At 41.9% G+C, this 72,089-nt stretch overlaps 1 non-coding gene and 1 pseudogene across 1 annotated transcript; both read right to left on the bottom strand.

Moving 5' to 3' along the window:
• Nucleotides 1–31,781: 31,781 nt before the first annotated feature.
• On the bottom strand, nucleotides 31,782–32,725 carry LOC101724491 (HAUS augmin-like complex subunit 1 pseudogene; annotated as a pseudogene).
• Nucleotides 32,726–40,030: 7,305 nt separating this feature from the next.
• LOC147823467 (U6 spliceosomal RNA) lies at nucleotides 40,031–40,134 on the bottom strand. Its single transcript, XR_015443872.1, has one exon. It is a non-coding gene; the product is annotated as a U6 spliceosomal RNA (small nuclear RNA).
• Between the last annotated feature and the right edge of the window lie 31,955 nt (nucleotides 40,135–72,089).

Raw genomic sequence — 72,089 nt, 5'->3', positions numbered from 1 at the left:
TAGAAAACAGTTGCCAAGAATAAGGGTTTTCTAATTATGAATTGTAAATGGCCTGAGGTTATGAATTTTCTGACCTGGGAAGTGTCCAGATACAGGTGGGGCAAGCATTTTATTTTATGACAATGCATTGAGTGACTATGGGACTACAGAATATTCCAGATTTTATCCAATCCTAACATGAAAAAAAATGAAGCAGATGGGAGATTAGTGAGGTTAACCCGTCTGGATTTTATAAAGATAGTAATTCAAATCCTGGCAATCTACTTTCATAAGCCTCAGTTTACCTCTCTGAAAAATAAAAAAAATGCACAGCGTTGCTACAGAAGTAAGTGCAATTATTATTATTATAAAAGTAACACATCCCACAGTAAACGCCCCTTTTCCCCACAGTGCAGTGCTGGTCATTGAGCAGTGACTGGCCCTCCGCAGCACTCTGATTTGTAGCGCTTGCGGGTTTCCACAGTGGAGGTATTTCCGACAGCCTGCTTGCAAAGTGGCCCAGAGTGCGACTGCGCTCCTGCGAGCCCACTGTGGGTCAGCTCCAGCACACACCCACCTCGGGCCCGGTCCTAGGACCCTTTGCGATTCGGAATCACAGAAGCTCCTCGCTTCTCATCGGTTCACACGCACACAAGCGCGAAGCAGACAGACTGTTCTAGTCACACCCGTCTGTCATTCTGGACAAGGAAGGGCCTCCGAGGGAGGAGGGGCTCGGCCAGGAGAGGCCCGCCCGGGCTGACTTTGCCTGGCCCCCGAGCCAGTGAGACAGGTCCTCCGGGAGCTCAGGATTTGTGCAAGTTTGCTGCCTGAGTCTGAAAAGCGACTGAAAAATACCCTGAGCTGGGAGGGTGGGTGAGCAGCAAAAATGATCAAGACCCGATATGTTTATGTACCCATTCCCCAAGATGAGTGTAATTATTATATATTGCAAACATAGTAAAACAATTGGACATTTAAAAAAAAGCCATTGTGCAATCACATGTTGGTGAGTGAAAGACTAAGATCATCAAGTGCTGCCTGCATGCCCTGCAGTTTATGTCTGTGATTTTATGGGTGAAGTTCCTGAATAAAATTTGGTCTCATCTATCCAATGGAACCAACAATTCCGTCCTTAGCTAGTTTGTGTGAGACTCAGTGAGATCTTGTAGACAGCATGTGTGGGCAGTCTAGTACTTCCTAATGCCTGGAAATGCGGCAGCTACCTACCTCTACCCGAAGCACAGCTGGAGGCTCAGGGTCCGCATCCGAGGCACTGTGGTTGTAGCACCATGTGTCACCCTCCTAGTGCCACGTGTCACCATCCTGACCCTCTCGGACCTGGCTGTGGCCATGTGGCCTGTGGAGGCGTTGCCTGAATATCCAGAGAGTTTGGAGAACCAGCACATGACTTGCAAGAACAACAAAAAGTAAAAGAAAAGAAAAAAGAAAGAAGAAAGATACTGCAAGCTGGAAGGAAAATTGGGATTGGAAACAACTAAACAGTGAGCAGGTGTATTAAAACAGATGGCTTTTTTGAGTGTGTGTGCCTAAAATTTCTAATGTGTAAAACTCCCTTATGTGTTTCTCAGATTAAAGTGCTATATTCATGCACATAATTACTCACTAGTTCTTTGTTAAATGAATTTTGAATTTTAAAACCTTTTTCTTCCAAATTAGCCATGAACTCTATGAGCATTTCTATTGGAAATTAATTCCATTACCTGACAAGTGTTCGTTCTTCATAATAATGACAAAAAGTGTGATTAGATCATTAAGTTCAATGCATTGGAATAATTTTCAAATGATATGCTCTTCATACATTTGTATTAGGATATGGTCTGATCCAAGACCAGAAATCAAATACATTTCAATCTTAGCTGAAAGAGTGACATTCTCTGGCCAGGTTGATGTCAAATCATACGACTAGTCTCAGTCTTCCATCTGTAAGATTAGGTGGTAATGAATAATGAGGGCACTGGACAAGTTGATTGTTTAATATAAGAAAAAAATCTTAAAATGAAAAATAAGCATGTGCAATCATCAAGCCCTTCCAAATGACTAACGTAGAAGTTGCTTAAGACCAACTTTTTTTGCCTGATTTCTAATCATACACATACAAGAGGAGATGGGTGAATACTATTTCAGTTCTCCATTTTGAGGTTATTTGGGAATCATAAGGTTTTGCAAGTAATAGCTACAATGAAATAGCTGACAGAAATTAATTGTCCACTGGCTTGTGAGGCCTTGAATATTAATTTTAACCATTGAAAAAGCACATGCGTAAGGTTGATGAAGTTTCTACTTCCCTGAAATTCTGTGGGATAGCAAGAGACATGACACTGGCCACCGGAAGGGGACCCAAATCAAACCCCGTTCTCTCTCTGTTTATAACCTGCACCCTAGGACAGAGGTAGAAGTGGACCCAGGTTTTTGTTGTAATAACCAACAAGGTCTTTTCAACTTGAGGTTTATTAGAATAGTAAAAAGACTAGTTGAGAACTGAATTCTCTGGGATGAGCTATGTAGAGGTGTTTCAAAAGTAAACCATGTACAAATACTTGAAAAAAATACACAATTTATGTCAAACCTATCATGTGACTCTTGTGTAGACCCAAAGCCTCTCTACACTTGGGTATGGATGCAGCTCCCAGGTGAGTGTGTCTGGGGTTAGCCTTTTGTGTAGCTTCTCTTCTCTTGTCCTGGCTTTGTGACTTCAGTTTGCAATGCTGCTGTTCAAGTTACATCTGTGGGTACTGGGCTGTCAAGGACCCTATCTTGGTGCTTGACACAATCTTTTCTTTTAGACCACATGGTTTTGTTGACTTTCTCATGGTTTTCCCAAAGAGAATAGGAATGGTCTCGACTCTCCTCGGTAAGGATTTAAAAGAAAGTCTGTAAAATGTCAGAGATGCCTGTCAATGTGAAGCTGTGTCCAAGACCTTCCTCCCCTGCTTGAATCAGAGTAGATCCTTGTGCTGCCTCAGGAGTGGAGTTCCGAGGCTCCGATGCCCCGGTGGTTAAGCCTTTGTGAAGTGTTTTGTTTATTGCTCCAGAGAAACAGAAGAGCCTGTCTCTTGAGTCACGATGGGCAGTGTGCTGGGTGTCAGCAGCCAGATCCCCCAGGCTCTGGAGAGGGTGGCGCTCTGGTGAGGGTGCTCAGGGACCTCGTTGCCTGACCCCAACACCCACAGGGCCCAGGGTCGAGGCCGGCCAATGAACCTGACAAGAAACCTTACTTCCATAAAGTAGGGCCTCAGTTTCTGAGTGGTGGGAGAGGTTGAGGAGGCCATGGCATCGTGGCTTAGGTCTAGATGTCTGCCAAAGCTGCATGTTCCCAAAGGCGGGGCTTTTGGAAGGTGATTGGATCACAGAGTTTATGGCTGAGTGGCTGTTAGGGGATGAGACCTGCTCAGAAGAGGGGGTCACTGGGGAGGTGGCCTGGAAGGGTCTATCTCTCTCCTGGCTCTTCCCTTTGCTCTCTGCTTCCTGTGTGCCATGAGGTGAGCAGCCCTCCCCCACCAGGCCCCTGTGCCATGTCGGCCTGCCTTGGAGCCCACCGCATATGGACCGAAGGTTGGCCAAAATTGATCTCTTCTCCCTCCTTTAAATTGTAGGTGTCAGGTGTTGTGTCTCAGCCATGAGAAACACTAGTGACTAAGACACATGAATCTTTTGGCACTTTGGACAGAAGGAACTTTCTGGAATTGGATGCTACTCTTTAACCACTGGTGTCCAAAGAGACACGCTTCCAGGTTATTGCAGTGCTGGAACAAATTGTGCCTTGGTGCATACTGCTTTTGTTTTTTTCTGGCTTCAGACTGGTTTCTTCTTTGTGTGAAAGAAAACACTATCTTCTGCTTTGTTTCCAATTATGAAAGTCCGGCCGTAGGATTCAGAAACTCTGCCACAAGTATGGAACATAACCAGCCTAATTTCTAGTGCTCTGCTATTTATATTTCTCTTTGCTGCTGCTAAAGCTATCTAGACAGGTGGGGGGGGGGCCCTCCCCTGCTGCCTCCGATGCCACAGCTTCCCAAGGGTGACTGCAGTGTGTGTGGTCAAAGGCCCCAGACTCTCACCGGTCTCCTTTTCAAACCTGCAGTATATGCTAGGGTTCTGAGGGCTTTGTTCTCTACCGCTTTCCCATCCCTAAGTATTGGTGACTCTTGTTGGTTTATGGCTGCTATGTCAATACAAAACCACCACAAGGACCTTATCTGTGATAGTTCTGTAAATGTAATTAGCAGCTATCTAAATAGGATTGTAATTCCACTGTAGGTTAGACCCACACTTTCACCTCGTATCTTAATTGACAACAGCACAGGTATAGCTCAGGACGCCTGAGGATGAGGTGCTTGTATGGGGTACCTCCCTGGCCTCAGTCCCATGGCTTATGCTTCCTGAAGACTCTTGGCGTATGCTGGCAGGATGCTTTATGCTCATACGCTGTATTCTGCAGTGGGATGTGGAATGAAGGTAGTATTTTAAAAGTCATTCAAGGAACTGTTCTCTCCTTATTACAATAGAGGATAACTATGAGGCCAGAACCCACCTTATCCAAGGCATCCTGTGCTGAGATGACCACTGGCGAAGCTATGCAGGACTGCAGTCCTGAGGTTTAAGATGCAATTACTCAGGATTCTAGCAGCCTCGTGAACCAGGCTATTCTTTTGAGAATGGGTTTTCCAAATCCTTTTATTTTCACATTTGCCATTATTAACAACTGGGCTGGGTTGGAGGCCTTGGTTTATAGGCTGTTCTTTTGTTGGTTAGAGAAGCCATGAAGGTTTATCTGGAGTCAAGAAGGAAGGTGTGATATAAGAGATGGAGAAGAGCTTCTTGCCTTTAGCAGCAGGATAATAAAAAAGAGGGCCAGGGATTTAGCTCAGTGGTTCCGGCACCTGCCTCACAAGTAAAAGGTACTGAGTTCGATCCCCGGTACCAAAAAGAAGAAAAGAAGAGAGAAAGCCAATCTCAGCATGTGGATGGGACTCTCAATTTCTCCCTCTTCCCAGCCTTGGGCTGGAATGGAGTGCCACATTAAACAAACACAACAAATACATCAAGAGCAACAACAACCCCTGGGAATCCCTGGGCTTGTAAGAGGACCCCTAAGAAGTCCCCTGGCCTATGTCTTCATGCATTTTTCTCTTTCCAAGTTATTAATATCTCCCGCAAGTGCCTCACAAATGCTTTCTGAAAATGATGAACTCAAGGTTAAGCAGAAAGTAATTAGAACAATTTCACAGTAGAATAACCAGAATATACATGTTGGGGGTTTTCCAGAATAAATAAGACAAGGATACATCAGGCTCAAACCCTTCTCTACATTGGCCCAACTTCTACCTGTTAGCTTCTAACTTGTTGCCCTGTTGGGCCATTATATCAGAAAAGGGGAGCAGCACCAACTTTACAACTGGCTTTGTAGGCAGGGGATTTAGCTCAGTGGTTCTGCCACCTGCCTCACAGATGCAAGGACCCGAGTTTGATTCCTGGTACCAAAAAAAAAAAAAAAAAAAGTTAAAGCTGGCTTTGTAAAGAGCCAGGGCCACAGCAGGAAGCAGAAAGAAACTCAGAACTGGTGAGGCTGGAGTCCCCGTAGACTCAGACAGGTGACAGAAGTATGAGTGAAGGCATCTTTGCAGAGGGCTGAGGAACCCAGAGACCATCCTGCTGGGAGGGTCCCCAGTCCTGGGGCTGAGAAGGCAAGGTTGGCAACCTGTGCTACCATGGCCCTGGGAAGCCCACTTGGGATGGCCATCGCTGCTGGAGAGGCCACCATGCTGGGGACCAGCCATCTTGAATTTTTCCCAAGCTCTGGGGTTCTGGAAAAGAGAGGAAACTAAGAAATTCCACGCTCTCGAGTTCAGGGAATCTATTAGTGCTATTAGGAACCACCTTCCCCAAAGAGCCAAGATATGATGCAAGGAGGCCTCCCATCCCACTCTCACTTTGTTTACCGGTGATACGGACCCTCCACCTTACCCTTACTGGCCTCAGGAATCACTGGCTGAGCTGTTCGTGTCCCTCCATCCTTGGGAACAAAGCACTTGGTAGCCAGACTTTAGCTAAGTGTCATCTCTCTCCTCTTAGGTCCTGAACTTGGGCCCATTATTGTCAGGAGCCAGTGTTCGGCTGAGCTTCTCACAGACAAATTCTTAGATGTGAAAGTGTTAGCTAAAGAATGAAGACATTAAGCCTCTTATTAGATACTAGAATTTTTTTCCTTCCAAAAAATTAGCGCATTTCAACGCTCCCACTAGCAGCATGTGACAGCTTGGTTTCTCATATTCGTGCCAACACCGGGTGTTATTCATCTTTTAACCGCTGCCAATTTGATAGTTAAAAAATGATGTCTTATTATTATTTGAATTTAATTATTTGTAAGTTTGGCCAGCTTTTCAATGATTAATTGCCACTTCTCTGCTGTTTTGTATAAAGTGGCTCTGTGTACTTCCCCACTTACAAGCATCAGATACCTTTCCCCGTTGATTTACAGGACAGTTTCATAACATCAAGAAAAGTTTTTGCCTGTTGTCATGTGTGGTAAATATTTAAAATGTTCTTCCTTCACTTTCTAAGTTTACTGATTTTTGATAGGAAGAGTTGGCTTTCTGTTTTTCCACGTTTTTATGGTGGAGGTCATCAAAACGCAGGGCCTGGTGTGCATTAGGCAAGTGTCTACACTGAGCTACGTTCCCTTTTCTCTCTCTCTCTCTCTCTCTCTGTCTCTCTCTCTCTCTCATAGGATCTCACTGAGTTGCCTAGCCTGGTCTAGAATTCACAGTCCTCCTGCCTTAGTAACTTGAAATACAGATGTGTGCCACTAGCCCCAGATCAATTTTTCTATGTTATATCTAACAAATATCTATATAATCTATCATCTCTCTATCTGTCTACCTATGTATCTGTCACCTATCATCTTTGACTCTCAGTTTTGAGCCTAGAAAATTTTTACTAGGCTAAAATCATATACATATTCACAGTGGTTTCCATTTTCTCACTGTTTTACCTTTAAATATTTGCTCCATCTAGATTTCATTTTGGTGTCAAGAATGAGGTAAAAGTGTTGATTTATTTATTCATCGGTTCTCAAGTGGCCGGTGTGTGTGCTGCCCATGCTATAAATGATAGCTGTCCTTTCGTCCCAGCCATGGGCGACTCCTTATTGTGTGCTATATCTGTGTCCACACACGTAGTTGCTTCTAGTCCTATCTCTGGTTTCTTCCATCATTATCTATCTGCATCACCACTGTCTTAGTTACTTTTCTTGTTGCTGAGACAAAATACCTGACATCCAAAGTTAAAGGAGGAGAGGTTTATTTGGCTTTCAGTTTGTAGAGGTTTGTTTAGAGCTGGCTGGCTCCACAGTGGGGTGGCAGAGGGCATCGCAGAGAAGAAACAGTTCATGGCAGGCAGACGACAGAAAAAGCAAGTGACTAACTAAAGTAACTAGCAGCAAGCTCGCTTCTGTCCCTTATATTGTATGCAGGCTACCCCCTAAGCTCAGATAGCATTCACACCCTTAATCCTAGTACCTTTAATCATAGCAGAGCACCACGAATCAATCACACTCTAGATCCAGCCACCTCTGAAAAAGCCCCATCTGTTGCCCCATGAGGCTTTAGGGGGACATCTGGACACAAGCCATAAAAATTACCATCCCGTTGTAATTATTATTTCAAAATTAGCTATTCTTCCCCCCCTTTTAGTTTTATTATTACATGTGCAGTAGATAATGGTTGCGTTCACTGTAAGGGATTGGACATGTAGACAACACATTTCATTCTCTTCTTTCCCCCCCTCCCTGCATCCCCGTTTATTTTTCCAGCATCAGATTCATTTATATGTCTTATAAGAACTTATAAAGTTAATTATCGTATATACAGATTAAAAACCATACTAATAGGCCAAGGAACATATAAAACATGTAAGAAAATTATACTAAATCAGAGTGCACTTTTAGATACATTGTCCCCACTGGATTACAATACCTCTTTCTTCTTCTTTCTCTTTTTTCCTGTTTTGTCTTTTATTTTGTACTTTATATATGTATTGAGTTTCTCATATAAGAGAAACCATGTGATATTTAGGCTTGCCTGTCTGAGTTTCTTCACTTAACATTATGGTCTCAAAATTTGCTATTCTCTTTCTTCCTTAGTTTTTTCTCATTATTTGAAAATACACCCTTCTAGATACATTTCTAAATAACTTCATTAAATTCCAAAAGAATCACCGGAGAAACTGAAATCACACTCAACGCAATGTTAATTAAGAGAGACTTTGTGAGCTCTCCCACCCCCAGCCAGCCTTCGCCCATCGATCAGCCGTTCATCTGAGTTGTGTCGCTTGTCTCGTGTGCTTCCTTCACCTTCCTGGTGACATTAGCCTGGGACCATTTACAAAAACACCCAGACCCGGAGGCACAATCGCCCGCCTTGCAGATCTGCTCTGCACTGCGGTTCCAGATGTTTTAGAAACACTGGGAAGCTGTGTACAGGAGGACTCTGCGCCTCCACACGCGTTTTCAGCTGGACGCTGCACGCAGAACCACGCGGGACCATTGGCTCGGACTTGGTCAATCTGTTGACCAGTGGGAGCGCAGGCTCCCCCGACTCTATGCGCCCTCACAGGGGAAGCCTGGGCTTGCTCCGAGAGACGTGCTGACCGCTCCCACAGGGGATGGTCGGGTCCAGGGACTGAATTCACTGCAAACGGGAGCAGGACGGCCACGTCCCCAGCTGCTCAAGGCTGAGTTGCCCTGGAAATGTGGGTTTGTAGTTCTCTTAGGGAGCTGGGAGTCACAAGCACGTCAGACACATGTATATTAAAATGTAAGAGCGAATTTCCATTCCAAATTCAGTTCTATGTTGGATTACCCACTGTCTTTAAATATTTCCACAACTTCACTTCACTTCCAGCTCCTCCATTCCCAATCCCCTACCTATAATTCTGTTTCATACACAAACAGATTAAAATATGTGCTCTTTCTTAGGAAAAAAAATCTTGGCTTAAAAAAGGGTGAGTGGATAATTTTTCTTGTCAAGCTGCTCCTAAATTTGTATTGGATCACTCTTGCGCATGAGTGCCAAACGTTTACCAGTATACCCACATTGCAAAATCCAGTACCATTGATAAAGGAAATTAATTCGAAAATTCCTCACAAAATTAGACATATTTTGGTTTGTCTCTTAGTGTGTGATGACATAACAGTTCATCTGCTCTTATGAGGTCACTGTTTCCAAGCCAGATATCTTGTGATGGGGAGAGAAAAGCTCATGCAGAACATGTTAGACCACTTGGACAGGTTTCTGTACTTTCCTGAACCACAATCCCTATTTGCTGCCAAGGGCTGACTTTGCCAAAGTAAACTCTGATTATGGCAGTAAATTTGGAGAACTTATGTTACATTTTTTGGAGGAGAGGAAAGTCAAAAGACATACAGTTTACAAAATTAAGAATGACTTGGAAGCCACAATATTAAAAAAAAAAAAAAAAGGAAGCCTACCAGTGCCATTTTTTCAGATCATTTAGGTGTAATTGGTTCCTGAAAGGGTAGTTCCTACATGTCTTCTCCGTATAAGATGCGATTCATCAGTTTGCCCATGAAGTAGTTTAATAACTATAAAATAAGAAATATATTTTAAAATAGGAGAGAAGAAAATAATTTTTGATTTTGTAAACTTAAATTGTGTCATTGATAACACATTATCTAGCAACTGCTCTGATATTAATGCCTGTGCTTAACTTTTGGTGTATTTTCTTCTCTTTGAAATACTTTTAAATAATATTGTTTCTCCTTAAAACAATTATAATTAGATTGTAACAAAATTTACTAACATGCATTTTTATTATGAAAATTTTTAAGCATTGAAAAAAATGAGGAAATTGTAGTAAAGTCCCACAAATGCAAGGGTAAGTTTTGTATAGCTGCTGTAACAAATTCTACAGACACAGTAGCTTTAAGGAAAAGATTTATTCTCACAGTACAGTTCTGGAGGTCAGAAGTCTGAAGTCAGTGTCAGTTGGCTGAAATTAGGGTATTTCTGGACTGTGTCTGTGCTGAAACTTTAGGAGAGAATTTGTTCCTAGCTTCTCCCAGTTTCTGGTGGCCACTGGTGTTCCATGATTTGTGGTCACAGCCCACATCTTCAAATGTCTCTCCTATCCACCTTCCCATCACTCTCTCCTCTCTGTGTTAAATCTCTCTCTGCTTCTCTGTCAGAAGGACATAGGTGGTAGCATTTACTATTCATTCAAATAATCCAGGATAATTCTCTCAAGTCAAGACCTTTGATGTAATACTATCTTTAAAGATCTTCTTTTTGGGCACATACAGTAACATTCACAAATTTTGGGAGCTAGGATATGATACATTTTGGGAGCCAATCATGTTTTTCAACCTGCTACAATCCCTACATTTCATTTTTGAAGCATTGTTTTTGCTGTATGTATTGCTGATAGCACAACATTTATCCTTGAATATTTCAGGTTGCACAGAAGACACAAGAACATGTATCTAAACAGTCACGAGGCTATGACAAAAATCTAACACAATGATGCTAATTGCTTATGGCACATAAGAGCTGATCTCTAGTAACTTTTTCTTAATTTGACCTTGAAACATTTTTTATGACCTCCCTATCAAGGTCCCCACATTTCACTTGATGTGATTCCCTACTTGACACTAGTTTGTTGAAGGACCTGGAAGTTTTACTGTAGAATATCTCTTCTTCTGGATTTTAGTGACTGATTCCTCATGGTGATAGTCAGCTGGCTTCTGTATCCACTGTGTTTTCTATTAATTAGAGTCTAGATATACAAGTTCGATTGTATCCAGACTGAAAATGTCTGGAAAGAGTTCTTTATAGATGATGCCATGCACTCCATACTGCATCACATAGAAGGTGCACCATGACAGATGTCCCAACATTAGTGATATCCCAACAATAGTGATGATTGATCAGGACATTGCATGACTTTGTTTCACTGTCTGATTATATTTCAATTTCCTCTTCCTTATGTGAATCTAATAGATTCATCCTTATCATTATCTGATTAGAAGATAATCATCCATTTGACTTCAAAAAGTAATCACTGAAGGCCCCATGTAATTCCAACATCTCACCATTACACACTTCCATTAACCACAGTGTGTCCATGCACATGTGCATCTATCCAATACAGTTATAGATAAATTATTTAAATTCTTGACTACTCTCTAAGAGACTGAATCCCATAGATGAGTTCCTAAAACTTGTTGAAATTAAGCTCACAAAGGAGAGTTGGTATTTATTAAAAGGAGACCATCCCTGATGATGCACAGAGGGATTCATTAATGTTAGAAATCACTGAGCATTGTTTCTGGCTTTAAGAGCCCATTTGTGATTTCTCTTCCCTCACGTTGGGAACAAGCACTGGTTTAAAGGGAACCATGGTCCCATTAATGCAGAGAAATAAAAAACATGGGAGTAGATGCTAATTATGCATGGGGAAGACTGAGGACATGACAGAAAAATGGTGCACAGAAAAATGATGTTTGAGATGGAGAATAAAGCAAGAGAAATAGTTTGCCAGATTTTAATGGGACAGTGGGTGAAAAGGGCTTTAATCAGAAAGAAATCTTTGTACCAAGGCAGAAAGTTTTTATTTGTTTTTTTTCTGTATTATGTTTTATTCTGAAAAGAATACAAAATAGTGTATTAACCCCAGGGTGTCCACCTCCCAGTGTCAACAGCCACCAGCTCTTCCACCATGTGGTTTCCTCTACAGCTGTCCACCGTAACAACAACGGCAAGAAAAAGTCTGCACATACTCAGCAGAGATGCAGTTTTTCCCCTCAGTATTTTCAGTCTGAGGTTGGTTGAATCCAAAGGTGTGGGGTACAAAGATACCAAGGACCAACTGTATTTCTACTGACCTCTAACTTGCTCGTGTTGCTGGAAGGCAATCTAGGACATTAGGTTTCCCTTCACCACCAACTATTCATAATGTTTCTCTAAAGGATAAGGATTCTCAGAAGAAGAATGAAACACTCACGTTTAGCTAAAGCAAACAGCAAATTTCTGAAGGTCGTCAGATATCTAAGGTTCCCATTTTCATTTTTATTGTGTACATCAATTTTTAGGTTTTTAAAAAAATTACATTGGAACTTAAAGTCTGTCCATTACTGTTAGTGAACATGTCTTAAAGTCTCTTTCTCTCTTTTAACTGGGGGGAATAAATACATACAGTGAAATGTAAAGGCCTTAAATACATGATTTGTTGAGTTTGAGTTTGATATTCACTTTTCTTAACCAACTCCCAACCAACTCCCAACTTAACCAACTTCCCCTCCCTTCTCACCAGGGGCTCATTCTCCCTCCTCTTGGTCTCCATTCTTCGTAGGCAACCACTGAAGAAAGTGGGAAAAAAGACATTTGCACCCGCTGCCAAAGCAAAAATGTCATGAGTATACTGAATAAAAAGATCTCAGCTCTTGCTTCTCAGAAACTTTCTAGGGTTAGTGATTGGATAGTATATAATTCCCATCATTTTACTTCTTACTCATGACTCATATTAAAGTATTTGTCTCTTGCATTGAGCATTCAGTTCCTGCCTCCCTCAGAGTCTAGAATTTCAGTTGAAATATTTACTTCATTTACATTTAGTGTAACTATTGGATAACGTTAGGTTTATGTCTGTGCTGTAATTTATTCTTCAATTTTTGCCTGTGTTTTTGGTTTGCCTGTTACTTTTTTCTTCCTTTTTTTGGTTAATTGTATTTATCTTTTCCACTAATTATCAATTCCCATTGAGTTGTAAGCTATTACAGAGTCAGCCATATCCATTTACCTCATCTATAGTGGTTGCTTTAGGGATTACAATATTCATACTTAATGTACTCTACTTAAAGTTCATATTATAACATTTCACAAAACTATAAAATCCTTACCACCATAGAATTTCATTTATCTAACCTTTAGTTTCCTTCCTTCTTTTTTCTCTTAATATATGTCTCCATTCAAAAGCACACAATATGATGTTAATTTTTTATATTTACCTAAATTCATGTATGTAATTATGTATGCATGTGTGTATGTATGGTGTTCTTCATTCTTTAGTATAGACCCAAATTTCCCCTTGGCCTGAGAGACTTCCTTCAGCAATTCACATTTGTTGGTTGGTGATAAGTGTACTCAGATTATGCTTATGGGAATATATTTATTTTATTCTAAATTTAATGGATTTCTTTTCTTTTCTGGTGGATATAGAATTTTGAATCAGTGGTTTCCCCCAGTACCTAAAAGATGTCATTCCAGTATTGTCTCCTTCCTTCCCTCCCTTCCCAGAAATGGGCTCTCCAATATTAGCGGTGTGTGTTTTCTGGAGTGTTTTAAAGAAAATCAAGCTGTGTGAGTTTGTTCAAACTCCCACAACAAAACACCAGAGAATGGAGGGTGCAAACAACATAACTTTATTTTCTTACAGTTTTGGAGGCCGGAAGTGGAAGGTCAAGGAGTAGGCCGGATGAGTTTCTTCTGAGGCCTGGCTCCTGGTCATGCAGGGACTGCCTTCTTGGGGGTCCCCTTTTGTCACCTGTGTGGCCAAAACTCTTCTCATGTGGAAATCAGTCAGGACCAAGGCTACCCAAAATGGCCTCATTCTAAGTGAATCACTTCTTCAAATGCCTCCTTTCTGAATAAGTCACACTCTGAGGTGCTAGGGAGGTCAGCATATGAATTTCAGGGGGACACAGTTCAACCCAGAGCACAAACCTGACCATCTTTAGACATTGGTCCTTCTATTGTTTACCTTTGCCACTACTCAGAATGCAGAAAAGCCATGCCAATAAAAATGCTTATAAATCTTTAATAAGAGTCAGGCACACAAATGTGCTTTAGTTTATACAATGAGAAAGGGATTTATAAGGGTGAATAATGAGTCACCTCCAATCTGTTTAGTTATGCAACACCAGAGGTTTTCAGATTTCTTTTTCCTTCCCATTCTCTTTCCTCCCTCATGCTTATGTGCACACTAAGTATCAGCCTGACAGAGTCTGTTCTTTTGTTTTTCTTCAAGATATTTTGGTGACAGATAAACTACCCTAAAATAAGCTTAAATACTAACATGGAGGTTGTAGTTATTGTGAACAAGTTCAGCAGTGATATCAAGGGCTGGGGGGCTTTCTGTGTCTAGGAGTTTGACCCTGTAAAATTGGTGGTATATTAAGATGTTATTATTCCTCCTACTGAATAGGTCAGGGATAGGAAAAGGACCTCAGAAGTGGGTTCCCTGCATGTTATGTTAGCAGATATTCAGTTGAGGTTACAAGTTCTCTCTAAGATGCAGTAGTTCTAGGAAGGGTTAATCCTGTTAGCCACTTATGTCTTTAAATAGCTGCTCTAAAGTGATTGCTTTCCTCCAAAATATCTTGTTGATCACAATGGCAAGTGGCTGGGAAGTGTTACCAGGATTTGGGTTCCTTGGAGGTTCCTGTGGGAAGGTGGGTCTATCAGTTACAGGGTGTTGATCCATCCAATGACCCAAGACATACAAAGGTTCTGAGTATTCTGAGAAGAAGCGAAGAACTTACATCAAGAGACAGGAGAACAATCTTCTCTTTATGAAAATTATAACCATCACCTTTGACACAGACCAATATATCTGAGAAATTGAATGAGTACTGGAGTTTCCATTGATGTGTTTGGCTGTTTTGAATTTCCTATTGTTCAGAAAGCACAGTAGAAAGAAAGCAAATAAAATACTAGGTTCCTACTCTGCAGGAATTTCTGTTATACTGAAAATGCAAATCAGAGAGATTAGCAAAATGTTTTAACTGAGTTCACTTTCTCTTTGTTCTTAGCTTCTGTTATGTATTGGCACCATGTTACCCCCTGGAGGTGCACTGGCAAGTTAATAGACAAAATTCCCCACCCTTGTGGCTCTCCCGCCTACTGGTGCAGAGAGATTATCAATGTGATAACTGAGTGAAATAGATAGGATGTTAGAAATTGTTATAGCTGTTCAGCATGTTAGATGCCATCTAGTAGTCTATGAACTGTTAAGTGCTGTTGAAGAAAGAGCAGAGCGAGGGACAGAGGATGGTGTGGTGGAGGTGGGGAGATGGAGTAGGATTCACTGAGAAAGAGTCACGTGAGGACTTGGAGGAGGCAGGGAAAACAGTGATGCAGATGTTGGGGAGCAGGGTCACCCCAGCTAGAGGAGTGTGCAGGAGAGCTCTGAGGCGGAAGGCCCTGACCATGGCCAGAACAGTGTGGGGTTTGTAGTGGAGCAGGATGAAGTGGGAAAGAACTAAGGTGTGTTGGATGGAGGTCATGGGAATACACTGGGCAGGGCATGGAGGCCACAGGAAAGAATGTGGAATATCCTCTGAACAAAGTGGCCGAGTTTCAGCGGAGAAATCACATGGTCTGCCATGTTCAAGAGGCTCGCACAGCTGTATGGAGCCTGGATGCTCGGAGACAAGGGGAAGCAGGGAGCAAGTGTTGGGGTGCCGTTGCCCAATCAGGTCAGATGATGGGGTCCAAGGGTGGAGCTGTGATGGCGAAGAGCCCGTCAGACTTGAATGTATTTTCAAGGCAAATCCTACAGAATTTGATCTCATACCGAACACAGGTATGAGAGGAATTGTGTGGTCAAGGACATTTCATGGAAGTTGGAAGCATGGGCCAAGAGGGAAAGAGGAAGGAGGCAGGGTTGGAAGCCAAAGTCCATGTCAAACTGGTTTTCTTTCTAGTCGCACAGGTGAGAAATCTTTTGAGTCCTTCTCAAGAGGAAGTAAAATTAAAGACAATCTTGTCCTGCTCTGATGAGCAAACAGATCTGTGTTTGGGGAATTATGGGAAATAATAGGCTTTGTATTGATGATGGGGTCAGGGCCCAGGGCCTTTCCACTGTGCAAGTGTCCAGCTGAAACCCAGGGTGACCGGAAGACTTAGTGGCAGATTGAAGAAATGTTTCTGAGTCTTGGATTTGTGTTTCATAGAAATCACTGACACATAGTGAGCTGAAAGCTGTTCATCTTGTGCTCACAATTTGGGATGTGAAATTTTAAAATCCAGTTTTCAACACTTTATAATTCCTAGGAAGTATAGCAATGTATTGATTTTTTTAAGGCTATATTTATTTTTATTTTCAACAGTGCTGATTCTATGCCCATTTATGCAGCTCTTCTTTTTCTTGCTGTCTGCTGTTGTTTTTCTTCTCTTCCTACTCCCCGGTTCTAATTTCTATCCTTACCATAAGGACGATCATGCATTTTTGATTTTTCAGTCATTTCTAGCCCTTTGGAAGAGGAAGGTGAAGTTGAATAGGAAAACACTGAATCTATTATAGAGCAAGTGACAGGCTATCGAGTGTTCAATTCAGCCCACAACAGAGGAAGTGGGCTTCACGGAGCGAGCCCGGTACGAAGGAGCGCTCTGAAATGAAAGGAAGCGTCTCCTGCTCGGTCCAAACCTTCTCACACCCACGTAGACTCCGCCGAGTTGAGGCACCTCTGTCTATTTTTCAGGGACTTTTGCTCTGTTTATAGGTCAGAATACAGGAAAGAAAATTTATGATAAATGAAACTAGGCGATTGATGACTTTTGTGAACGGAAATAACAAACATTCATAGCACTGAAAGTTTTGTTTTTCTTGGCCGTTCAGCACTACATCGGCAATTATTCCCTTAACATTATCTGTTACGGGTTTTACTTTCCCCGTCTCTAACCACTATGAGATCTGTGGGGTGTAATCTTGCAATATTGTAATTTTAGTGAACAATGTAACTATTTCCTACAATAAAAAATTAGTAAGAAAAATGGCCTCTTCTTACTTTTTTGGCACTTTCTTTGATGTCAGGCTCAAGCAACGCCTGCTGTGTTCTTGGTTTTGCTTCTCCAATTTGCTTGCAATGTGTGGATTTGGTTCGAGTCCATGATGGAAATCGGTCTCCCTCAGATTGTCATTAATCCTCAAAATCCTGCTTGCTTTGAATACTTTTATCCCATCTTTCTTGCCACTGTGTGAAGCAGCTCTGGAGTCCTCTTTCCTAAGTGTCTTTATCAGGTGTGATCAAGAACATCGAAATGCTGCTGCTGAGCACCGTCCAACAGAAAGGCAGCTCATAAACACTCGATGCCATGTCCTCAGCTACCTTATTCACCAGATCTGGCACCATGTCTCTTTTAGCTTCTCTCCAAACTCAGAATGACCATGAAAGGTGAACATTTTGAATCAACTCAGGACATAGAGGCAACCAGGACAGAGCAACTAAAAATACCTATGAAAGAGGACTTCCAGAGCTGATTCAGAAAGTGGCAAGAATGATGGGATGTGTGTATGCAAAGCAAGGGGCTATGTTTTGTGGGGAATCAATGGCAACATGTCTTTTCTGTAATAAAAATTTTAAAAAACCCCATTCACCCTGATCTTCAATCATACCCACTATGTGCCAGGATCTTTCCTGAATGCTGTATGTATATTTCAGTATTGAATCTCCAGAACACATCTGTAATTCTGTGGCTGTACAGAAGAGGAATCAAGGCATCAGCAGGTCAAGCCACTTTTCCAAGAGGCATAGCTGGTAGCTGGTTGGCCCTGGCGTGGTCCGTGGTGTTAATGTCTACATGATCCTCATCATCCCATCGCTCGTACACCATCACCTGGTCCTGCTTACATTGAGCTATGAAGATACCCTCTCTTTCTCAAGTAATCCAGTAAATGTCACCTCTTCCCAAAGAAACAAGAATGATGCATTTGCAGTACAGCTCCTAAATTGCACTCAGCTTTTCCAACCACAACTACCAAGTTTTGCTCCTTCTGCATACTTGGTTGACCCTCCTCCTTGTATTCATATATTTAGAGATAAGATGTGTGGAGCCATTGGCGTTGGGGTAAAGCCACATTTTAAGTGTATTTATAAACAGATCCACACAAACACATGGAGAAAGCTGTAAAATATATGCCATCTGATTATTTGGAATGCGTGATACCACATGAAATGAGAGTTTTCCTCGGGAAGTGAACCGAGAATAGAGAGCACAGGGTTACTTGGCAGAAGGACCCAGCCCAGGCTTCCGAGTGAGCCTGACCACATGTCAGCAGTGGAGGAGACAACCCTGACCACCTCTTAGGTGGACATTTCTGTCCTTTAGGCTTAAAGTTTCTTTTACTCTTAGTCATGGACAGTTCCAGAAATTAAAGGGCTCTAGCCAAGCTTAGGAGATTAGAGGCACTTCCTCCCTGAACAGTACTGGGCTGCAGGAGGGATCCTGCTTCCTTCCCACTTGGTGTGCCAGCCAGGGTGCCCACTAATCCTCCAGCCTGCAGCTCAGGCATCACCAGGGTGCTGCTGGGACTGTGGGACCAGCTCAGGATGGTGAATCAGAGGGCTACTGGGGGCCTGGGCTCTGGAGCAAGAGTGCAAATGCTTGTCAAGTTGACTCAGTGACTAGCCTTCCGGGCACCATGATTGGGAGGAAGGTGGTACCAAGTGATGCCTGCGTAGTAAGGGCTCAGGTTACTCCTTTAAGCCAGCCACCAAGTCTGGCTGCCTGGCAGCCCTGCATTTACTCACTCAGGGAGGACATTCCTAGACCAACCTCCTTTGCCCTGGTCTGCAAGTAGGTTTACCTGCCACCTCACACTAGGGGTGCATCAGAACCCCAGTAGACACCATGGTCCTGTGTCCTCCTGGCTCCTGCTGGTCATTCTCATCCCTTCGTTCCACTTCACTCCATGTGACTGCTGCTTTCCCGCCCAACTCTGATGGGTCACCGCTGCAGGGTCTTTACACCTGTCCTCAGGGACAGCCAGCAGGTGGGTTTTTGGCCACGTCTTCCACTCTGGCAGTGTGGACTATAACATTGGTGTGTGCCCTGTCTTTCACATGAACTTCCCATCTTGCTGTTAAGCATCTAATAACGTGAAACTTGGCAAAATACAAGATGGTGGCAATTTCTGCTGAGACAGTCTGCTGCTAGTGAATCTAACATCTGTGACTTTGTTTTTGGGGGACAGAAAACACTTCAGACTCTTTTCAATTCTCCTGAGATGGGGATTTGTCAGGATGTGCTTGTCTTCAGTTCAAATGCAAACATGCACACACATGTAGTGCCCACCCACCCATGCTCACAACGCTGACATACATGAAAGCACTTGTTTTATCATTGTCACTAAATGGAACCCATCACAGCCAACACAATTTTAACTTGTGCCACCAAAGAGTTCCTTATATCTCTTCTTGGACTATCAGAGGGTACAAAGGAAAAAAGATGAATCAACACAGGCAAAAAGAATCTCTGATGAAAAAGATTGCATTCACATTAGCATTCTAAACGGACATCGTACGGAAATACGACACATCTTCATTTAATCAGGAATCCTTTCGATCTCTTTTTCCTCTCTGGCACTAATTCCTTTTTGAATTTTATGAGATGCACACTTTGTGGAGTGGTGTAAGAAATAGCTGGCCAGTTCTGAGTAAAGGGTTTCAGGTGGTGATTGACACAGCCCAGCGAGGAAGGGCATGCACCTCTGACAAGCTGTAAATCAACCTGTGAGTTACATGGCACAGGTGCACCTGAGGAAGCTCTGAGTACTTTGTGAACATGGCCTATATATCAGCGGGGGGGGGGGGGGCTTGCCGTGGGATTGGAGGCAGAAGCATCTATACTTTGAGGGTGTGTGTGTGTGTGTGTGTGTGTGTGTGTGTCAGTGAATTATAGTGGCCAGTGGAAAGCAATTATGGATTATGCTGATGAAAAGTGCAGCCATCTCTCAAAGTACCTTTGACAGAGACTTCCAATCAAGATTCCACTTCCTGGCCCTGGTGGATTAAGTTTAAGAAAAAGCACTTGAAGTTCCAGGGGCTGGGGTAGCAAGTCACATCCTCATAAATAAACCCTGACAACAAAGGTGCTTGCAAATATATGCGCGTCCACTTTAAAGAGGGTAAATCGCGATGGAGATGTTCTGGGAACTGCTGCGTCCTGGCCGAACTTGGCCTTCCTGCCCATGAGACCTTACTCTTTTGTCTTTTCTGGCAAAATCAAGGATTTCCTGTGCCATTAGGATTGGAAATAAAAGTAGATTTGAGATCAAAGAAAAGGGACAAAGAGAATTTATTGACAATGCTATCCTACAAATATTTGTAAGAATTTGATTTATTTTAGTCATTCATATGACAATCTAGGTGAAGTCTCTCTGTACCTTATTCCTCCACAGATTCATTGAAGTATCGACTATTCTGTCAATTCTTTGACATTTGGATTAACTTGATATTTTCAACTTCTTTGAAAGTGTGATTTTCAGTTTTAAATTAATCTTGCTATATGTGAAAAATTATAGTTCTTCTTTGTGGATTTTTTTTTCTTATTTGTCTTTTCTTCCCACTAAAATAGTATTTTTTGGCCTCATAATAAACAAAGAAGAGGTGTTTCAATAACACAAAAAAGCCAAAGATGTAGTGGTAGCTGAACAGCCCTTCCTGTTTCTAAGGGACGTGTTACAATTTCCCTACCAGTATATATATCCCTGATGATGTATTAACACATGATTTATATGGCCTGATATTTTGGTTTTTTTAATGCTAAAAAGACACATTAGTGTACATTTTTGCTTGTGTTCTTTTTAAAATGTTAACTAAGGGCAGGCAAATAATTAAAAAAATTAAAAGTTTTCATTGCTAAATAACAAAACTTCAGGCAAATATGGCAAACCATTAACAGAGTAGAATACTTGTTTTTATATTTTTGATTACTTGCAGAGTTTTAGAATAAAATCATAAACAAAAAATAGTACACAACAAAATCAAACTTAGAAGTGTACTTAGTGATTTTTATTTCTCTCTTTGATTTTTATATTAAGAAAATAAAATGTGATTCATAAATTTATTTGTTCTGCATGCATTATGCTTCATATAAAACAAGTCTGGAGGCTGTTTTCTTTTAGGGCTTGAAATACAACACTCCAAGCTCTTCTTGCCTTGAGGGTTTGCATTGAGAAGTCTGCTGTGATTCTGATGGGCTTTCCTTTGTATTTGATTTGTTTCTTTTCTCTAACTGCTTGTAGAACTTTGTTCTTCTGTTGGGTTTCTGGAATCTTAACAATTATATGGCTATGTGTAGATTCTTTTTGATCAAGGGTAGTTGGAGTCCTATATGCCTCACTTATCGGTATGTATGCATTCTTTTCCCCTGCTTGTGAAGTTTTCTGCCATCACTTCTGTGAACAGCTTTTTTATGTCATCTGCACTCTCTCCTGTTTCTTTGTTGACTCCAATAAGTCTTATGTTATTTTTCTTTGCATTGTCTAGTAGCTGCTGGATTGATTTCTCATGGTCCCTTACAATTTTCAAGCAATTTTTCTTTTCCTGGTCACTAATTGCAACCTTATCTTCTATATCTGAAATTCTGTCCTCACATTGGCTCATTCTGCTGTGTAGACTTTCAATGGAGTTTTTAATCTCCTGGAAATCTGTTTGCATCTGTTTTATGGATTCCTTTTGTTTCCTATGTTGGGATTCCATTGTGTTCCTGAGCTCCTCTCTAGATTTATTAATCATGTCTTGTGCTATGAGCACAATCTCTGCTGTTATCTGAGAAATTATTTCTGATTTCATTTTTTCCAGATCCTCTTTCATTGCCAGTTCAGGGAGTCCAGGTGCTTGAGTATCAGAGTGTTCCATCTCATTTCCCTTTGGGGTTGGTGTAGCTGACCTGGAAGTCTGGAAAATAAATGAAGAATATTTAAAATAAAATTCTAAATATACCTGGGAACATCATTTATGAGGGTAGTATTACTGTTATCAACATTCTTTGAGCATTTATTAAAGAATGTCTTTTGTTTTAATTTGCCCCATACAAAGCAGTTTAGAGACATTTATGGCAATGAAGAGGAATCTTCAATTAACCTTGGTTGCTGAGATGTTTGATGTGCATGTATTATAATATAACAGGGTAATTATCTCATACCTTTTGTTAAAGAATTCTAATAAAGAAGGAAATTGATTTATACATAATGAAATACAAGCTCTTCATTTCATTTCTCATCTAATTTTTATTATTAAAATAGTTGTAAACTCTTATTTTGAGACCAATGGAAAAAGTTTTGAACTTATAAAGAATGCTGAAAATATTCCTCTATTATAATTTATTTAAAAATAAACTAACAAAGAATCTACAGTTACAAAATAATGTTTTCTTCAATAGTGGTATGCACAATGTGATACTGTGTGCCATTTTATTTTTCAGGGAAATTAGACAAAAGAACCTAAGGTTCATTCACATATATAACATTTTAAATATTATTCACTCAATGGGGGCATATTTTCTGAACATTTTAAATAAATATTCACTTTGACCTATTACAAATGATAATCAGTGTATTAGTTTAATAAGACATGTGTTTCCTCCTGAAAGTAACTGATGAAAATAAAGTGAATAATTTTTACATTATGCAAAAATTTGAAAACTTTAAAAATTGCTCTGAGCTTATGAAAAATATAACTTACACACAAAAGTTAAAATTACTCTGCAGTCCATTTCTTCTCCTCTTTGCTCAGGAAAGAGCAAAATAATGTCCCTTGTGGTGACTTGTTGTTTGTGACATAGACTCTCGGAGTCCATGTAAAAGGACTTTAAGTTAGGGTGGGAAAGAAGGGTGAAGATCTGTCCTCTACCTCACCCCAATGAGCTTCAGGAAAGCCGAGAAGAAAAAGGGTATTGCTTATATCAGATACCTCAGTGGGGAAAAAACAAGAGAAGCTGGATATAGCAGCTTAAAATATTTTTGACATGTTTTCCTTAATGGAAGTCATTTAAAAATAAAATTCCTCATCAAATTTTTATCTTGTGCCTAGTAATTAAAGCAGAAAAATTATTCTTTGCATTTGTATACTAATAAAGCTTAGCTTGTGCATAACTGCACTTATTCTGCATATAAAATATGCAAGAAAGATACAACTTTATTGAATAATTATAATAATGACAAACAAAATGTTTTTCCGTGACTATCATGAACAATGTACAATCGATATATACAATACCAAAGACCAAAATAACGGGAATTCTCTGTGAAAATTACTTTTCTTTCAGTTTTCATTTGAGAGCTTGGCAACTGTGTAAACTGAGTGTCTGTGTGTCTTGGTTACTTTCTTTATCCCTGAGACACAATACCTGACACCCACAAACTAAGAGGAGAGGCTTACTTTGGCCAGCTCCAAGGCAGGGTGGCATGGCAGAGGGCGCTGTGGAGCGGAGCTGCTCACCTCATGGCATCCAGGACAGAGAAATCAAGGGGAGAGCCAGAAAGAAGGACACAAGACCCCTGGCAACACTCACAGTCACATGGCCCTCCGACCGGAGTCCACCCCCAGCAGCAGCTCAGCTGCAAGCAGCTATAATCTGGTCACCTGCCACTGCCCCGCCTGTCAGCTGAGGAGGTTTTTGGGCGACCTCCACCCACAAGCCATGAGAGGTAAAGTCTACAAATGAGCTTGGCGTAAAGTGGATGGGGTAACGTTTCTCTGCATTGTCTCTTCACTTTGGCAGTACGATTGCAATTTTTCATGGACTGGAAGTAAGAGCACAGAATGCAATGAGACTTGTATGATGCGAGGAGCAATAGCACAGGAGCTAGGGATGGGTGTGGTGCTGAGAAGATTCTGAGGAAGCTGTCTTCCAAGGCACAGGAAGTGGATTCCTCCCTCAGTGTTCCCTTGGGGAGCCCTCAGTTCATGGCCACCAACACCTCCTTGTACTAAGTCTAACCTTTCCAGGGTCCAACTTGCCTCTTGTTGTAGTAGCATTTGATGTTGGTGCTTCTCTCTTATCTCTGCTCCCTCTTCCTTTCTGTCTTCCTCTTCCTTCTGTTGCCTGGATATCAATGTTTCATTTTTCTTCTTTCCTTTCTGCACACTCTTTCTACTCACCTTTACTAATTCTTCTACCACTGTGTGTCTCTCAGCTGCTGGGAGATCCCAGACATCTTTTCTAAGGTTTCTTCCGTTCTCTACCTGGGACCCTGCTTTTGCACCAGTGAGCGTCTGCCTGCCCACAATTCTCAACCCTCAACCTCCATCCTGGACTTCTTGGAGTTCTAGGCTCTTGTGTTTAGCCTTAACTGAACGAACGCCTGTGCTTGGATGTTTCCCTGACCTTGTCACTTGTGACACAACCTTGCAGCCTTGCCTCCCTCCTTTTCCATGTTGCTGATCACTGCTTCCCACAGGTTCCCTCTCCTATGCAGTTCTTCAGCCTCTCCACTGTTTTCCATTTGCTGGGACCAGGGGTCAGAAAACTGGAATCTGCACATCAGATCTGGTCCTCCATCTGTTTGAGTGAAGAAGGTTTTATTGGAACATGATCAGGTCCATTTCTTTGCATATGTTGCCTATGGCTGTTTTCTTGCTAAAACCCCTGAGCTGAGTTTTGGTGACAGAGAATGTGTGGCCCATAGAGCCTAAAATATTAGCTACCCTGGCGTTTATAGAAAAGCAGGTGCTGAGCGTGACCTAGAGAACCCATCACACACAGGTCCCCACGGTCACTTACCCTAATCATTTCCATGTTCTCCCTCCTAAAGAGACGCGACCCTCCACCTCCAGAGTCTAATTCTCACTACATAGTGGGAGTCACTAGATATAATCTCACTCTCACTGTGCTTCTTATTAGGTCTTCTGCTCCTTTGCCTTGGGGAGGAAATCCAGACTCCTAGACATGGTTTGCAGACTCCTCTTCCTGCCTTGTACACCTCACTGTTCCGGAAGCATCAGGGCCCTTCCTCTGGACTTCCGCACATCTTCCTCTTGTTTCAACCTCCAGGTTCTGCATGTCTGACTGGATAATGTACCTTTCATGACCAATAGCGTCAGGTCAGGAGCTGCTCTTCGTGCTTGGACAGCCCTGTGTTTTTCTTCTCCTCAATAAGCCCAGAATCCCTGCTTGCCACTTGATAAGGAAGTTTCCCCTGTCAACCTGGTGAGGCCTTGGTACCTGGATATTTGATTAAACACCAGGTTGAATGTTGCAGGGCAAATGTATTTTTCAGATGTCATTTCCATTTCCATCGATGAACTCAGGGTGAAGCAGATCATCCCACAATGTGTGCGAGCCTCATCCTGTCCCTTGAAGAGCCTCAGAGAAGACAGGTTGACCTTCCCAGGGAATAGGAAATTCTGCCTTCAGCTGTTCTCAGACTCAAATTGCAAAAACAACTCTTTCTGGGGTCTCATCTTCAGATGTTGAGCTCACCAGCCTCCAAAATAATGAGCCAGTTCCTTAAAATAATATATCTCTCTCTCCCCAACCATCCATCCATCCATCTATTCATCCATTATTTTTCTATCCATCCATCCACTCACCCATCTATCTATCTGTTTGTCTGTCTATCTATCTCCCATCCTCTGTTTCTCTATCCACCCACCTATCATCTATACTTGTCTGTCTGTCTGTCTATCTACCTATCTACTCATCCATCTTTCTGTCCACTCATTTATTCCATCCATTCCCAACCTGTTGGATCTGGATCCCTGCAGAGCCTTGCCTAGCATAGCCCTGCCTAGCATACAGGGAGCATGTCTATCTTGTCCATTATTATTGTACCAGAAATTACCATAATGCCGAGAATATTATAATAAGTCCATTTGAAACAATAGTAAATGACTGGGATGTTCATTCATGTAGCAGTGTGGAAAGACAGAAAACAGAGTGCAGAGAGAAACAGATGGAACGAGACCACCGGGTTCTATGTGTAATCCAGGATGATTCAAGGCAAATGAAGGTCCTTGAATTGTCCCAGATTGCTGAGAGAGGGAGCTCCACCAGGTCCATTTCCCAGGAATACAGTGTGAGTGTTTGAACCATGACAGTGGGTAACTACAGATAGTAGGAATGTCACAAATGAGAGAAACAGACCCATGCACTGGGGTTTTCGCTCGCTCTACACTCCAGTCTCTGATAGTGTGTTCCGTTGATGCAGTTGTTGTTAATAAAAGCTGCTCCTCTGGGGCCGTGGTGGGAATACCTGGTTTGCAGGTCACCTCTGTTTGGAAGCACTGGAAAGAGGCTGTGCCAAGAATGAGGTGCTCGGCAAATTCTGTGGAATTCTGATCGGAAGAGCCGGGTCACTGTGGTCGTGACCGGGAAGGGATTGTCTCCCTCCCCGCTCCTCCTTGATTCTGCTTCCTGGATGCTGTGCTGCAGGTGAGCAGCTGACAGTGGAGTCAGTGCACTGAAGTGATGTTAATCTAACCTTCCTTGTTACAATGGAAATTGCATTGACCATGTGGCTTCTATGGAAAGCTCTGGATTATAGACACATATTTGTTCTGTGCTGCAATATCCACTCATATCTGACCTAGTCAGGTGCCCTCAGCAGTAAATTCTCACCCAGAGATTTCACCAGGGTCTTCATCACATGTAGGAGGCCCATTCCCTGCAGCTCCCCACCTGAGAGGTTATTCTTTCAGACTCTTTGCTTATCTGATTTATTCACTTGCTCCATTTAACAAGCATGAATAGTACATATTATGTACCTGCCACTGTGTCAAGTATTTTCCTAATGATTAATTAAACAATAGTATTCTCTACTTAACCACACCATGAGATAAGTGCTATTATCATATATTTGTTATAAATGAGGCTACTGACACACATAAAAGTCGATAGATTATCCAGGTTCACGGAGCCCGCAAGAGAGAACAGTTGGCTGCGTCTCTAGCTGGGAGATGAGTCAGGCTCCAGGTGACTCCCCACACTTCCTGATATCCACTCCATCTCTGGCTCTGCAGCTCCTCTTAGCTGGAGAGCATCGGATCATCCTAGGCATTCCCTTGGCTGGCTGTCCCAACCCTTGCTCCGTATCCAGGTGCTAAGAGCCAGCAGTGCCCTTTTGGGGCCTTTCCACTTAGACCTGGTTCTTTTGTGTTATGGTTTAGATCTACAAAGGCCCTGAAAGCCGCCTGTGTTTGGAAGGTGATTGGATTATGGGCTTATAACTGACTTGCCATAGGTGGGGTCTGATCAGAAGAGGCGGGTCACTGTGGGCATGACCCAGAAGGGATTGTCTCCCTCCTCGTTCCTCCTTGACTCTGCTTCCTGGATGCCATGAGGTGAGCAGCTGTCCCTCTGCCAGGCCCCTCTGCCATGTTGTTTCTTTTTTGCCCAACCATGGACTGAACCATGAGACCAAGGAAACTTTTCCTCCTTTAAGTTGTGATTGTTGGGTAGTGTGTCCTAGTGGTGAGAAAGTGACTACGACATCTTGCCTGCTCCACTGTTCAACCTGGCTGGCCAGACTCCAAGGCAGGGGGAAAGGTCACACTGAAAGTACTGGGCTGCACTGCAGGAAGCAAGTTATTCTAACCAAAATCGAGGAGGAGAAGAAAAAGGAAGGGCATGTCTCGGTAACATCCGAGTGAAACGGAGGGGAAGAGATGGGCTTCACTGGCACGCAGGAGCCTGGGACACAGCCAGTTGGGGGCATCACTTCAGGATCAGGGAGAATGGGTCAGCTTGGATGGCTCCTCGTGTTTAGTGGCTCGAGGACAGATGCTGCTCTGCCTTGGTGACCCAGGGATCACAGTGTCCTGCAGCCTGGTGACTCAGACCCACAGCACAGGCTGCTGCTTTCCTCTCCCCTTGGGCTGCCAGGGAGGCCCGAGCTGCTCCTGCCTCCTCCCATTCCAGCCTCCTCTCCTGCCTCTCTGCCTCTTGCTTTCTGTTTCCTGCTGTCTTCCTCTGCTAGAGGCTTCAAACACGGTGTTCAGTTTGCTTCTCTAAGTAGAACGGGACTGAGTCATCCATTTTTCTGTCATTTTTCAACTGTCTGAGCTTCACTGGGGCACATCCCTGACATTTCATAATCAACAGCAGAATGGGGCCTGCAAGGGCTGCGTACAGCCTTCAGGGTCCCATGCCACAACCAACTCTGCCTACACCACATTTCTTGAATATTTCCCAAAGGAACTGTAAGTTATAGATTGGCCATGCCTGTTACTGAAGATGTTAACCATGCTCGCCCTCCAGTTCCTATGTTCCCATAAGATCAAGCCAGGGAAAGGATTCACCGATGCTGAGAAAAGCCCACAGAGGTGGTGCTCGTACAGAAAATCAGTTGTGGTGCAACCGGGCCACTGTGAGGAGCCCTGATCTTCCCGGCTCTCTCTTGCTGTCCCCAGCTTCCAAGATTTCCTTAGACCTGCAGTAAGAGAGTGGTGTTGGGAAGAGAGTGCATTCTTAAGTATAAGTGTTGTCTTGCTTCTGATATTTTCTTAAATTTAGTGTTGGAATGAGCTATGTGTTTACTTGTATTTTCCTAAAAGAAGAATGGGATTTTGGTTCACCATTATAAGTTCGGCCCATGGTGAGTGCTCAGTGAGCAGGAGTGGTTGAAGGGTCAGAGAATGTGGATGGGCAGCAGGCCGGCCGACGTCCTCACGAGGCAGTGCCAGTCTGTGGAGGGGCATCCTTTCCAGTATAAAGACATAAACAGATACACAGATCTATGGCCTTAAAAATTCCTGGTGGAGCTGGATGTGGTGGTGTACACCTGTAATTACAGCTGTGAGCAAAGCAGAGGAAGGGGGATTGGAAGTTTAACTCCAGCCTGGGAAATTTAGTGACCTAGTAAGACCCTGTCTGAAAATAAAAATATAAAAAGTGCTGGGAATGTAGCACAGTTCAGAGGCCCAGGCTTCAATTCCTCATACCACAAGGAGAAAAGCAATCCTGGTGGAGAGAAATTAGGAATGAAAACATCTGCAAAGGCTCCTGAGGCCTGAGAGATGATGAGGAATTGTGCCGTCAAGGTTCGAACTGTGACCAGCATTCTGCATGGGCACGGCACTGTTTCGTTAGATTCCAGACACCTTCCTGTCACCTGCCACCTTGTGTCACGGAGGACTCCACTGTGCTTTCAAGTTGGCTGCTCCCTTTTAAATGCAGAGAAAGCATCTTCCTTTCAAGGGCAAATTAATCATAGACCTAAAACACTTTAGGGGGCAGCTTTGTTGTTTTGGAAAAGGCCCATTTTGAGTTATACGTGGTAACAGCAGGGTTTTTAAAATGTAGTTTGAAAAGATGACACAGAGAGGTTTGGGAACCTCATCTCGCTCCTTTTCAGCAAAGAATTCTGAAGATCACACGAAGCCCACTGTGCTTTATACTGCAAACTGCAATTTGGGAGTTAATCAAGAAAATATCCTGTTAATTAATTTCCTGAGCGCTTCTTATCAGTATACAGGCAAACTGTCAAGCTCATTTGAATGAAAACATTTTTGTTTCAGCGATTGGTATTTATTAGTCACTTCACTGGTTTCAAATGGTATTTTAGGGAATGGAGAAATATGATAACTTGGATCTGATGGATTTCTTAAAGGCAAGAAAGTGGATTAGGCTGAACTGAAAAATGACAAGTTATGCGATATTAATTCAATAAATGCACACAGAAAGAAGAGATTTCCAAAATAGAAAAATAAAGCTCTTATGGTTTATATCTAGATGCCTCTCAAGAGCCTCATGTGATCATAGGTGGGGTTTTGAGAAGGTGATTGGAGTAGAGTGGTGCAGTGGACCTGCTGTTAGGTGTCCAAGGTGCAAGGTCACTGTGACCCGGATGTGAACTGGGTGTGACCTGGAAGAGTATGTCTCCCTCCTGGCTGCTCCGGTCTCTCTCTGCTTCCTGGACACCAGACTGTGAGTAGCTCTCCTCCACCATGACTCCCTGCCCTGCCACTTCTGCCTGGAGCTGGCAGAGCACACACGGACTCAAACTTCTAAACCTCTCCTTTCAGCTGTGCATATCAGGTATGTTGTGTCAGTGCCAAAAAAGTAACTAACACAAATGCTAGTCAAGTAATGTCATGGCAATTCGGTGCTATTATCTCTATTATTCAAAACCTATTTAGAGTGCCAGGTCCAGACCTTGTGTCCAGACCTCCTACTTTTCCTTGTGGTGCAGGCAGGACAGTGGCCCCCAAAGATGCCCATCCCTGGGTGCTGGCATGTGTGACCATGTCAAGTCACGAAGCAAGGGGAAATTTAGATTGCAGGTGGAATTAAGATGGCTCATCAGCTAATCTAGCAAAGGAGAACACCTTGGATTATCCAGGGAAATCCAAATGTAGTCAAGAGAGTCCTTTTAAATGAAAGAGGAGTCAGAAAAGAGAGTTAGAATGGTGCTATTGAAGATTTGACTGCTGGCTTGAAGACGGAAGTGGTCTTAACCAGGAAGGGGGCAGCTTGGACCAACTGGAAAAGCAAAGCCCACATTTCTTCCCTGTCCCCCAGAAAGGAAAGCGGCTGCACCCACACTTGGATTTTTAACCAGTGAGACTTGCCTGGGTCAGACCTTAGACCCCTAGGCACAGTTTGCTCATCAAATCTCAACAAATAGATGGGGAGAGAATGCTGTTGTCTCTCTTAGGAGTGAGGAAGCGAGACTAAGATTTTAAACTGTTTGTTCAAATACTCAGAGCCAAGGGAAGCGCAGGTCCTCCTGGCCTGTCCAGTCTGTCCATTTTCCTCCACACCCACAGTGTCTTAGTCCACCGAGGACAGAAAACCGTGTTGGGAGCACTGGGTACACGAGTGTCTTTCTGTAAGAGCAGCCAATGGGTTTGTTGCTTTCTTTATTCATTAATTGTTGAATTAATTTATTAATGTATTTCCAACGCCTAGTCTGTATGGTACTTAAATAAAATGGTTGATGGACATGTGAGTATTCCAAGAATGTAGATGGAAGTAAGTCCAGGAAAGGTCCTGTGATTGCTCCAGAGGCCTGGGGTCACAGCCGGATGGATGGATGCTCAGGTATCACGACAGCAAAGGGACTGTGTTCCGGGAAGCGCCCTCTCCGAGATCTCCTGAGCAAAATTCAGTGCTCGTTCACTGGCACTAATCTAATGTCCACCATTCTGGGAGAGCTTAGGCTGAACACACACAGGTGTGTCTCTCCTGCAGTGTGAACTCCCGAGGAGCTGGCGCCTGCCTTCCACAGCCCCGGGTGCCATCATTGCAGGGTCCTTCTCTGGCAGGTATCAGAAAGCAGCTTGGGGAACTCAGGAAAGAGGCTTAACGGGAGTGGTGGGTGTCTAGGGTCTAGGGAGGAACTGACCACCCAGCCCCTGGCAAGTGGCAGCTAGATCGGCGCCCAGCGCTTCCATAGTGACGGCCCGGCACGACCCCCCACCTTGTGGTCTCTGCCCCGAGTTCCTAGGCTGGTCCACCTTGGGTCACGAGCCACCTCTGGGACCACAGGCTCTGCCATGTGCAAGGTGCAAGGAGTGATTTCACAGAGGAAGGGGGGGATAGCAGGAGAAAGGGCCACGAAATTCAGGTTAGGCCAAAATTAGAGGTGTCTGTAAAAGTGCATTGGCTGACAGTCATGGGTTCAAACCCTTCTTTTCCTGTTCAATACTTATTGGACTTTATTTGAAATGACTTTCTTCCTCTCTTAAAGAAAATAATATCTTCTTCCTTCAAGCACTGTTATGGAGATTAAATATTCATCCTTGGCAAAATGTTGGACACAAAATCTGGAAATAATGATTTTTTTCAGTACCTGGTATTGAATACAGAGCCTTCCCACTGAGCTACATTCCGAATCCATTTTTTCTTTTTTTTGAGAAAATGTTTTTAATATGAAAACTGTATTTGGGCACAAAAATGCAATGCATAACTCGGGACCATTATTCTGTCAATAAGGACATTATTATCTCAACTAAGAACAGAATTTTTTTTAAGGCATGACAAGCAGATAAAAACCCTGTAAAGTTCTATTCAACTTATTTTGTTAGGGAAAAAGATGTTTGGCTCTGGTCACAGTTCCATCATGTCTACCTTCTTTGTAAGTTCAGTCTCAATGGTATCTAATTCTCTCTTTGCTTCTTCAATTTTCACTTGTGCAAGAGAAGGATTCAGCATTAAATCTAAGTAGGACTCCAGCCTTTTCTTCAAAGGTATAGTCTGTCGTTTTAGCTCTGCCAATTTCTCTGCCAGTGCTACTTGGGACTGATGTGACAGAGAAGCATCCATGCCTCTAGCTGAAAGCTGCTCCTCTGCAGCTCTGATTCCAAATCTGAATTCCTCTGCCTTTGCTTTCAGGAAGTCCATGTCCTGAAGACGATTATCAACTTTGGTCTTTTCGGTAGACAGATGGAGCTCTGCCTTCTTGAGATTTTCTCGCAGACATTTTTCTAACACTGAAGTTGCAGTCAGATTTTTTTCAAGTTTTCCCAGTTGAAGCTGGAGTTCTTCATTTCTGGATTTGGTACGAAAAAGGTCAGAGGTCAAATCATTCACTGCAGGAATAAAACTTGCTAGTGAGGTATCCTTTGTTTCAAGAACCATTGCACTGTCAACCAAAGCATTCAGATACCTGGAACCAGTGCTAGACAGATCGGCAGGGGAAAAATTCACACTCTCCATGAGGAGGTCTTGAAGATGCTTGGCTTCTGATTCATATTCATTTGCTTTTTGTTTCAAGCCCTCTATTACTAGCCAGGCGTCCCTGTCCTGGGCTCTGTTGCATTCTGCAAGATGATATAAAATCTCTGTGGTCCGTGGGTTCACCTCATACTGTGGAATCGGATCATCTCCAAATATTTTTTTTCAACCACTCAGCAACCTGCGCCTCTTTCTCCTCACACACCTCCATCGCTACTGCTCCCGCCGTTTCTGCGCCCTTTTTTAATTTTAAGATAAGGTCCACTAATTTGCTAAATTGCCCAGGCTGGGCTTAAATTCACAACCTCCTGAGAGCTGGGATTACAGGCTTGTACCACCAAGCCGAGCTGCTGATTAGCCCTTATCAAGGCCGTGTCGTACCCTGAGGCCTGCAGGTAGGTCCTTGTTGACAACAGGATTACTGAACATTTTCCTCGCTGCAGTGCCGGCCCGGAGGACCCATGTTCCAGGGGTGCACATGGCCGGTGTTGCCCACTGCACAGGGGACTCGGTTTCCTAGCAGCCCCCGCTGGCCTGGGATTTGAGATGCACACAAAGGCTGTTGGTGGGCGAAAGATCAGGTAGCATTGCTGCCCTACCAGCTGGTAAATCTGCCCCCAGATAAAATCAAGTTCACAGTGCTTGATTTTCATCAGCCCCATTTTACGCACTTGAATTTGCTTACTAAACACTGACTGCAGTTTCAACCTGCTTAATTTATGAAAATCGATAAGATCACAGACCACTATTCTGTGGTTTCAGTAGTGCAATTTTCCTTCCCCATATTCATTCAGGTTGTTTGAATACCGTGCTATTCTGCTATTCTTATCTTTGTCTTTTCAGTTTTTTCTATTGCATTGTTGAAAAACCAAAGCAAAAGCTTTTAGTTAGCTGATCTCATTCTGTGGAGTTGACAGTCTCATAGTTTGGAATTGTTTTATTACAAAAGCAGACATTTGAAACCACAGATACACAGTTAAGAATGTTTACCTGTGCAGGTGACCTCAAAGATGAACAACTGGATATACTTCTACAGGTTTTCAGGTTTTATGAAATGCAGTGAAACCTTGTAAAAAAAATTCTTCTAAAAAGTTTTCTCTTCCCTGATGATAGGATCGGTATTGCATATCAAAGAACCTGATTTCAAATAGGCACAAATACACATATACACAATCACTCATTTCATCTCCTTCATTCTTTTTGAGAAAGTCAATATTTTATGACTCATGATACATCACTTCTCCATGGTCCAGAACTGGATGGACTCACCCAGACTGGAAGGAAGCACAATAAAGGGTCCATGTAGGGAGAAGATGCTAATTTCCAGGCCCCACCTCACTAGACAGCTAGTTCTGTCGGAGCAGAACAAGTTTTAACAGTCTAACTTTTTCTCCAATTTTTATTTTTGATCCGTACATGTTTGCATACATAATAATCACATTCCTCACAGAAGTTGGTGCATGTACATAGCACATCTCAGTTCCTTTTACGTGTCCTTCCCTTCTCTACCATTCCCATGCCTCAAACTCTTGGTCCCCTTCTGATCTGAGAAAGATATATTTCCCTATTAGCAACTTTTTATTTATATAGTGGGTTTATCATATAAGAGAAACCATTAGATACTTAAGCTTGTGTGTGAGATTTATTTCAGTTAACGTTATGGTCTCAAGGTGCATGCATTTCCCTGAAAATGACTCATGATTATCCTTCTGTATGGCAGAGTAGTACTCCATGGTGTATTAACACATTTTCTTTATCTTCATCTAATGATGTATATACAGTGTAAACTGCTTCCAAGATTAAGCTATACGCATTGTGCTGCTATAAACATGGAATGCATGGATCACTGTAATATGATTTTTTAAAATTCTTTTGGGAAGATACCAAAAGGGGAATAACTAGATCAGATGGAATTTCTAGTTTTAGTGTTTTGGGGAATCTCCACACTGGTTTCCATGCTGTTGTACCAGTTTAAATTCCAACCAACAATGTAGAGGAGTTTCTTCATAGCCAGCATTTGTTGTTATCTGATTTCTTAATGATAGCCATTCTTTCTGGAGTGAGATGGAATCTTAGTGTTTTAATTTGCATCTCTCTGATGCCCAGCAATGTGGAACATTTTTCATGTATTTATTGGCCATTCATACTTCTCTCTTTTTTTTTTTTGAGAAGTCTATTTATTTTAGTTGCCCATTTTTTGATTGGGTCTTTTATTTGGGGGGGTCTATTTTGTGTATCCTTTGTATATTGTAGATATTAATCCTTTGAGGTGTAGCTGAAAAATTTTTTTCCCATTCTGTAGGTTCTCTTCACTGTTCATTGTTTCCTTTGTGTACAAAAGCTTTTTAATTTGACACGATCCCATTTGTCGATTCTTGATGTTATTTCTTGTGCAATTGGGGTTCTGTTCAGAAAATCCTTACTTATGTTTATGTTTTTAAGAGTTTTATTAATTTTATCTTCCAGCAGTGAAGTATTTTTGTCTTAACATTTAGGTCTTTGATCCATTTTGATTTTAGTGTAGTACATGGTTAGAGATACGGGTCTTGATTCAATTTTCTGGATGTATGTAGTTGGTATTCCAAGCACCCTTTATAAAAAAGGCTAACTTTCCTCCTAGGTATGGTTTTGGCTCCTTTATCAAACATCGGGGTGCTGAATGTGCCTGGGGATGTTTCTGTGTCCTCTATTCTGTTCCACTGACCCACCTGTCTGTTTTTGTACCAGGACCATACTGGTTTTTTTTTTTTTTAATCACTGTGGCTTTGTAATATAACTTTAAATTTGGGATTATGAAGCCTCCTGCTTTGCTCCAGTTATCCAGGATAACTTCTGGTATTCTACATCTCTTCTGGGTCCATATGAATTTTAGGATTGTTTTCTCCAGTTCAGTGAGGTATGCTGTTGGTATTGTGACTGGGGTTGCACTAATCTGTATATCAGTTTTGGAGTGTGGCTTTTTTCACTATATTGGTTCTGCCTATCCAGGAACAGGGATAGCTTTCCACTTTCTGATATCCACTTCAATTTCCTTTTTCAGAGTAATACAGTTTTCATTGTAGAAGTCTTTTACTTCCTTGGTTAAGTTAATTCCTAAGTACTTAATTTTTCTTGATGCTACTGTGCACGGTATTGTTTTACTAATGTTTTTCTCAGTGAGTTCATTATTGGTGTACAGGAACACTACTGACTTTTGCATGTTCATTTTTGAATTAAGTTTACTGGTACAATTTTGATATACATAATTATCACATTCATCATATGGAATTTGTAACTGTACATGATATAGCTTTATTCTTATTTTTTCCCATTCTCCTCCCCTCCCTTCAACCCTCCTTCCCCTCCTTATTTACAAAAGCTTTGGTTCCATTTTATCTTTCATTTCTCATTTTTTCCCTTTTCCCTTCCTTTCTTTCCCCCTCTCCCCTCCCTAGTTCCCCTTTCCGTTTGATCAATTTCTTCCTATTTCACATTGTTTATCATACATTTTGGTCCTTATTGACACTTTCAGTTTCTTACACCATTAAAACAATGTGATATTTACACGTGTGTCTGATTTATTTCACTTAGGAGTATGACCTCAAGGTGCACCCATTTAGCTATAAATGCCTCAAGTTTACCCTTCTTTATGGCTGAGTAGTACTCCATTGAACAAAAAAAACCCCACATCTTCTTTATCCATTCACTGGTTGATGGCCATTTGGGCTGTTTCTAAGATTCAGCTATTACAAACTGTGCTGCTATGAACATGGGTGTGCATATATCACTGATGCTTTTTATTACTTTGGGAAGATACTGAGAAGGGGGACAGCTGGGTCAAGTCCTAGTTCTTTGAGGACTCTCCACACTGATTTCCACAGTGGTTGCACCAGTCTACACTCCCATTGGCAGTGGAGAGGGGTTCCTTTTTCCCTACAGCTCAGCCAGCTTTGGTTATTGGTTGATTTCTTGATAATAGCCATTCTTTCTGCAGTGAGATGGAATCTCAGTGTTGTTTTCATTTTCATCTCTTGAATGACCATGATGCTGAACATTTTTTCATATATTTATTTGCCGTTTGTAATTCCTCATCCAAGAAGTATGTATTCTTAGGTGCCCATTTTTGGGTCAGGTCTTTAAATTTGAGGGATTTGATTTTTTTCAGTTCTTTATATATTCCAGATATTAGTCTTTTGTCTGAGGAACAGCTGGAAAAAATTTTTTCCAACTCTGTTGGTTGTCTCTTCTCTCTGTTGGTGATTTCTTTTGCTGTGCAATTAATGAGATCCCAGTAGTTGATTCTTCGTAATATTTCCTTTATGATCAGTGTTTTGTTCATAAAGTCTTTGCCTATAGCTATGTCCTCAAGAGTTCTAGTTATTCTCTCTTCCAGCAGGTTTAGTGTTTCTGTTTTAATATTTAGATATTTGATCTGTTTCAATTTTAGTTTAGCTCATGGTGAGAGACATGGGTCTAGTTTTTGTCTTTGGCATGTGGAAAGTCAGCTTTTCCAGCACCACTTATTAAAGAGGCTATCTTTCTTCCAATGAAGGTGTTTGGCTCCTTTGTCAAAGATAAGGTGGCTGATTATGTTTGGAATTATTTCTGCATCTTCTAATCTGTTCCACTGATTCTTGGGTCTGTTTTTTGGCCAGTACCATACAGTTTTTAATCACAGTAGCTCTGTAGTGTAATTTCAAGCCAGAGATTATGATGCCCCCTGCCTTCCCTTTGGTGCCCAGAATTGTTTTTGCTATTCTGGGTCTCTTCTGGTTCCAAGTGAATTTTAGGGATGTTTTCTCTAGTTCTGTGAGATATGCTATTGGTATTTTGATTGAGATTGCATTAAATCTGTATAACAATTTTGGGAGTATGGCTATTTCTATTATGTTGGTTCTTCCTACCCACAAGCAAGGAATATCTTTCCCTCTTCTGATATCTTCTTCAATCTCCTTTTTCGGAGTATTGTAGTTTTCAATGTAAAGATCTTTTATTTCCTTTGTTAGGTTGATTTCTAAGAATTTCATTTTTTTGATGCTATTGTGAAAGGCAGGGTTTTTCTAAGTTCTCTCTCAGTAAGTTTGTTATTTGCGTACAGGAATGCTATTGATTTTTGAGTGTTGACTTTTTATCCAGCTATGGGACTGAATTTGGTTATTAAGTCTAAAAGTTTTTTGGTGGAGTTTTTGGGGTCTTCTATGTAGAGTATCATGTCATCTGCAAATAATGATAGTTTAACTTCTTCCTTTCCTATCTTTATTCCTTTTATTTCTTTCTCTTGTCTAATTGCCGTGGCTAATGTTTCCAGAACTATATTGAACAGGAGTGGTGATAGTGGACATCCTTGTCTTGTTCCTGATTTTAGTGTGAAGGCTTTCAGGTTTTGACCATTTAGTATGATGTTGGCTGTTGGTTTCTCATAGATGGCTTTTATCAGATTGAGACAAAGACCTTTTAATCCAGGTTTTTGTATAGTTTTTTTTTTTTTTTAACATGAATGGGTATTAGATTTTGTCAAATGCTTTTGCTACTTCTACTGAGATAATCACGTGATTTTTGTCTTTGGCTCTGTTGATATGTTATATTACATTTATTGATTTGCATGTGTTGAACCATCCCTGAATCCCTGGGATGAATCCTACTTGGTCATGGTGTACAATCTTCTTGATTTGGTGCATTCTGTTTGCCAGTATCTTATTGAGAATTTTTGCGTCTGTGTTCATTAGTGAATTTGGCTTGTAATTCTCTTTTTTTGGATGGATCCTTCTCTGGTTTTGGTATCAAGGTAATACTTGCTTCTAGGAATGACTTTTGGAGTATTGCTTCCCATTTAATTTCATTTCAATGTCATCTTCAGTTTCATTGAGTGATATTTGGTCATTTAGAATTTTTATATCTTCTTGATTCAGCTTTGCTCATTGATATGTATCTAGGAATTTATTCATTTCTTCTGTGTTTTCCACCTTATTAGAATAAAGGTTCTTGAAGTAGGTACTGATGACCTGGATTTCTGCATGATCCATTGTGATTTCACCCTTTTCATTCTTAATTGCATGGATTTGACTCTTTTATTTCCTTTTTTTTAGATAAGTTTGACTAAGAGTTTATCAATTTTATTTAATCTCTCAAAGAGCCAACTTTTTGATTCATTGAGTCTTTGTATTGTTTACTTAGTATCAATTGCATTAATTTCTGTTCAGATCTTTATAATTCCTTCCCTTGTGTGCGCTCTGGGCTTTACTTGTTTTTCTGTTTCTAGACATTTGAGTTTGAACATTAGGTTGTTTGAGTTCTCTCTGTTTCCCTGATGTGAGCCTTCACTGCTGTAAATTTCCCTCAAAGGACTTCTTTCATCGTGTTCCATGAGTTCTGGTATGTTGTATGGGCATTATCATTTAATTGTAGAATCTGTATGACTTCTTCTTTGATTTCATCTGTCACCCTTTGGTTATTCAGGGAGATGTCATTGAATTTTCATGTGTTTATGTAGTTTTTGTGGTTTATTTTGCCATTGATTTCTGATTTCATTGCAGAATGGTCTGCTAATATACATGGGATAATTTCAATTTCTTTGCATTTAATTAAGCATGTTCTATGAGCTAGTATGTGGTCTATTTTGGAGAATGTCCCATGTGCAGCTGAGAAGAATGCATATTCTGATGTAGGTTGGAACACTGTAGACATCTACTAAGTCCATTTGTTCAGAGGTTTGATTGAGTTCTGACATATCTTTGTTGATTTTCTGTCAAGGTAATCTGTGTATTTTTCATAGTGGGGTATTGAGATCTCCCAGTACAACTGTATTAGTGCTTATTTGATTTTTTTTATGTCCACTAATGTTTGTTTTATATAGTTGTTTGTGCCAGTATTTCGTTCATACACATTTATAATCATTATTTTTTCCTCTCAGAGTTTTCCCTTTACAAGTAGGTAGTGACCTTCTTTGGGTCTCTTGATCAATCTTGGCTTGAAGTTCACTTCGTTTGCAAATAGAAGAGCTGTCCCTGATTTTTTCCAGAGTCCTGACACATGAAGTATTGCTTTTCATCCTTTGACTTTCAGTCTGTGAATTTCTTTTTGAGTTAAATCTGTTTCCTTTATGTAGCAAATTGTTGGATCTTGTTTCTTGGTCCATTCTGCCAGTCTCTTTCTTTTGATTGATGAATTGAGACCATTTTCATTTATGGTTATAACTGATATGTACTGACTTACTCTTGTAATGTTATTTTCCTGTTATTGGCTCTCACTTTTTTCCCTCTGTTTACTCGCTTGTCTTGTCTGGTGGCTTCTTTCTGTTGGTGTCCTTGGAATTGTGGTCTTCATTATCTCTTCTAAAATACCCTTCAGAATATTTTATAGAGCTGGTTTGGTGGTCATGAATTTCTTCAGGTGTTCTTTGTCACGGAAGTGTCTTATTTCTCCATTGATTCTGAAAGATAGTTTTGCAGGGTATATCAATCTGGGTTGAAGCTCATTTTCTTTCAGGACTTGAAATACTTCACTCCAAGCTCTCCTTGACTTAAGGGTTTGAGAAGTCTGCTGTGATTCTGATGGGCTTTTTTTAGGTGATTTGTTTCTTTAACAGCTTTTCAGATTCTATTCTCTTACTAAATTTCTGGAACTTTGATTATTATATGAAAAATGTGGAATGCTGCACAAATTTGTATATCATCCTTGTACAGGGCCATGCTAATGTCCTCGGTATTGTTCCAATTTTAGTACATGTGCTGCAGAAGTGAGCTGTGTGTTGATTTTGTATCTTGCTACATTGCTAAATTTGGCTATTAATTCTAGGAGTCTTCTGGTGGATTTTTTCAGGCCTTCAGGGTTTTTTTTTTTTATCATGAATGGATGTTGAATTTTGTCAGATGCTTTTTCTAGATCTATTGAGATGACCATATGATTTTTGTCCTTGCTTCTGTTTATATGATGTATTGCATTTATCCATCTGCATATGTTGAACCATCCTTGCATCCCTGAGATGAAGCCTGCTTGGTCATCTTGTGTGATATTTTTGATAATTTGTCACATTCTGTTTGCCAATACCTTGTTGAAGAGTTTTGTGTATATATTCATTAAGGAGATTGGCTTGTAGTTCTTTTTTGGTTGCATCTTTATTTGGTTTTCAAATCTGGGTAATGGTAACTTCCAGGAATCACTTTGGGAGGACTTCTTCCCTTTCAACTTCTTTTTTTTTTTTGGTAATGGGGATTGAACTTGGGTCCTTGCGCTTGCACAGCAGGCGGTGAAACTACTGAGCTAAATCCCTGGCCCCCCTTTCAACTTCTTAAAGAGCTTGAGAAGTATTGGTGTTAGATCTTCTCTGAAGTTCTTGTAGAATTCAGCAATGATCTCCCTGGGACCTGGGCTTTTGTTAATTTTTTTTGTTTTTTTAAAATCACTTCTTCCATTTCATTGCTTGTTATTGGATTATTCAAGGTTTTTATACTTTCTTGGTTTGGTTGTGGTAATTCATCTGTATCTAGGAATCTGTCTATTTCATCTGAATTCTCCAGTGTATTAGAAAACAGATTTTTGAGGTAGTTACTAAAGTCTTTTAGATTTCAGGGATGTCAGTTGTGATTTCATCTTTTAAATTGCTAATTGAATTGATGTGAGTCTTTTCTTTCCTCTTTTTTGGTAAGATTGCTTAAGGATTTATGTTTTTTGTTTGTTCTTAAGACTGTAATATTAAGTGAAATAGATCAGACACACAAGCCTGATGTTGCATGATTTCTCTTATATGAGAAATCCAATGAAAACACAAAATAAATGGTAGATGATAGGAAACAGGGAGATGGGTCATTTACAAAGCAGAGGGGACCAAGAAATGGAGTAATGGAAGGAGGAAGATGAGGGGAAGAGCAAGGGGGATGTAAAAAGAATTAAGTGCTGTGTTCATGGATCAACTCCCCAGGATGGATGGGGTCATTCTGTCCTGCAAGAGTGTGCTAAGAAAAATAGTATTTAAGAAAGGAGACAAACCTAAGAATCCTCAGTCAACATGGACTTTGCTGGTTCTTTCATGGTTATCAGGAAAAGCACGGTGAGAAACTTATCAACTTCTAACCAAGCTGCTAATTTTCCTGTGCTACTGCAAGGCAGGTTCCTTCCCAGCAGTTCCTTCGGTGACAGAGTTAACTTTTTACTTTGACAACTTCAGGCAGCAGAAGCAACAGAAAGGCAGCGGCAGAAAATTTAGAGTTGAGATAGGAAAGCAAAGAGGGGACCGCTGGCCTATGTGTGGTGAGGACTTGTTTTGCTTCAGCAAATAAAGAGCAGTTATAGGAGGAGCAGGAGGGTTTATTTGGAGAATGGAAGAACAATTTTGCTCCTGGAACATTGTGGTGTTTGCATCTTTATAGAAACAGGCATTGATATTCAGTGCAAATTTCCACCTTTTGCTAAAATGTATGATGCCTGAGGTTAGCAGCTGCCTCTTCAGGGTCTGGAAAAGAAAAATTGGCATGTTGCTATAAATTGCATATTTCTTATCAAAGTATTTAAAAAGTGCTAAGGAACATTTAATAGCAAGTAAAAGGGGGGGGACCCACATTGGGAGCATCTTTCTCCAAGAAAATGTCAAAAGCTAATTTGCTTAATTAAAAGTCTGAATTACAACACCTATTTTTTTAATCTAATGGGAATATTATAGTAATTAAAGACAAACAATGTTTCTGAGCAATTTAGGATTAACATTAAACTTAGAAATTCAATATCTCACAGCAGAAATGGTCTTTGTTTCTGTAATTTAAGAATCTATGTTATACCATTTTTGGGGGGTGAGGGTCTTTTCAATTAGCAGATTTTATAGGCTATGGCTTTTTGTGCAGAAAATGACCTGAACTGTCTTGCTATTTCTAGTGAGAGGTTGTGGTCCTGCTTACAGTTCTTTGCAGTGTTCTGTGGAGCATGTTAGGAAGAGGGGAGATTCTCTTTCCAGGTCAGAGACCTTGGGGTGCTATGCTGGTCCAGAACAGACTGGGCTCTCTACTGCTTACGTTCTCCTTGGAAGCTCACTGAATAGGATGACAGGGATCACACAAGGGACATGTTATGGGGCTGTAGCTAATTTCCACAACTGTCAGGACTGGGAAACATACTTCTTCCTACCACGAGTCCCGTGAAGCTGGGTGTGGCAAGGAGTCACCTACCATGGTGTGGTGAATGCCAGTAGCTCTGCTGGTTGACATTTGGAACCTGAAGTGGTGAATGTGACCACAGTGGGGGAATGTTTGTCTCACATCCTTGCCACCAAGATTCTGTGCAAATTGATGGCATTCACAACTTTAAAGTTAGAGGTTTTTGGAAGTTCTCCTGGGTAGAAAGGTGATGATAGATGATATGCCGGAAGAGAACTCACCGGCAAATCTCTGGGTGGCTTTTAATCCCATTTCCCCCAAAATGCAAGCAAGGTAAAGAACTCTTAGTTTGATTCATGAGCTTGGTGTGCAGACAAGCACCCTCATGAAGGTAAAACACTAGGTCAATAAGTTGAATGTGCACTTGGCTCCCAGATGTCAAACACAGCTGCAACTGTGCTGCTGGCCCTGGGGGCAAGGTGTAGCAGCCCTCAGCATCAGGCTGTGAGGGGTGCAAGCCAGGCCCCAGGTGAGAGCTGCCTTCCGCCCCGGTGGAGGGCGATACCAGGAATAGACAGACACAGCCTTTCTAAGCAGGGCAGCAGAAAACATGGGGGGCAAAAAGGCGCTGGTTTCTCAGGGGCCTTTTAGGGGTAATCTTGTTAAGAAACGGAGGATGATTGCTTAAATGCCTTAGAAGCTGCCGTTGCTCCCTTTTGACGTTTGCAGGGCCAGTGATCTGCTCTTTGTTTTATTCCGGGGCTGCCAGCCCGCCTAGCGACCGCACTGGCACGCGGCTGATTAGGCGGCTCGCTGGCTGGTGTCAGCTGCCAATTTAAATGGATGCAGCACAGCAGAGCCAGCATCCTGTGCTTCACATGCCAGCTCTGATTTGTATGAAATCAGCAGGTAATTTTCTTTGTTTGGGGTGGTGATTTTTTTTCTTCCTTTTCATGATTCACAATTAATTTTCTGGCTGGAAAATCATCTCTGGAAATGCTATGTCCACTCTGCATTGGTACATAAAATAGCAGACACATAAGGAAGAAATCAGCAAAAATGCATTTCATCAAACATTATTTGTGTGTGTGTGTGTGATATCACTTCTCTGGGTCCTGCTGATTTCTTTCCCCAAAACTTTAGCCAAAAGATTTTCAAGAAAGAGTTAGTGCTTTTCTTACTGTGCTCCAAAATAAGAAAAGCTGTTTAAATACTCAAATTACGCTGTGGAAGTTTTTTTCTACAACACTAATTTAGAACCTAGCCCTTGTGCTGCATGGAGACAAGAATAAATATGTATGGCAAACCAGGAATAATAATTTCAGATAAGAATGAGAATCCAAGGTATGGATTAGCTTTGAACAGGTTGACACCCTTCACTGGGGGGTTTGGCTTATTAATGCTTCCTTCTTAAGTAGCTAGTTAGCTGAAAAACCTCAAGTTATTCATCTTCTCTCCCATTTCCAGAAGACTTCAAACTCCAAAACGAGCTGATTATATAAAGCCATTCTCAAAATACATGGTCGTTTGCTTGGAAGACAGAATGGTCTTGGGTTGTTGATTGTAGAATGTGGTTTGCATTTGGTTATGCTAACATTTCATCTAATCCCTTCAAAATTAAATACATTAAATGCTCATAAAACTCTTTTACTGAGGTGTCTACCAACCCCATGAAGGTCTCAGAGGGACCCCTGTAGCTGCATTTGGGGTCCCTGTAGAGTGTAAGATTATTTTCTCAAGTTTCAAGCTTAAATAAGCTGAAGATTTTGTTGATTCTGGGCTGAGGTGGGGATTAATGAACCCATTTTGAAAACTATCACTAATCATGCTAAAATGAATTGCGCATTTATAGGCACGCTGGACTTTTTTGTATTTGTGTGTGCAGTAGACGCTGCATACTTAGTATCTTTTGTGAACTCGTTTAAGTCGGTAGTAATTCCTTGTTAAATATCCAGATCTGTGGGGAATCAAGCTGTAATCCAAAATTAACTTTGGAAGGTCACATGTCTGACTATTATGAACTCTTGTGAAATGGGTGGCAAGACAATGAGAATTTCCATTTGACAATGGCTCACTATAACGTACAGCTCCCCGATGGCAAACCTCATCTGATATAAAAGCATCTGAATTGTTTACTGAAGACTTGACAGAATATTTTTCTTTGAGATATTTCAAGCAACATTGCTTTAAACAAAATTTAAGAGAAAATATTTATTTTTATGAATTTATTACTTGTTTATTACATTTTCAAGGCATAATCAAAATTGTTTTAATGATATCCCAATGTCAAAAAAGTAACCCAAAAATAAAAGGCATTGGATGGCCATAGCTTCTTCTTATAGGTTCTTCTTTATGAAATCACTCTAGGACATGAATTTCTAGAAAATTCTATTTCTGTGACCAAAAATGTAAACAAATGTTCAGAGAATAAAATTCTTAGCTTGCCAATAGTTGTGATCACTCAAAATAATATGATATGCTGGCTGATCTCAGAAAATGTGGAATAGCTTTAGCTGCACATGCAGAATCTGTCCTTTAACCATCATGTGTGGCTCCGGGAGGAAGTTGGGCTGAATGTGGGGCAGTCACACTCGCCTTGTTCTGGTCCACCCTGACCAAACTTGTGTCCAGTGAGGAAAGCATGTGCGGCAGGTCTCACCCTGGCAGCTGCTACTCGGGGAAACTGTGAAACACATTCGCATGATCCTGCGTTCTGCATGCTGGTGGGAAAGTTGTAGTTAGCAACTGACAGAGTTGGATGGCGTGCAATTCGTAGGCCATTGGTAGCTTTATACTAAACTAGTTTGACTGGAGCAGAAACTGCTGTTCGGCAATCTGGGTGAGGAGGCAAGGAGGGGCCAACATATTCGATTCATTTCGGCAGGAAAGAGCAACACAAATAAACGGCAGAGTGGTTTCATCAGTTGGCTGCCTAGAAGTGATTATTATGCCTTATGTTTTCAGTTGGAGACTCATGAATAAACCTCATGCATTGGGGTGAAGCAGAGTGGAATTTTGCTCAAGATAAAGTATTTGCTTTGATCTACGGGATAGGAAAATGTAAAGACTCCTGCTCTCCTGGGTTGGGAGGCCTTCAGGAATTTGATGGAGGAAGGGAAATGAATTTCAGTTCATTGACGAGACCTGGAAATGCGCAACACAACATACCAGAAAGCCCTAGGTGGAAAAGGCTTTGCTACTTGGAGATGTAGCAGGACATGGTTGCAATTGTCCAACACTTAGCTGTGGGGCGTGGGCCGTTCTGGAGAATCTCAAAAAAAATGAAGCAACAGGGAAAATGTTCTTTAGTCACACAGCTGCATATTCCTCCAATAATTGCTAGTATAAGTTCCAGTTTACTCTTGGGTCTGGGGTCCATGATGCTGTGGTCACTGTCAACATTGTCTTCTCACGGAACCAACCAGAAGCCACACTGAGGTTTTAGATCATTCTTTTTTGTCGTTATTCATAAATGTTTGTTCAAAATTTAAATTGGAAAATGTTTTAGCCATTTGGGGCCATTTGTGTGTTTTCGGGAATGAGGTAATCCAATATCTTAAATGCTGGAGAAATCTTGATGTGGAAAAAGACGTAAAATAAATCCCCCTTTCCCTGGACTCTCCTGTGCTGATTCAATCCTGGTCAAGTATCCACCATATTTCCCATTTCTGTTCACTTTTGAAGAGAGTGAGGTCTGTCGAGCTAACCCTTGGAATTAGCGCAAATGTGGTTCTGATGCCTGGCTTGGGTCCCACATGGCTCCATCCCTTGGTTATCATTCCAGCTGTGCCTTTTGGGGCACTTTCCTGCTTTGGTCTCTGCAGTTTCACATGGCACAGTGCCCAGATGTGTCTTCTCAAATCACCAGCCACCGGGGGGATTTAATCTTGATGACTCCTGCACTCAGAAGGTGAAAAACTCCTAGCTTTAAAAAACTCTTTGAAGATTATTTTAGACCAAATCCCCAGCCCAAGAATTCTCCTTTGCAGCCCTCCTCATAAATTCTGTGCATCACAGGAGATTGAAGCATAGCAAGGCTACAGGTGAAGGCACGCTCAGGGAAGTGGTGAGGCTAAGCGAAATGGAAGACATCAAAACACAAATGATTGAGTTGAATAGTCAGTGACAGAGATGACCAACGGCAGCTCAAGTTCAAGGTGAATCGCAGCACCTTCACTTTCAGCTTGCAATTTAGGGGCTAGCAGGTAGACTATGATCCACTTGCCCTACCTTCAGCATCTTTGGTCCTGATGGCTTTGAAAGTGAGATGAATGTAATTGGAATAGTTAAAAAATACCACGTTGTATTTGACATTAAGAGCTAGGGTATTCCTGTGATGGCAACTGTATTGGTCAGCCTTCCCATTTTGAGGGGACAAATTACCTGACACCTAGAATTTAAAGAAGGTAATTTGGCTCACAGTTTCAGAGGCTTCAGTCCATGGTCAGCTGGCTCCAAGGCAGGAACATCATGGCGGAAGGGGGTGGTGGAGCAAAGGTGCTTATTTCACAGCTGCAAGGCAGCAGAGCAGGGGAACCACACCAGAGGGGGCGGGGGTGAGGTCCAGACCCACCCAGCGGTGTGCTGTACTGATCTTGAAGGCATCTCCTGAGCCAACCAAGTTGGCAATCGGCTTAACTGCCCCAGGACCTTTAGTACTTTAAAGGCAGACATTTTGATTATTGTTTTAAAATGTGTATCAACTAACCTATCTTCTAATGACATTCATCTTGAGCTACGGATTATTTTGTCAAATTATTGGAGCTTGATGAGAAAGTCCTGTTTCTCCAGGAAGTAGCCACTTACTAGACACTGCCCTGACCACACATGGGATTTATTAATGTGGGTATGTTTAAATTTGTGACAATAATTAAGGATTCTTGAATTTAAAAATATCTTCTGTGTTTGAACATAAACTATTTGCTATTAGAAATTTTTTTGAAGAATTTCAAGATCTGGAGGCAAAGAGGCCCTAAATAGTTGAGAATGTAGGAATTCAAACCACAATTTTAAGGAGAAGTTTTAAATGGGTGTGGAAAAATTGTGGTGTTTACTCAATAGGGATTGGAATTCTATCTATATTATGATTATAAGAAACGGGGGGTAGACTTGCTAGGAGGAAAGCACTGGACAAACATTAATAGAAAATTAAAAGAAATGTAAAGATTAGTAAATTAGGCAATTACATGGCACAGAAAGACAACAGAAATACAGAAGGGTATTATTTCTTTCTTTTCTGGTGTCTTTGGAAGACTGTATGCTCACAGTAACAGAATTGTAGATTTTATAGATAGCTGTTGGAGTTGCAAATCACTTGATAGTGTTGGTTAATTTAGAGCAGTTGGCATTTTTTCAACCACACTGTCATTCATAAATAGTGATTTCTGTTTTACCTCTGAATAACCAAGCTAATGAGGTTGCAGATGTTTTTCTGTTGTTGTTATTGCTAATTTTTAAGATTCTCAATATTCATCTCAATGCCTTTGCATTAAGCTCCAACCCCAGCCCTTTAAATTAAAAAAATATATTTTTATTTGAAAGAGGGTCTCACTAACTCACCTGGGCTGGGCTTGAACTTGTGATCCACCCGCTTCAGCCTCTAGAGTGCTGGGATTACCAGTGTGTGCTACCATGCTTGGCTGATTTTTTAGAGTATATGAGATGGAGTCTTGCTAAATTGCCCTGCCTGGACTTGAACTTGGAATCTTCCTATCCCAGCTGTGTAGATGGGATCACACATGCTGGTCGGTAGGTGTGTTCTATTCTGTCTGTAGCTATGCAAACTGCAAAGGGACGCAGTGCTGTTCTCTGGCTAGGGGTGACAATCATCATGCTTTTAGGTCACAGCATTCTCAAGCTTGCAGTGTGCAGTGGCCAGAAGGAAAATCCCAGTGCTAGGTGGCAAGTTGCTGGGAGGGGTCTCCGTGGCATGGACGATTTTTCCTCTTTTCTGGCCACAGGCTTTCCCGTGCCACTTTCCTGTCTCCAGGCTCAGCACTTGCAGAGACAGGCATGCTCAGTGTGTTGGCTCCACTGTGGGCATCCATGTCTGTCAGTGAGCCCTGGGGAGGAGGGACGGTCCTTCAGGGTCTGGTGGGACTGTCTGTGTGTGGGCGTCGGGGAGAAAGAGCTCTGATGTTGGCGACAGCTGATCCAATCACACGCCTGCTTGTAGGAAAAACTTTCTCATTCTTGTATACAAATGTACACACATATCCAAATGAGTGCCACTTTCATGTCAGGATGACAGTGTCTCTTCTAATGTGTGGAAATGTATCTGAAAAAACTGAAGTGTGTCTAGCATTTCCTCTGACAGTAGACGTTTGCAGATGGCTTGTTAGTTTGTGCCTGCCACCATTCCACTTGGTGGCTCTCTGTGGTGTCAGTGCTTCCGTGGATTGATGAGCTACTTTGGATGTTCTGTTAACCCATTCAGACACAAGATCAGTAAAAGGACACAATTAACACAGCTTAGCGCTGACTGTACACTAGGTACTGCTGAATGCTCTCTTTGCCTATAGGGGTCACAGCCTTATCTGCATCTTACAGGGGACCAACTGAGGCACAGAGAAGAAAGGGATCTGGACTCAGGGCACTGGTTCTAGGTGACAAGGCTGAGATTTGAACCATGGAAGTGTGGCTGGAATGTTGATAGTCCTCAGCAAATGCCTCTCAAAGGTTTATCTGTGAGCATCCCAATGACTGAACACAACAAACTTCTCAGCTTCAGTGAAGATTGATGGTTTTGTTTGCCCAGCACCTCTCTCCTTGTGTCCCAAATGGCTACTGCCAGCCCTTCATGCTGGTGCAACATATGGCCTCTCCGTGCCCTGGCCCTTTTGCTCTGTGTTGGGAACCCACATTGCTGAATCCAGTGCATCTTTTCTCCAGAAACTATGGAGCAAGGAATGGGAATTCATTCTTTCTGCATCAGGCTGAGCAAGCATGGAACTGGCTTCATGTTTTCAGCCGTATGGACAAGGAAGTGAACTTGGCCACCACGACAGGCAGCAGGCCTGAGAAGTCAACAAGGGAATGGAATGGGTTGGGGGTACAGTGCCCACACGCACGCCTGCACCCTCATTCCAGTTGTTTTGAGCACCTGAGTATTCTCTTTTCTTGGATCTCCTGAGAGACACTCTTGTAGCCTTTAAGAAATGTTTAGTTTGGTTAACGTGGATTGAAGTGATTTCATTTACTTTCAATGAAAAGAGTTCTAGCTAGAGGAATAAGCACGGAACAGTGGCTACATAGCTGTCCCTGGAATGCCAGGATCATGGCCCACGGTGACAAAGAATGAAACCGTGAAAGGATGAGATAGGGTGCCAGCAGTTTATTTAAAAGACATAGCGGCAAGAAAGTGAAAGACACAAAGGCAAGGAAGTAAAGCTCCCACCAGCTGGGAGGGGCTTCTGAGTAGGACCCCCATAAGGACTTCTGGTCTAAGGGTTCTAAGGGGTTAGAAAGGTGCTCAGGCTGTTGTGTAAGCAATATAATCTCTACCCTATAGGAGACTACGTATTTTTTGAGGGGCCCCATATATGCAGTATCCAAGCAGTGTCCATAAACCCCATAGACAGTGGCCCCCTGATCATGGCCTAGGAAGGCCCCAGACAGCTATGGGAGGTTTTTGTAAGATTCCTGGACAGTTGTGACTCAGCAGACTCCATTTTGGGCATTCTGACTCCATTTTGGGGGTGCTGTCCTTACTACCTGACAGAATCCTAATTAGAATCTCAGTAATGCTGTCACATAGTCATCCACAGAACATATATGTGGAAAATGCACTCCTCAGGGTGGGGTGGCATCATGAAGGTCAACGTGGACAAGGTTCCTGCCCTTGCGGAGTTTGCGTTTGTGACTCAAAAAGCTAAACAAGTAAAGAAATTTTAAAACTCCAGGAAGACAGTTCAGAGGGAGAGTAAATAACTGGAAGAGCAAGAATCTGAAACATGAAAGGATACAGGTGGTGCTGCGTGGTGGCTTGCAGCCTCTCTCTGAGGAGAGGGCGTTGAAACCGAGGTCTGAGGGCGGGGAGCCGGGGGGCTCGCAAGGTCTGGGTTAGCAATGTTGCACACAGAGGACAGAATGCAAAGCTCCTAAGGCGGTTGGCTGTGGTGCGGGCACAGTGAGGATGAGCTCTGGAGACAGACTGGGTCAGCCAGGGGAGGAAAGCTGCAAAGGCTGTTTTTTCCCCAGAGAGAAAGACTAGCTGAATTTCAAAAACAAAAACACACTGGAAGCATTCTCCATGCCAGCGTATGCGACTGGATGATAGAGAGAGAAAGGCAAATACTGCACGACCCCAGAGGACCTTTATTCTGAATGAAAATGAAAAATCCAGGGCAGGAGGGCATCGTGGGTCATGGAACAACTGAGCAGTGCTGTGGGCGAGCCAGGCCCTTGCACTACCTCTTCTGCATAAAGAGAGGAAAGGACTTTACAGAGCTGCCAGTAGTAACTTTCAATTGCAGATTACAGCTGTATACGGTATTTTAATGGAGTGCAAAATGATCTTATGATATATGCAAAAGAGAATGATTAAATCGATGTAATAACATCCCTTAAATATATTATTTCATATAGCGGGAACATTTTAAATTTGCTCTTACCAATTTTAAAATGTACAATACTCTGAAAGTTTTTGCCATGCCAGGTATCAAACAGAGGGCTTCGTGCATGCCTCGCAAGTGCTCCACCACTGGGCTATATACTGGCTCCTACAATGCATTATTATTAACTATCATTGTCATGCTGTGCGATTCATCTCACGAACACGTATTCCTTTTGTCTGCCTGAAACTTCGCACCCCGTGGCCAACATGTGTTCCCGTCCCTCAGCCCAGGTAACCACCGCTAACACTGGACTATGAGAGCAAGTGCTTTGGAGTCTGTATTTAACTGAGAAGGTGAGGCACTCGGCTTTCTGTACCTGGCTTTTTTCTCTTTATGTGATGTCCTCCAGGTTCATTCAAATTGCAAGTGACAGAATTTTTTTCTTTTTGAAGGCTGAAGATTATTGTCTTTATCCACTCATCTGCTGATGGACTCTGGTTGGTTCTGTACTTGGTTATGGTGGAGAGTGCCACTATGGACAGGGGAGTACAGATGTCTCTTTGACATATCGATTGCATTTCCTGTGGATTTATACCTGAAAGAGGGATTGCTGAACCATCATATGATAGTCTTTTTGTGGACCCTACATAGTTTTCCATGAGTGTCTTTGTAACTGAATTGAAAGTGCATCCTCTGGCCCATACTCCTTCATTTCAACACCATCCTCAGAACCTGTAGGGTGGTTACTTCTTGTGGTAACCTCCCATTTAGTGTGCAACAGAATCATGTGGAAGGCACCATCGGTGAAAGGAACCCACTTGAGAAGGTCGGATTCCTAGCTGGGGCTGAGACGTAGCTTCCTGGCCAGTTCCCAGCTGCTCCTGCAATTGCTGCTGATTTAGATGTGAGAACCAGCGGTAGAGGGAAGGCTCCATGGGGCTCATGTTGGAATCACTGGGGAGGGGATCTGGTCTGGATCAAAGAATGCCTACTGATACATGACCTGCTGGTGACTAATCTCTTGTGCATGCAAACCTGATAGACTCTGTAATGCAACCGATGTTACACTTGAGGGCCTCTTGGACAGGAAGTGAATTATGGGGCCCTGGAAAATCTCTGCTCTCTCCCAGGTCCTGTTTGTGATAAGAGACATTGGTGGTGGTCATTTTCTCACATTGCCCTTTGGAGAAAATAAACTTAGATCTGCAGGGGACTCAATTTTACACAATTCATAGTTTTGCCTTCATTAAATACAACTATGTTTTTACTTTTAGGTCTGGAATTAACATATATTAGGATCTGAACCAAAAGTGCTAAACTTATAAACATATTTTTCTTTTACTGTCACCATAGCAGACTTCTAATCATGTTGTTTTTAAGAAGCTGTGTGAAGTACTTTGCATGAATAATTATAATTATGTAGACTCCAGAACAACTTTTTGTGCTAAGTAAAATGATTGTTAGTCTATGGCCTGAAAAAATACTTGGTAAGCATGCTAAATAGTTTCCGGTGTCACACTAAAGGAGCATAAAGTTTTCAATTTGTAATTAATTTATAAGTGACAAGAATGCTCTCAGACTGTAATTCTTATTCTAACAGACTTATATTTAATATGAGTAATTGACATATATCACAAGTGAAAAAAACATATTTTCTTTATGAAAAAATAATAAAGAGTTGGATGTGGTGGCACATGCCTTTGATCTTTCAGGAGGCTGAGGCAGGAAGATCACAAATTTGAGGTCAGCCTAGGCAACTTCTCAAAATAAAATACAAGTTGAGGATGTAGCTCAGTGGTAGAGTGCTTGCCTAGCATACACAAGGTCCTGGGTTTTATCCTTAGTGTCAGAATAAAAGAAAAAGAAAACAACAATAGCAAAATCTCATAAGAAACAAAAAAGAATCAAATTGTGTTTATGATTACTTATGTGGATTAAGATGTAGAATAATTTTGCAGCATTTTTATATTTTTTATTAAGTGATATAAGTACACATGTGTAATTCACTTTGCCTGTTAATCATGACTGTCAACTTGAATGGATGAAGAGACTTGTGGAGAGGTGATTGGATCATAGGGTGCAATACTCACCCATGGACTAATTCCCTCATGCTCATAGCTGAAGGTGCTATTAAGAGGTGGATCCAGCTGGAGGAAATGAGTCCTTGGAGTGAACCTTTGGTGGGTACATCCTTTCTTGGTGCTTTTCCTCTGTGCTGTGCTTCTTAGCCACCATGGAGTGAACAGCTTTGCTCTATTTCATCCTTCTGCCATGATGTTTCTGCCTGGGAGCCAGACTACCTATAGACTGAACCCCCTGAAACCACGAGCCAAATGAAATCTCTCCTCTTTTAAGTTGCAGGTGACAGATATTTTGTCCCAATGGTAGGAAAGCTGATCAGTGCATCCACTAAAGTTATGTATGTCTATCTGCTTGCATGATTATTCTCTTCCATGTTTTCCTAAATTCTTATACTCAGTACCTCAGGCAGAGGCTCCAGTCTTGCTGTTTCTGTTGGAGTTAGATAGACATATCATGGTGAATTCTGAGCTGCCACATTTTAGAATCCTAAAAGGTCTCCTGTCACAAGAGAAGGGTCTTGTAATGTGTTCCCAGAAGGAAAAACACTATTAAGGAGATGTCTGCATCCTGGTTCCTGGTTGCCTGCTTTTCCTGGGTGTGTCCTACCTTTTTATTGTCTCCTGTGCCCTCTCTCCATGAAGACGCAGACAGACACACAAACCTGGGGTGTCATGTCTGTTCTGTGCTCACAGCATGTGAAAATTCTGTTCTAAGTCTTTGTTGTATAAATGGCTGTGAGATAGACCCAGTTCTGCTGTTCCGTGTGGCTGGTAGCACCATCTTTATTTTGATTCTACCCTGAAGTTTTTGGTCAATTGGTGGCTGGCTTTCCTTGTGTGGTCTTGGTCACAATGGAAATTGATCTATGGACTTCATGTTGTCTTTCCTTATTGGCTGCTTAATACAATCTGGGACATCTTTTCAGTTATTACCACATCTTCAGGCAGCTTTCCTTACAATGTAGACAACTTGTTAAAAATCAGGTACATTTCCTATTTTTTAATTGAACAGGAACAATCTTTTTTTTCAAAATAGAGTATTTCATGTTCTATTGCTTAAAATAGTTGCCAAACTCCCCCTTGGCCAGAACCAGTCTTTTTTTTCATTTAGTTTACTGGTACATTTTAGCTACACAGTATGGTTACATTCATCATTGGGATCTTGTACCTTTACATGAGTATCTTGGTTCTTATTTTTTCCCCATTCCCCTGCCCTCCCTTCACCCCCTCCACCCTTCCCTATTTACAAAGACTTTGTTTCCATTTTTTTCCTTTTCTCATATTTTTTCTTTTCCCTTCTTTCCTTTCCCCCTCCCCTCCCACTTCTCCTACTCCTTTAGATCTGTTCTTCCTATTTCACAATATCAATTATACATTTTGCTTCTTATTTACACTTTTAGTTTCTCACACCAGAGAAACTATTCAGTATTTACACATGTGTGTCCTATTTATTTCACTTAAGAGTATGGCCTCAATGTGCACCCATTTAGCTATGTGTTTCTCGTTTCTCATTCTTTATGGGTGAGTAGTAGTCTATTTTATAAAAAAAAAAAACAGTTGATGGGCATTTGAGCTGTTTCCAAGTTTTAGCTGTTACAAACTGTGCCGCTATAAACATGGGTGCACATATATCACTGTGGTATGATTCTTTAAATTTTTTTTGGAAGATACCCAGTAGAGGAATAGCTGGGTTAAATGAGACTTCCAATCCTAGCTGTCTGAGGTATCTCCACACTGATTTCCACAGTGGTTGCACCAGTCTGCACTCCCACCAGCAGTGGAGCAGGGTTCCTTTGTTCCCACAGCCCTGCCAGCATTTGTTATTGGTTGATTTCTTGATAGCAGCCATTCTTTCCAGGGTGAGGTGGAATCTCAGTGTTGTTTTCATCTGCATCTCTCGAATGACCAGTGATGCTGAACAGTTTTTCATATGTTTATTTGCTGCTTTTACTTCTTTGTCTGAGAAATGTCTGTTCATTTCAGATGCCCTTTTTTGAATTGAGTCTTTATATTTGGGGGGTCTGATTTTTTTAGTTCTTTATATATTCTAGATAGTACAGTCTCTTTTTATTATGTTTCACCTAAATCTGGGTATTACTTGTCTTAATTAATAAATCAGAAAAGAAGACTCTAATTTTGATTTACTGGTTATATGTGTGGAAAACCAGTTCTGTTAAATTCAATTTTTTCCAAAGCCTCCCCTTGTCTTTTTCTCTTGCTTTCTCAGCACTGTTAAAGTCTCATCTTCTCTTATTCTGGAGTAGTTGTTGCTCTTTCCCTTATCTTTGTTTAAAAAAAATAAGTAGAATGAACAAAAACAAAGGAAAGCATATTGACTGAGTGTCCTATTACTTGGGCCTATTTAAAGACCCTGTGCTAAATTTCCCATGGAAAGTTTGCCCGGATTGAATTCTAATTTCAGTTAGTTTATCTCTTACTTAAAATTCCACAATGATAGAATATCGATTTTGCTTCTTTGTTTTATTTCTGCATGAACTTATCTAATACAGGGAATAACAGTGGTAACATTCTCAAGCTAACAGAGCTTCTCCAAGTGCATGTTTCTTGTGAATGAATTAGAGCAAATTAGAACTCTTGTTTATCAAGTTTAAAGTCCCTATTAGAAACTGTTGCCACAGTGGGAAATGTTAACATTTAGGTTTATTTCAAGATTTATAGATTAAAAATCTTTCCTTGGTATGAGGCTTTGAATGAAAATCCTAGTCTGTAACTTATTTACATTTTCATATTTATTCTGAATTTTCAGACAGGGAAAAATGAAGTTTAGATAATTTATTTCAGATCTTAGTTCTCTAACAAGCATTTAGTTAAAAAATAATTCTTTTCTGAATATTAAATATTGTCTAGACTTTTTCATATGATTAGTCAATGACACATGAAAAAATAGAGGAACTCAACCCAGAGATGCTATGCTGTGATGAATTATTCTAACATGTCATAGTAATGAAAGAATCTAGCTTTTCTAACTGTAAATTTGGGTTACCATGGAATCCTTCACTGTGGAGAATTTTACTCATATTCATTAGCAGCTGATTATATTTGAAAAATGTTTAAATGAAATGTACATTAGAAAAATAGAAAATGGAAGCACATTTTAAACCTTCACTTCTAATAATCTAATTTATAGGCTTAAAACGGCCCAGTGGATACTTCGCTTGAAGAATCGTCGCTGTTCCGTCTACTTGCACAAAAGTAAGCTCCTGTCTTTCCGGGGCCCATGTTTCAGGAGCCTCTCTTTAGACAGGACAGCTTTGCGACTCCCACACGGGCCTCAGACCCTATCAGTGGCTCACGGCCCTGAGGCGGGGGTCACTGCAGAGCCGGGCCAGGCAGGGACCCCTCGGTGGGGCGCTGTCCCAGTGAAGCTGCTGTTGTACTTCTCTTGCTTCGGCATTCACCTTTTAATTCTCATTTGTTTTTATTCCTAAGTTTTAACAAAATGGGTCCATTTTTAAACAGCAACAACTCAAATTAAAAAATTTTAAAAAACCATAATTCTGTAGAAAATCTTCCTCATGAAATAAAAACCTATTTTGGAGTAGAAAAACATTTGATAAACCTTGTTATCCCACCCTGACATCTTCTTCTCTTCTGAAAAGTAATGTATGACAGAGATAGCTGGATACAAGAATCTAACTTTCTGTTATGTCCAATCCATAATATCGTACATAAATACACATACGTTTCAGTAAAATATATACTCATAAGAAATATATATATATATATATATATATATATATATATATATATATATATATGTTATGGAAGGATAGAAATAGCCTCCAAAATAAACTAGTTGGGTGAAATAAGTCTTGACTGCTTGTTGTTCCTCTAAATAAAAGTGGACATTAGAAGCACAGCAGCAGTTGGAGGTCCACGGTGGGAATGGATCTCGTACAATGAAAAGCACGACAGCTCCCCTGAACTGCAGCTCAGGCAGGACACGCGGGGGTAGTCACAGAGCCTCATTTTACTTGGAAGCTCCTGCAAGGTTGGAATATGCTCCCGTAGTTTGCTGAGCGACTTCCGCTGCTGCAGAGTGTTGTGTGCTGAGGCGACAGGTGTGTGCTGCATCCTCCTGGACGAGTTCAGCGCGGGGTAATGAGCTGCCCGTCATGTGGGGACCTGCCCGTGACTTTCCTCCCATGGCAAGCAGTTCCTCTGGTGCCATCATGGAGGCAGACAGCCAGGAGCGCTGGTGCCTCAGTTTCTTCTGGCCACGCTGAATTCCTAGACACCCATTACGTTTGCCCTGGGTCCCAAATCCTCCGCAGAATGAGCTAATGGGGCCATGTGGGTGGTATTATTATTATTATTATTATTATTATTATTATTAATTTATTTTTCCCCGTAAGAAGCAATTGAAGTCTGAGACAAATGTGCGTTTCTCCAGACCCCATGTTAGCCTGTCTCTCTAATTTCACTGGTGTTCGTGCGTGACTTTGCTGTGGTGGACTTTTCTTTTCACTGGCTCTCATTTGCTGAAGTTAGCGCTTGAGGACAAGTTGGAATGATACTTAGTTTCTAGGGGTCTTTATGCTTTTTATGGGCCAGACTGCTCAACAGTCATAGACTTAGTAAAACAATTGGCAGGAAAAATTAGGATTTCTCAGGGAGATTAATGACCATTATGGTTTTTCTTTGGATTGTTCCACACTCTGTCTCTGGCCTTAATGAAAACCAAGTGAAAACACTGAGCCAAAGTCTAGAATCAGTGTTGGCGCCTTTGCACTGTGGCCAAAAATATTCTGATGCAGATTTGAGTCTCTGGTTCTTCCAGTGATTGATTAATTAGTTCATTCATTCATTTAATGAACCCATGTACGGTATCCAAACATAGGGGTTCAATGAGAAATAAAACTCTTAATTACCCCGGAGCAGCTTGTGGCACAGGAGGGGTGACAGACGTGTAAGCGCACAGCCACCCAAAGTGTAACCAGAGCACAGAAAACGGGGCAGTGGCTCAAATGGGGTGACCAGCTTTGCTTGGATAGGGGAGATGCTGTCGCAGAAAGAGGTTTTTGCAGGAACAATGGGATTTCCTGTGTTGATTGAGCAGGAAAGTGGATTTCAAAGAGAGAAAAGTATCTGAAAATGCATAAAAGCAGGAAGCGCCTGTTGGCTCATGCATGGGTCATGGCTCACAGTGGCTGGTGTGAGGGGTGAGGGGTCAGAGAACAGGTGGAGTGGACCAGGGGAGATGGATCCAGAGAAGGACGAAAGAACGAGGCATGGCCAGCACTGGACACTGGGGAAGGTGGGGGTTTGCAAACACAGAAGCTTAGGGAAACAGAGGGTGACTTCACGGGCTTTGGAAGAAGACTGGATTCTGGGGCCTTCTAGCTAACTTGCTCATAGGAGGTGGGGCCTGGTCAGGAGAGGTTGGTCACTGGGGGTGTGGCCTAGAAGGGTGTATCTCCCACTCCGGGTCTTCTCTTCTCTCTCTCCTTCCTGTTCACCATGCCCCAAGCAGCTCTCCTCTTCCGAGCCCCTCTGCCGTGCCACCATGGTTTGGAGCCAGCTGACTATGGACTGAAAGCTCTACCAACTGCGCCAACATAAACCTTTGCTCTTTCGAGTTGTGGGTGTCAAGATTGTGTCCCAGTGACGAGAAAGTGACTAAGACAGCAAGCTTGAGGGTTAAGGAGGGAAGTCACATATGAGGCCGAGGAGAAGCAAGATTAGCAAAGTCAAAAGAGTTACCCTTTGGGAACAGAGGAGGGAAGCCCATGGCTGCCGAGAACAGAGCTGCATTAGAGCTGAGTCTTGTGTGAGTGACAGTGGAGGAGGGTACATGTGGGGTGAGCAGAGAGCGACGGAGAGGGGCTGACTACAGCTGGAGATGGGTCGGGTATAGGGGCAAGAGCATGAAGGGATAGGAGGGAAATGGTGCCCCTGATAACGCAACTGTGCCATGACCTGAGTGTCTCTTCTTTGGAACTAAAAAGTTACAGTTGCATGTTCATTTTGATTTGCATTTTCATAAGAGATTCATTTATTGTTGGTACACAGGTGACATAACAAAATACTCTAATTCGTTCTCTAAGATGAAAGCAAAATGAATGGTAGTAACACAGGATGACAGAAGCAGAGTCGTTGCATTTACGGAGGAGAATAACAAGGTGGAGACAGGTTTGGCAGGAAGGTAAAGTGTTCATTTGTTGAGCTGGAGGCTCAGGAGATAGGAAAGGACAATGTCTGGTTGGTAGTTTTGAGTCTGAGAAGGGCGGGGAGAAAGAGGAAAAGAGAGATACTGCGCATCTATGGGGTGATGATTGCACTCTATGAGGCGAGATACAACTGATCTCATATATGAAGGGTGATAAACAGTCTAAAAATTTTAAAAATGTATTATAGTAAAGGATGCATGGCCATTGTCCCCCCAATCCTTCCCCCATTTTAGACACCCTTATCCCCACGTTCTTGACAATTTCCGAAGCAGTTTCTGGAAGTGCCCTTTCCTGAGTGCCTTTTCCTGGCTGCCTTGATGTCCTGACTTTTGTGGCAATTTTTGTCCAATTAAAGCATCACAGTGTGTCCTCATCCACCTTATTCACTAGATTTGGCACCATGTGGCTTCTGGTTCTTCCACCAAGTCAAAATGACCATGAGAGGTCCACGTTTTGAATCAATTCAGGACATCGAGGCAGTCAAGACAGTACAACTAAAGACGCTCAGGAAGGAGGACTCCAGAGCTGCTGCAGGACGTGCCGAGAATAATGACGGGAGAAGTGTGTTTGAAGTGCGGGAGAGGTCTCTGAGGCGGATTCATGGCAATGTGTCTTTATGTAATACAGCTTTTAATTTAAACACTCATTTTTAATCACACTTTGTAGAGATCATCAAAACTATACTGATGCTTAATACAGAAAATCCTATGTAAAACGAGGCTGAGATAAAAACGTAGGGGGTCAAAGCATGCATGTGAGAATTGGAACTTCAAAGAGTACGGTTCGGGCAGCTTTTGCAGTGCTAATACTAATCACTTGGATCTCTTAAAAATTTAGTTCTTTGCCATCAGTAGCTAATAATATTTGACTTTCCCATTAGATTTTATGTTCTTGGCAAATCTTTATTTTTTCCAGTGCCTAAAGCAGTGCCACACTTTTCTACTAATTATGAATGTCTGCGAGGAGTCAATATTGGCTTTGGAATTTTTAAAAAATATTCACATATTAAAACTTGCTAATCTTATAGAAATCGTTTTCTTACATTTGTCCATAAATGGGTAATTATCAATGGAAGGTGTTTTCTGATGGAAAAAAGTCTAATGCATTTGAGCATAGTCTATTTTTAATCTATAGACTTAGTTTTTTCTTTTGCTTGAAATATACAATTAGAGAAAATTTATTTAAAACTTTTGAAATTTTGTTTTAATTATAATTTAAAATTTATTTTAGTCATTTCAGTTATGAAATAATATATATTGATTCCAGCAACTTCACCAGATGTATTTGGTATAAAACAAAATAATCTCTTTCCAGAGTACTGTAAACAATGGTGGCATATTCTTTTATCTTTTTATATTAAATTGGATATTGACATGTCCAAATACTTAATTTTGGTTTTTGTTTATTTTGTAAAGTACATCATTCTGTATATGGCTTTCTAAAATCTACTAATTTTCACTTACCAATTTTATCACAGGTTCCTTGCAAGTCTTGGGATTTGCCTTTGTCCTGATTGCTCGGATAGCATTCCAGGAGTATGCATCATGATTTACACAGGGAAACACTCCTCTTCAGGTTGTTCTTGGCTTGGGTAATTATCAAACAAACTCACAATTACTTCACAAACCAGTTCTTTTATTTTTTGTAGGATGGAATGAGTAAATGAATATGAAAAAGACAAGCAATTTAACATATGTATAGATAAAAAGATATGGTAGGATTAGTTACAGAAAAGGAAATGCAAATGATCAATACATTTCAGAACACATTAATGCCATTAATATTCAGAAAAATGTAAACTGATACAAAAAATATTTAAAAACAAAAATAACTAAAACCTCCAAATGCCAATTTTCACCCATTGTATTGACAAAAATTAACAATATTTATAACATCCCATAATGGTAGAAGTGTGATGAAATGATGATCTTAACCATCATTGGCAGGCCTATAAATTAAATTTTTGAGAAAGAATTTGTTGGTATATATTAAAATTAGACATGTATAAAACCTTTGACTTACTAATGCTCCTGGAAATTAAAGTGGGTCATTTTTTGCAAATACCTAAAAATATTTAGGAAGTGAATGATGCAATGAATGTGTTCCCAATTATTTTTATTGATAAAAGGCAAAGTAAATATAAGTAGCAATTGGGAAGGGAAGCCACGAACATTTGTCTCAATATATTAATATCTATCCTACTCTGCATATATGGCATTTTCACATAATGTTTAATGACTCCTTTTGAAAGAAAGAAGTTGACAGGTTCTGGTGTTTCCAAATCTGTTATGGCTTAGATCTAGATGTCCCACGAAAGCCTTGAGCAGTTACAGGCAGGACCTTTGGAGGGTGATTGGATTGTGGGCTGATAGCTGACTTGCTGTTAGGAGGTGGGGCCAAGTTGAAAGAGGTGGTCACTGTGGTGTGACCCGGAAGCTTATATCTCCCTTCCTGCTCCTCCCTTGACCCTCTGCTTCCTGTCTGCCATGCCTCTGGGTTGTGCTGCCCTGCCTCAGAGCCAGCTGACTATGGACTGAAGCCTTTAGAAATCGTGACCCAAAGTAAACCTGTCCTCCTTTAAGTTGTGAGTGTTGGGTATTGCGTCTCAGTGACAGAATGTGACTAAGACAAAATCTATTCAAAATGGATGCACAGAGGGCACAAACAATGTGTACACTCACCGGTCAAGTCTTCTTCCACGTGAGTCATGCCCCGCTGCTCATGAGGATGCCGGTGTGGGTCCCCTGATGTGGGTGGGAAGGAAGGGCTGGTCCTCCGTGTCAGCCTGTGGCTCAGCACTGCCGTGACACCTAGGTGAAACGTGATTTTGATTGTGGCACAGGACATGTTTGGTATCAGGGAAGGCAGTCAGAGTGGGGTGGCTCAGTGCACTGGGGATTTGTGGGGTGCACGGGAGCATGTGCTGTGTGGACTGAGCAGTGCGTGGGCTCTGAGCTGCAGGGCACAGGGCGGAGGGGCGCTGAAGATAGGTAAGTGGGGGCGGGGTCTGGCAGGTGCTGGACTCATGTAGGGCTGTGGAAGTGAGCGCTGGTGCAGCTGTCCAGACAGGAGATCTAAGCAGTCGGGTGGTGATCTTTGGAGGGTCCTTTCAGGTCTCTGCTTCAGATCAGGAAACTGGCTCCTGGGGACTTGGACATCACAAATTCAATCTGAGACATCGTATGAATTTTTTAGGGCTATGGTAAAAGACACGACAAAGTGGGTGGCTTAAAACAAGCCCATCTATTGCGCTACAGTTCTGGAGGCCAGAAGTCTGAAATCAGAGCTGCTACAGGGCCATCTTCCTTCTCCTGGCTGCTGACAGAGCCCATAACGTTCTCAGCAGGCAGAGGCTCCGTCTCATTGGCCCCATGGTCATGGGACACCTTCTCCCGATCAGCCGTGTCTCCACGCGCTGCACACTCGCTGTGGTTCTTTTAAGGGCACTGCCACTGGGCTGAGTCTACCCTAGTCTCATAGGATCTCCTCTCATCTCACATTCAAATTGTATCTACAGAGTCTCTGTTTTCAGATAATGACATTCACAGGCAGCCAAGGCCAGGACCGAAACCTGAATTTGTGCAGGGCACCATTCAGCCCCTAACCCTGCATGGAGCATGAGTTCAGCAGTGTTGCTCACCTGCCCTGGTCGGGGGTGGCCAGGGCAGTGGAGAGCGATTTCCAATAGCCACATTTCTTTGAAAGGAGGGCCCTAGGGGAGGCTATTGATCTCTAGGCACAATGCAGAGAACTGAGTGTAGACAAGTGAAGTGGCATTGTCATCCACAGCTGGCAGTGTGTACATTTTATTCAAGAAGTGCAGAAACTTCAATAGAAATGAACTGGAAAGGACTCAGTTTGTATAGACTGTGTTTTCAGCAAGTACACAAGCACAGACTAAGAACCGAGCCTGCACGCAGAAGCTGACATCCTGACACATGGCATTGCCCCCAGCAGTGTGAGTCAGCCAAGGGGCACGGAAGCAAAGCCACCCACACAGGGCAGGGAGGGCACCAGGTCCTCAGTGAGGAGAACAGACACACTGTCGTAGGAGCCCTAGGCAGCACGGCCAGAAAATCAATCTATCTCTGCTTCTGTATCTGCACCTGCATCCACAGCTGTATCTGCACCTGTGTCTGGACCTACAGACTGTGTCTGCCTTTGTATCTACCACCACAGCTGCATCTGGAGGTGAACCTGCACCTAAATCTGCCCTGATAGCTCCTGAGTTCTAGATTTTGCATTTCTTAACCAAAACTTTTTTAGCTTCTTCAAATACCACGTAACATTGTTTGGAATGTTTATACTTGGTGTGTTAGTTACCTTTCTCAAGGCTGAGACAAAATACCTGACACCCACAAATTAAAGGAGGAAAGGTTTATTTTGGCTCAGAATCTATAGAGGTCTCAGTTCACAGTTCCTGGGCAGGGCAGCATGGCAGAGGAGCAGCAGCATCAAGCCTGCCTTTTTTCTGTCTCTTTGTGTTCCATCCAGGATACAAGTCTATTGATTGGTTACCCTCATACCCAGGGTGGGGCTTCTGTTACCCACATCCTTAATCTCAGCATCACGCCCTTAATCCACATTCACACACCCCACTCCAGCCACCTTTGAAACTCCCCATCTATGAGCGCATGAGGCTTTTTGGGGGACATCTGGATACAAGCCATAACACTTGTTAACTGGACTCAGGGATATCCTACCTAACATTTTAATGTGATTCGTTAAAACATATTTTTACTAGAATATGTTTATGTTGCATAATTACGTTCATCTTGGGGATTTGATGCATCTTCATGACACATCTCGGTCATTTTTACTCCGTTTCCTCCCTTCTGTACTCTCTCATTTCTTCCCCAGATTCTCTTCCCATCTCCACAGAGTCTAAATCTCTTTGCTACCTTCTCTCTTTTATGTTTTCTTTAAATTACTTACATTTTGCATCTCTCATGGTAGAGGAACCATGAAATCAATACTTTACCTTCGGTGCCTGATTTACTTCACTTAGCACATGGGAGGCATCCCTTTTCCTACAAATGAGCCGACTTATCTTTCTTTATGGGTGAGTAGTGCTCTGTTTGTATAAATACCACGTGGTAAGAGTGTGACTCTCGAGCTCCAAACATAAAGCTTACGAGCAGATTTCTTCCCCAGCTGCCTTTGTTTCATGCTGTGTTAACAAGATGTCTTCTCCTCAGGTGTAATATCTGTCTCACAACATCAGTGATTTAATTCTGGAAGAAACAGGAGGAAAGGCAGAAGGACTTGCTAGAAGACACACGAAAGCAGTTTCTTGAATATGGACCCAAGGTCAGGTCAATACCAAAAGCAAAAGTTGACTGAAGAATTGTAATAAGACCAGAAATGCCAATAGCAATCACAACCAGTCTTATTTTGTTAGGAATTGTGGAGGGCCCTTGTATGCTATTTATGTTACTTGAGAAATCACTGCAACCATGGTATTCTCGGTCCTACACTTCAGGACAAAAAAATGGAGGCCCCGTATTGTGCTCAAGTCTGCACAGCTTGTTAAAAAAGAACCTGGAAATCAAGCCAGGTTGACCCTACTCCAGAATTCAGGACTTTATGACCCACTGTGTCATAGTCCTAGCACTGGGGAGAGCAGCCTGGGGGAGAGGGGTAAGCGGTCCTAGATAGAAGGGGAAGGAGTGGGAACTGGAAGCCAAGGAGGCCACAGTGATTGGAGGCTGCCAGTTTCGCCGAGCCCAGGGAGCCTATTGTCAGTAGCTGGCCACAGACATGTCCACAGCTCCAGAGTACTCTGGAGAACCTGGATGAGGGCAGTGTTCCCGTGCTCAGAAGAGAAGAGCGCCTACAACAGTATAGGAGAGGAGACTTACAAAGGTTCACTCGTTTGATCTTCCAAACAGATCTATCAGTAAGGCCTTCTGTGACCTCTATTGTGTCTGTCTGCAGACAATGGGAGGTGGACCTACACTTTTGTTCCAGGGTCTTGGTCCTGATCATAACCAGGGTGCTCTTGGAAATCACCCAGGGCTTCTTGGACCTTTGCTTTCTCAACCCTCTTTTGTAAATGCTCATGGGTGCCTTGTCTCCTAGCTTCTACAGCAGTGTTTCCTAGCTGCTGCATATCCCCGGGACAACCCCATCACTTTATTCAGGATGGGTTCCTCTCAGACTCTGCTGTCCTCTTTTACTTTGCAAGCCTCGGTTTAAATAGAGAGTAAAGGGCTTTGGAGAATAACACACCAGCTAACTGCTGCTAAATGACTTTATAACGGGGGATTGGCTTCCTGGCCATCCTTACACTGTCGCCTCCCTTCTTCTGCCCAATATATTTCTGGAGTCCATTGCATTTCTGCAACTTTGGTGCTCACACATATTTCTAAATAAGTTCACACGGCATTTTGAAGTTTAGCAAGCATTTTTACTATTGACCACAACATAGAAAGAGAGGTGTTAAAATAAAATAATGGATATTAGCCATTTATGAACTTGTGAGAAGTCTTGATGTCTGGTGGTAGGATGCACCGCTGGCTTCTCTGGAAATGGATAGAGAGTCAGGTCTACTAATTAAGATTGTTGCTGATTAATTTTTCTACTTTGGCCCTTTCCAACTAGCGCCTCTCTCTTCTGAATACTTGGACTAATTGTCTCAATTTTGGAATTGGGGCTCTTCTATCCCTGTTGTCTCTCAGAGCTCTAAACTAACAGATGGTGGGTGGAGAAGTTAGACAATGAAGGAAGAAGTTCTGAGTGTGACATAAGACGCATTTGCAATCTGGAATATCAGCCTGTATTTCAGTGTCATCTTGGACTTCAGCCTCCTGCAGAACTCTGAAGCAATGGTAGAAGGGTCTCTTGATGTCCTCTCCACATCCAGGGTGTAAGCAGCTGGGGGAGGCTGGGTTGGTTCTCTCTCTCTCTTTCTCTCTCTGTCTCCCTCCCTCTCTCCTTTTCTTTTCTTTCTCTGGACTTCAGCTCTGCTATAGAACACTTAGAAATGGAATTCCTAAAAGGTACCACATCCATGGTAATTTCCATTGCAAGAGTAAGAGGTGTTTGGAGGAGATTTAATGTCAGCAATAGCACAAATCTCTCCCATAGCACCCGTGAGTAGAACTAGTTGATGATAGACAGAATTTATGACCTAGGAGACCATTTATTTCTAATAAAATTAGAAAACTCAGGCACTGCTTTGGGATTTTGGAAAACTTTACTCTTCAGTTCCCAATGTTGAAATGTGTGAAATATGGAAAGAATCAGTTCACAATGAGACAGTGAATTAATCTGCACCCTTGACTCCAGCCAGGAGAAAGATTACTGAAAACAGAGAAGTCACCTTGGGGAGCATGTAAACTCAGCGTCTTGTTCTAGAATATTCAGACGCCCTCCTGGATATATAAACAACTCACTTGTTTTTTTTTAATGTCATCATTTTAGTCTGATATGGTGATTTATAATAACGACTGGTATTATTAACTGAGGCTTTCTTTATCACTCTGCAGGGGACTACAGCTCAGTGCCACTTTAGTTTTCTATAATCTTACTGTTTTCTTGGGTGACATAATTCCTCTTTCACAGATGAGAAGACAGGGAAGTTAGATTACCAGCTCAAGGTCACGCAGGCTGTAGGTCAAGAGCCAGGGCTCAGAACCTGGAGCTTCACAGTTGGAACTCTTTCCACAATACTACGAAATCTGCCCAGGAATTGTTATCAGAACAATGCTTTTTCTGGGTGGTGTATTTAAAAAAGAATCTCGGAAAATACAGCACATCCAAACAAAGGTGAAAAAGATGGTGGCCATTTGGTAGTCAAAAGGCAAGAGAAGCAAAGGTGAAATTACTGAAGTCAATTAAGTCAAGGAAAGAGCTGCTTGAGAGGAACCAGGTGGCTTTCTTGGAATACCTGGAAAGCTGTCGTGCATAGGGAGAAGAGTGTGAGGGCAAAGGGTCTCTGGTGATAGTTGAGGAAGGCAACTTTGACCTTAAGGAAGTCAAAGCATTCTCCTTGCCCAGCACTGGAAAGAGGAGGGAACCAATCACTGGTGGGGACAGATGACTGCTTCCAGGAGTCCTGAAGACTAGATGGCTAACCAAGTGGGAGGTTGGACTAGAGGGGTTCTGATGTGTGTCAGCTCTTGGATTACATACATGCCAATCCACAGTACCTTAACATGAGTGAGTTCACCAGCTTCTTTTATTTACAACAGGAGAAGACTAAGTAATGTGGAAATGTTGGGCCTGGAGATGAAAAGGAAGTCTAAAAGGCTTCCTCTCTGCTTAACAACTTCACTTAGGAATGGCCCAAGATTTATGCTTTCCATCAAAGAGCAACAGGAGAGTTCCAGTCATTGATTTTCTCAGAAGTTCTGTTTCTGAATTTGGAGAAAAATAAATGTATATCAATTTTCATAGAGCTAATGTTATTTTTAATGGATGTGAGAGTTCTGATCAGATGTTTAGCGGATGATAAAGAACCAGGTGTGAGGTTCTCCAGGATGGTGATGTCTGTGACTGAGCTGTGACTGGGTATCAGAAAGGCCCCCAAATTTGGGTGATTCACTGCAGGAAGAATGATTTCCTCCACAAACTCTGAATGGCACCAAAGTGTGTATGAATCACCAGTGTTAGTATATTAATATACTGCATTTGAATATATGTTAGAAAAGTACATAATGACTTTTTAAAATGGATGTTATGCTCATAACATTTTTTAAAGCCAGGAAGACTGACATCCTGTAGACTCTTAGGCAAGTCTTGATGAGGAGATGGGTTTAATTAAATTGTGGGGGCCGTATACTATTAGTATGATTTTATTAGATTAGAAAATTTTGCATGGTCTTCCTCTGAAAACCAGAGATCCTGATGATTCATGCCATTGATTCCTAAATTTGATACTTTCAGTTAGAGTGACTTCATCTGTCATCGCTGGGTACATGTGTGTTTTAGTCAGGGTTTGCAAGAGAATAGACTTAATACAGGGCACACAATTGACAGGATTATTTTATAATACTCACCCAAAAAGTCAAATGCAGAAGAGTGCGAGAGGTCTGTCAGCACACTGGAGACCTGAAGAATCCCGCTAAAGGCCTGGTTCCCACAGTGATATTCCTCAGGAGTCCAACCAGAGGCCTAAAGCCCACGGCAGCTTCTCATGCTTGTCCATATTGAGGGTCTGCATAGGGAAGGCCCAGAGGGCAGTGGAGGAAGCTGGAAAGTCAGGGCCAGCAGGCCGAGGGAGCTGAACTGGAGCCAGGAAGCGATGCTCAAGGTGAAGACTAGAGCTCCTCGGAAGAGAACAGCAGCCTTTCCTTGACAGGGAGGACCCGAGCTCCTCTTCCAATGAGAACAGCCGAGTTTGCATCAGGAAAACCAGCCTCGACAAAGCCTCTCCTGGGAAATCAGCAGCGTGCAGTCTTCCCCTGTTCTCCTTTTGTGCCGTTGGCAGCGATCCTAAGGTGGGTCTTCCACACCCGGAGCCTCCCTGACTCAGTTCAGCTGGGCGTTCCCACGTGCACTGACCTTTAGTCCACACAGCGTGACACTGCGACCCTCCCCAGCGCACCTCTCTGGAGACCCCACTGCCTTCAGCCTGCTCTGCTTTCCAGTGGAGTAAAGGAATGGCTCACTCTTGTTCCGGAGTGCCAGTAATGCAGCGTCCTTTTAGGGACGGCCCTGAGCCCCAGGGCCTCCTGTCCATCAGAGCAGGAAGGCTACTGCTGGCCCAGGCACAGGCCAGGTCCCCCGCTAGGTGGCTGCAAGATGGCGCCCCCACTTAGCTTCTCTGTTGGTTCTGAGCCACCAGTGCAGACCCTGCATTTTGTTCCAGCGCCTGCGCTGCCTTTCCCTGCTAATGGATCCCTGTGGGGTCACCGCTGTCCATATTATCGACTCACGCGAACTCCAGGATCAGGGTGGGTGTGGGTGGCCCTGGGTACCTCTCCCCACGTGGTTCATTTCACCACTAATTGATGTACAGTTACTATAAGTTCAGTTTGTCTTATACTTATGCAATACACAAAGTATATGCAAATGTGATATTAGTATGCATATATTCATATAAATGACAGCCATTCAAGTACTCTTTTCAGACGTAAAAAGATATTGTTAAAAGTGACTATATATACACAAAGAATAGAAGATACTGACATAGATTTACGTAGCTTCTTCCAAAGCCATTTCTCCTCATTTTAGCACCAGAACTATTATGCATCCATTGTACCAATAATAATTAAGCATTCGCTGAGCATATCCTATATGTTAAGCCCTTTTAAATGTATGTTTTATTATTTATTTATGTTTTTGCAGTGCTGGGGATCAAAGTCAGAGCCTCACACATTTGGCAAGTGCTCTGCCACTGAGCTAAATGCCAGCCTCTGTTTCAAACAAAGCTCTAGAATGATTTGATTGGCACAGTGCTGTCCTCACTGTACAGACAGGAAAGCAAGCTGCAGACTTTAGAAGGCACAGGCAGCATGGACTTCAAGGACCAAAGCAAGGTCTTTGACTACAGTCTGTGCTCTTACTCACCGTGGACAGTGGACATCCACACGTTGGCCCGGTCACCTCATTGGTGAGCTTCTAGGGTCTCACTCTTCTGAGATAACTGTGTTTTCTTCAAAGGGCACAGGATGATGCTGCTCCAAAGCGCTCTGCAGGTTTAATGCCTAAAGGCCAGCCTGGTCTCTCTCCAGAGATCCTGGTTTTCTTGTACATCTGCTGTCCAGGAGCCGGGAGGACATTGCTACCTGTTTCTTTGCATTCGCACCCTTTCTGCCCCTCCTTCTAGAGAATTGTGAGAGCTCAGCTTTTTCTTTGCCCTCACTTTTGACACTTTTGGGCAGCACGTACCTGGCCAAAGCTTTAAAACCTTTTCCTATAATGCAGTGATCCTCTCAACCTGCAAATCCTTCCCTAGCTCCAGAGATGATTCCTCCTGGACAGTTTTGGTCTTCTTTCCCTGCTCGTGTCTTGGGACTCTGGGATGGTCCTCGCATCTCTGGTCTTGCTCTTGTATGGCTGCTTTTCTGTCTCATGACTTTCATCTCCTCATCACTGTCCTCTTCATCCTGGGACAGATCAAGTCTGTTTGTCTCCGTGTCACTGATTATATTTTCTGCAGTGTGACTTTAGTGGGGTGCTTTTGCCTCCACGAATCTTTATCTGTTATTAGTTTCCTTACAGTTTTCTCATTCACCTTTCTTTTCTTTCCATCCTACTCTTGCCTCCTTTACTCTCCCCATTATGTGTTCCATCTTGTCTCTGCAGGCCCAGTCCTCATGCACCTGCCCAGTGCATTAAACACTTTCCTGAAATCTTTTGTGCCGTCTTTGTCTAATAGCTCTTTATTTGAATTTGAACCATGACAGCCTTTCCCTATATTTTCTATATTTCTATATTTTCTATGTTTTTCAGGGGTCTCGGATTTATTTTTTAACTCTTTATTCATTGTATTAGTTATCTACTGCTACAATAGTGCTGTGTAACAAATAATATCAATATATCAATGGCAAATATCAATGCGTATTCTTTTGGTCCCCACTATAAATTTTTTTTGGAAAATACCCTTTTAAGAGGAATATAAGGAGAATGCTTGAAGGCACTGGTAGTTTGTGTAGAAAGAGTAGTGGTGGCAGTGATGGTTGTTGAGTGTGGGGGAAGTACTTGAGTCACTTTTTAAAACTTCCTGCATCGCTGAGGTAAAGAGCTGTGAACTTTCAATATTTGAGGAGCTCAGCATGAGGCAAAAGGGGAGGCTATATACCATATGTCTACATTTTTGAAAGTTATGAGGCACACTTAGTGTTAAATAAAAGATGTTTTAGTGTCTCTTCTTGACAAATAGATCTTTAGAATGTTGAAGTTGAACAATATACTTAAAATTGTAGCTTTTTCACATTGATGAGATAAAACCAAAGTTCATGACTCTTGCATGTCTGGGTGCTCTGGTGAGATGCCAGTGATGTTTGACAAGTATAAAGGAGACACACAAGCCTCATGAATTCGTTATGTAGCAATAATTTTTTCTTGACTTAAATCAATCAAAATTATGAATTGTTTTTATAACACAGACGTTTATGAAATTTTTCTATTGAGAATATAAATAGCTAAGAATCTAATGGCACAATATGAATACATTTTGTTTAAAATATAAAGACTACAAAATGGAAAATTTCAGTTATTTAGATCTTTAAGTTACTTCTAATGATTCAAACTTACATCACTGAATGTAACAAAAAGTATTAAGTAATGAAAATAAAAATTTTAAATCAAACTACTTAAATCAATTTAAAATTATAAAATTTGATCTTTTGAAAATGTAAATTTAATTGTTTACAAATGGAGCACTACACACACATGCATTCAGGAGTAATTTAAATCGTTTCTCATTACATATTTCTTGGCTACCATGTGCACATGTACAGGATAAGCAATGAGTAGGAAAGAGGACACCTGTCTCCTTCCATCAGAAGCCAGCGCTTCACAATATAGGAATGCACTGTCCTCATGTGCCTTTGTGGAGAAGCAGCTCACACCTTACTGACTGGCTTTCATCTTCCTAAGGGCCTCTGCTCCCTCCTGCCTCCTTGCACCTCCAGACACTGCCCAACTTGGCTGTGACCAGAGGGGTGTCCTGCAAGTCAACATGGTGGCCAAGTTTCAAGAACAGGCCAAGAGCTGTGGACCAGGAAGTCTGGAGGAGAGGAAAGGGTCCTGGAATGGTGTAATTCATGGGGAAAATCTCATAAAGAGCCACCCATATATGTTGTTTTCTAAAATAGTTTGGTCTGTGGATTTAAGA

Source organism: Heterocephalus glaber, unplaced genomic scaffold (assembly GCF_053883595.1).
Source record: "Heterocephalus glaber isolate CG9 unplaced genomic scaffold, H.glaber_assembly_v1.0 deba00001579, whole genome shotgun sequence".
Lineage (NCBI taxonomy): Eukaryota > Metazoa > Chordata > Mammalia > Rodentia > Bathyergidae > Heterocephalus > Heterocephalus glaber.
The sequence above is the reverse complement of the archived record's forward strand: the minus strand, read 5'-3'. Positions and strand labels throughout refer to the sequence as shown.